At 35.1% G+C, this 71,925-nt stretch overlaps 6 protein-coding genes and 1 non-coding gene across 7 annotated transcripts; 2 read left to right on the top strand and 5 right to left on the bottom strand.

Annotated features, from left to right (window-relative positions):
- Window positions 1–5,016: 5,016 nt before the first annotated feature.
- On the bottom strand, window positions 5,017–9,217 carry LOC147396117 (outer envelope pore protein 16-2, chloroplastic-like). The gene is made up of 7 exons (XM_086449439.1): window positions 8,805–9,217; window positions 8,686–8,737; window positions 8,539–8,613; window positions 6,831–6,862; window positions 6,680–6,713; window positions 5,513–5,580; window positions 5,017–5,369 (listed from the first exon to the last, which is right to left on the bottom strand). The coding sequence occupies exons 1-7, from the start codon at window positions 9,072–9,074 to the stop codon at window positions 5,226–5,228; spliced, it is 675 nt and encodes a 224-aa protein (XP_086305565.1). The 5' UTR covers window positions 9,075–9,217; the 3' UTR covers window positions 5,017–5,225.
- Window positions 9,218–13,260: 4,043 nt separating this feature from the next.
- LOC147396118 (uncharacterized) lies at window positions 13,261–19,894 on the bottom strand. Its single transcript, XM_086450055.1, has 7 exons — window positions 19,856–19,894; window positions 19,700–19,718; window positions 16,879–16,949; window positions 16,733–16,792; window positions 15,565–15,619; window positions 15,082–15,482; window positions 13,261–14,996 (listed from the first exon to the last, which is right to left on the bottom strand). The coding sequence occupies exons 1-7, from the start codon at window positions 19,892–19,894 to the stop codon at window positions 13,401–13,403; spliced, it is 2,241 nt and encodes a 746-aa protein (XP_086306181.1). The 3' UTR covers window positions 13,261–13,400.
- Window positions 19,895–25,385: 5,491 nt separating this feature from the next.
- On the top strand, window positions 25,386–25,490 carry LOC147396119 (uncharacterized). The gene is given in 1 exon segment (XM_086451618.1): window positions 25,386–25,490. A coding segment is annotated over 1 exon segment (105 nt).
- A 143-nt stretch (window positions 25,491–25,633) lies between these two features.
- LOC147396120 (uncharacterized) lies at window positions 25,634–32,539 on the bottom strand. The gene is made up of 12 exons (XM_086451617.1): window positions 32,237–32,539; window positions 32,008–32,125; window positions 30,806–31,178; window positions 30,018–30,172; window positions 29,568–29,804; window positions 27,778–27,887; window positions 27,613–27,690; window positions 27,420–27,526; window positions 26,260–26,354; window positions 26,055–26,170; window positions 25,795–25,908; window positions 25,634–25,711 (listed from the first exon to the last, which is right to left on the bottom strand). Exons 3-11 carry the CDS (start codon window positions 31,162–31,164, stop codon window positions 25,882–25,884), a joined length of 1,284 nt encoding a protein of 427 aa, XP_086307743.1. The 5' UTR covers window positions 31,165–31,178; window positions 32,008–32,125; window positions 32,237–32,539; the 3' UTR covers window positions 25,634–25,711; window positions 25,795–25,881.
- A 14,336-nt stretch (window positions 32,540–46,875) lies between these two features.
- Window positions 46,876–49,166, top strand: LOC147396121 (uncharacterized). Its single transcript, XM_086450650.1, has 3 exons — window positions 46,876–47,207; window positions 48,082–48,197; window positions 48,640–49,166. Exons 1-3 carry the CDS (start codon window positions 47,103–47,105, stop codon window positions 48,956–48,958), a joined length of 540 nt encoding a protein of 179 aa, XP_086306776.1. The 5' UTR covers window positions 46,876–47,102; the 3' UTR covers window positions 48,959–49,166.
- Window positions 49,167–50,756: 1,590 nt separating this feature from the next.
- Window positions 50,757–59,090, bottom strand: PRL (Minichromosome maintenance (MCM2/3/5) family protein). Its single transcript, XM_086450649.1, has 15 exons — window positions 58,946–59,090; window positions 58,809–58,876; window positions 58,641–58,700; window positions 58,323–58,546; window positions 57,489–57,666; window positions 57,223–57,345; window positions 57,005–57,094; window positions 55,715–55,857; window positions 54,666–54,843; window positions 53,796–53,987; window positions 53,138–53,310; window positions 52,779–52,982; window positions 51,683–51,848; window positions 51,300–51,521; window positions 50,757–51,091 (listed from the first exon to the last, which is right to left on the bottom strand). The coding sequence occupies exons 1-15, from the start codon at window positions 58,974–58,976 to the stop codon at window positions 50,987–50,989; spliced, it is 2,157 nt and encodes a 718-aa protein (XP_086306775.1). The 5' UTR covers window positions 58,977–59,090; the 3' UTR covers window positions 50,757–50,986.
- A 183-nt stretch (window positions 59,091–59,273) lies between these two features.
- TRNAH-GUG (transfer RNA histidin (anticodon GUG)) lies at window positions 59,274–59,345 on the bottom strand. The gene has a single exon. It is a non-coding gene; the product is annotated as a tRNA-His (tRNA).
- Window positions 59,346–71,925: the final 12,580 nt, after the last annotated feature.

A 71,925-nucleotide genomic window follows, 5' to 3' on the forward strand; every position in this document is an offset into this window, starting at 1 on the left:
GAGGTATAGATAATGGATTGGTTAATAGAGAGTATATATGGATTTTGATTGGATAATAAAAATGCGTATGAAATTAGATTGGATCAAGGACAAGATTTGGGCATGCAAAACAATATAAGATGATGTATGTGTGCATGTATGCATGAAAAAGATGCCAAGTGGCAATGTGGGCCCGTTGAAGGACTTTAAGTTCTTAATTGAAATCAACTTGAGAAAATTTGAATTTTTCTAATGGGTTCGTGCAAATTGGGGTGTCTACAGATGTAATTCGTTTACCTTCGATTAAACGTGAACTAACGATCGAAGATAAATCATCCTAGGTTCTATCGTTTCCATCAAATAGTGGGGCACACCACTTGAAGTTGTAGAGCACTATGCGAGATTTTCGTTGACAAATACACTTTGAGAGAGTTACAGTTTCCCCAGTACATGGCCATAGATGAAGATGGAGAAGACACAGATAGGAACAACATGCATATAGTAATGATAGTTGTAGGCAAGGCATCCCAAGAGGAATAGGAAGTTGAGAATCAAGACATGAACATCGTGGCAACAAAACTCAAAGACATGGTCCTATTCAAGTGCTTCTTCGATCAGTTAGGATTCTCATAAGGAAAGTGTTATGAAGTAGCTGTAGCCTTGGTTATCTTAACAAACCTACCGGGACAAGATTATGCATTCACGAATGACATAAAGGTAAGGTAATAGTGCCTAAGTACATTGAACATATATTTTTCAAAGATGAGAAACACACGCACGGTCGATTATTTGAAACCCCTATATGTAATTGTCAAAATCAAAGGGGTGGCGCTACAAAGAGAATTCGTTGATAGGGTGTCGTTGAACTTGATGTTGCTTTCCACTACAATATGGATAGGAATTTCAAGAAAGGATATCACCAAAACAATTACCGTTGTACAGGGCTTCAACGGGATTGGGTTACGTCGATGTATAATTTGTAGTAGGACCAACCAAGGCCATCTCAAGGTTCCATGTAATCAAGGCTGAAACCACTTAACATGTTCTCCTTAGCCTTGGATCCACCAACACAAGGTTATTTCATCAACTTATCATCATTGTGTGAAAACCTTAGTTAGAGGTAAATTTGTGCAGATACTAGCAATAGAAAGGCTTTTCGCACCCGACGAAGCTCATTTGGTGGAAGCTTCCTTTTTCAAGGAGACAAGAGTTTCCACGAGTGTTAATGCCACACCGTTCCCAAATTGGAATGCAAGGAAAAGGCAACAAACTAACATACCACAAACAATCGAAAGGGCAAGGCAATGAATACAACTCGTCTAGATGGGAAAATCATTTACCATTTATGACAGTTGGAGAAGGGAGTCAAAAGAAACGGTGAGATGAAGGGTGAAATCGAGTTTGTATTCACAATTGAACCCCCTCTTAATAAAGAAAAGCAAGAGACTTGCAAACACGATACTAAGCAAGTTAACTTGGGGAGCGATGAATGTTTGTGCATGATTACTATCGACACGATACTAAAAGAAGAAAAGAGATAAAATCTAATTGCCGTATTTAAAGAATTTGTGGATATATTCGCATGGACATATAAAGGATGTTCTTTGGTGGGAATCTCTTAGAAAATAACATCCTCTAGCCATCGAGATCCTCCAGCATTAACATCTTGGTCAGCAGAAGGAGAATTCTTTTTCTGCTTCTTTTGCTCTAATGATCAAAGCTATAATGTGTTGTAGGACTTGCCTGATTACCACTTCTTGATTGAGAGTGCGTTGGAGGCAATGGGACAGTAGGAGAAGAGTCAAGGGGAGGCATGACTAATACTGGCACAGGGGGAGCCTCAAGAGCAGGGCGCTTGCGCGTAGAAGGCTTTCGAGTAATTAGTTGGGAAGACATTTCTTCCTCGGATTCTAAGTTAAAACTCTTGAGGGAAAATAAAAAAGAAATAGTAGAGGAAAGAACAGTGGTCTGGGAAGGACGAAACGACCCTTCTATCGATCGCAAAAGGGTGGTGAGGGGAAGAGTTGGTGAAAAAGAGATAAGTTTGTCTTTAAAATCTTTGTCTACAAGGATGGATTCAAGGACGGGAGTGGAAGGAGGATTCTTATCCTTCACACATATAAGAATCAAGATAGCAAAGTAAATTAGTCGGAGAATAGGTACGATCAGCTTACATATGAGAACAATGAGGAATATGTTGATTACCCCTACCCGTCCAGTTAAAGTAATGGTTCTTTAAGTTAAAAGTGGACCTGCCTTCAACATACTCCCACAAACCCATAAGCCTGACTGCATACAGGAACCATTCCTTGTCAGTCCCGGGTAGTTGGATCAGTACCTCCGGACCTTGTCACTTCATCAAATAAAAGAATCCAGGCCATTTGGGGGCATGGAAAGCTTGTATTGGGCCCAGGTATCAACGAGATTGAGCCTTTGATTCTCACGAAGATGAGTATTCATCAGTTCTATCATGAAGATCAGACGAAAGAAGTTTCCCGTCATCTGACCGGGAGATTTATGGTAGAAATTCAGTACTTCACGAGTCAGAGGGGACAGGGGGGCCCTAAGAATTGCCTTGAACATGCTCCAAATGACGATGGTTGTGTCTTTCTCCCAAGTCTCGTTAGGGTATGGGAAGTCGTACCATTCCATAGCTACGAACTCCAGAATAGAGTATGTAGCTCAGAAGTCTTCCATGGACAGTCGCGCATGGGTATTTGATTTTTTTCCCATGGAGATTTGGGGGTTTCTTAACATAAAAAATATGAGGAAAAGTTATAAAGCAGAGAGGGTACCTTGAGCAAGAACGGAGAAATAGAAGATGGACAGAACTTTGACCAGAAAAATCAAACGGAGGATGTCACGGAGAAAAATCGAAAGCACTTTGATGCAAAAAATAGAGAAAAGTGAAAATGGGGAAGAAAAGGGATCTATTTATAAAGGGAGAATCCTCGCGATCTATGTGTAATCCAAGGGCAGAACTTCTTAGGTAGAAGAGCACATTATGAGCTGTCTTAGCCATCATTGTGCCCAAAAAATGAGGTGACCAAACACCATACGCCTAGTGCCAAACCGATATAGAAGCGCCATGTGGCAAGAAATCAACTGTTCGGAATGTCAGACGAGAGTATTTAATGCTTTGTCATAATGAGGCAACGGCTCAAGACTGTAAACCAGTCAGAAAGAAACACGTGGAGTGGCTAATAAAGGCTTGGAACCATGCAACCTACTTAACTCGTGTCGTTCCAAGTATCTGAGGTCAGGATATTTGTACTTCGAGTGTTTATCAGAATAGTTTTACGAAAGTTCCCAGAAGGACAGGATGCTCTTGACCTTTTGAGAGGGGGCATTGTGGAGGAATAAATTTGCTAGCCACGAAATTAACGATATGGGTCAGTGAATAGTTTGATGCAGTATTTGATCTATTAATTCCGACCTATAAAATGTATCGGTCGAGTAGTTCAGGTTCCCATCTAGCTATCTTGGCTAGGGAGATGATCAAGGAGAAAGAGATCCTGGAAAAAGAGGCGCATAGATCCCTGGATTCTTGGGATTTTAGCACGATACGCTAGGAAAAATTCCATTGTCAAGGATTCCCACGCTTTTTATCCAAAAATAGAAGGAGATAAGATTAGAAATGTGGAAAATGAAAACTGTTTCTCTATAAATAGAGGAGAAGTGTCATACCAAAAGAGAGACAATTTTCACTCACTAGAACTCTATCAAAATTTTCTGTGGGATCTAACTTAGGCATCAGAGGTTTTGTGTATCAGGGAACATGGACGATCCAAAAAAGATCCTTTACACGAGCGAGCGAAGATTTTGAGGTGATCACAAAAATCGCCTCTATATGATCTAATTGTTTAGATAAGAATTTAAGATCCTTGCGTGCTCTAAGTGCAGAAAACAATGAGATCTAACATAGTCACAAAGATGACAATCGCAGATCGAAAAGTAAAAAGCAAATGACAGAGGTAATGTCTTTTTTTTTTTTCGTTTCAGATTTTATGGGTACAATTCTTGTTCTCTTCTTAGGATTGGCATTTAGCCATTTTTAGGGGAAAGCGAATCCTCTGGAATACTTTTTTCCTACAATTCTCTGTAGTGAATTTTGACAATGAGAGATTGCGAAGTCATATAAAAATAATAGTCCACTCATCAAAAAAATGAAGTTCAGGGACCGTCCATTTCAAAGCATTAAATAATGCTTAAAGAATACATTTTTTTTTTCTCAAATTTTTTTAGGATCTGATCTACAACATGATTCTTACATGGCTATGATGTCAGATCTCCTTTTCTACATCACATTCAATGCTATTTTAAATTCATAGCAGAGAACTTCAGGAAAAAGTTCTAAAGAAGACCCACTCCCTTTTTAGGGTGGTGGGTTCATGACTTCTTCTAGGAGGCGTGTTAAGAAGAAATTTTTGGATGACGTAGCTTTAGTGAAAAATCGAGAATGAGTTGATCCACCGTAAAATTCTGAATAGATCAGTGGTGATAACGTAGATTATGCTCGACTCAACCTATGAAGGGCCTATGCTCTACCTTAGTTACCTCATATTACCAGGATATGAAACTTGCACCAATTCACACCTACCCTTGTTCACATGTTCGACTCTAGCCTCAAAACCTAGGAAAAGTGTTGCACAACACATCTGTGATCTGGTGATCTTTGATAAGGAAAGTTGCATCTATGAAAATAAACAAACATTTAACTACAGAGGTGATAAAACTCAGTGACACAAAAAACATTACTTTCCAAACATGACCAAGGTGAGTCTCCAAAATGTTAAAAGAACAAAATTTTACCATAGATGTTCGACCAAAGTTTTGTACCTGTTACATTTAGAATAATTTTATAACATGACATCAGATGAAACTTATTTTAAGCAAACACTAACATCTAAGACCTCATGAGGATGTTAACATCATCCCATTCCTTTATTGATAAAATAATCCTGCAATATAATATGTGCCAAGTTATATTGAAAGACTATTTTGTCAAATAAAATAACAAAACAATGGCGATGATGATGAAAAAACATCAATCACAAATTGTGATCTAAAACATAGAATTGATAGAGAGAGGTTAAGGAAAACAAGGCTCAATGGGGGATATTTCTTTCAAAACTATGAAAACAACATTTCATAGAAAGAGACATGAGTGACCTTGAACAAGACCAATAAAGCAAAAAAAGAAAGCATAATTCTCATGTAGGATGGAATTATTTCCCACCAAAAATCTAGAAAATTTCGGTGAGAAGATTTGCTGCCGTAGATATTGCAGCCCAGGTAATGGCACATTGTACAATCTGCTCATGCGAGGCGTCATCAGATGTGAGTGCTAGTGCCGCTCCTGTAATTGCCCCTGCCACTGCACTGTTTTTCTGCACCGAACAACATCAATTTTCTTCAATCACAATATCATCGACATATATAAAAAGATCAAAACAATAATTTGAAACACGCAAGCACAAGCACGGGCATGGACACACACAAAAGTAGCACTAGAGATGGGTTGAAACATTACCCAATCATGAGCACCTCGAACCTCCTTCAGACCACCGGTAAGGCCAGAGTACATTCCAGCAGCAATTCCTGCAGCAAAAGACTTATTTTTAGACTAATGATAATCTGACTCAAAAAATTTCACTCAATTTGTATTCGGTCTACATGGCAAGTGCACAGAATTGTAGATATTTTCCCTTGTGTATCCCAAAGAAAAAGATCTATGATTCTGTGCACTTGCCACATCGACCGAGGACAAACTGAGTAAAAGGGAACCCAATTGTCAATGTGAGCATGAAACCCTAGGTCAGATCACGAAACACCTCAATATATAAGGACTAAGCAACATTACATTGATTTATTCTTCATTTCATTTAGATTTTCTGTACTTATTTCATTCATTTATGATCGAAGTTAAATGAAATGAAAACTTCTTGAAAACTCTATTCTTTTCGAATGAGCAATCCTTAACTTTAAAGGAATACCTTGGAACCCATGAGAGATTTACTCAAACAAACGCACATACAACATAACTGCAAGATTTATGTGATTATGTAATGCCTACATCCATGGATAAGACAACAGTAATTCACTAACTGTGAGAAAGAAATAATAGTCATGGATTTCTCCCAATATCTATTTTAGATCTCCCAAATGCAGAAACTAGGACTGTCAATGGATCGGATCAAGGTTGATTTGGTACCAATCCAATAAGACTCGGATTGGATCTGGAACTGATCCAATAAGTATCGGATCGGGTCCTGATCGGGCCAAACCCATTTTTATATACAAAATCTAAATAAATCTCGCACATCTCAACAAATATATAATATAATTTATATACATTCTAAAATATTATTGGATTGGAATGGATCAGATTTTGGGTCTGATCCAATCCATTGGCAGCCCTAGTGGAAACCTTTGTTTTCGTGTTCAATTTCACTCTCCCATAACCCCAAAATAGCAATAATAATTATTATGATTATATATATGTCAACTCACATATGTTACGAGTAAAATATCACAACAACTAGGGCATGTCTAAGGATTAGCTCAAAACAGTACAAATTTTTGGGTGATCCTCCACAATTATGTGGTCTAAATTTATGAGCTAAGTTTATACATGGTGTATATCAGATATCAAAGAAGATTAAAAAATAAAATAGTATTATATGGTTTGGAGGTTTACCCCATTGGAGAGATTCTTTCCCAGTGTTTTTCACCTGAGAAAATAGGTACTATCAATACCAACTCTTTAAAATTCAGAGTACACTACTCATACAAGAAAAGACAGGTTATTGGTAATTGATGCATAGTAAACAAAAGTTATTAAATTTTACCATTGCTTCAAGAGACTTTCTATTGGTTTCCCCTGCAAAGTCATGTAAATTTATGTGAGTTTCATGGTAGATGAAGCGGGAAAAAAAAAAAAAAAATTAAAAGTAAAAAAGGTCGGGACCTAGGTTAAGGGTGTCAATGGGTACCCAATTAGCTGATGTACCATAAATCGATTAGTCGGTTTTAGTGTTGCAAAATCGACCCCGATCATTTTGGGGGGACGGTTTTTAATTACGAACAAATTTATAGTTTAATTAAGGGTAAATAACACTTTAAGCTTACAGTTTGACATAATTCCATTTTGACCCCCTAACATTTTGATAATTTCACTTACCTCTCTTTTCATTTATGGGGTTAAAATTTAAATGTTATTTTACTATTTTACCCTCTTATTTTATGCTACCTTTTATTTGAAAAAAATAAATTTTAAAACAATAATTAAAAAAGAATAACATTTTAAAAAGGGCAAAATGGCCTTTATAAAAAGGAATTTAATTGTTAAGTTGACGACAATTCGACAGGAGAGGGTAAGTGAACCCCTTAGATAGCTATAAGGGATACACTCTTCAAATAAATGTTATTTAACAAAAATTAAAGAGTCGTTATAATACGACTCGCCAAGTGGCATACTCAATCGATGTGACACGTTCGGGAACTGTAGATCTGTACGCCTCAAGATACATGATTGCATTTCCCCATTTAAAAAAAAAGTATCCCAAGGGAGCAGTGTATCTCAAAGAGTACAGATCTACGATTCCACGTCAGGGAGTCAATTGAGTATGCCACCTGGCGAGTCATATTATCAAGACTCAAAATTAAAATATAAAGAAAATGTAGTGTTTTTTATCACTATCTTCTATTCATATCTCATATTTCGTTTTCAATTTTAATTACAAACAAATATAGTTGCTTTAACAAAGGAAAGATGCCCTAAAATTGAAAAAACTCCCAAAATAATATAATGAAACCAACTAGTTGCACACCACCTAGAACCGATTGCACTCCAATATAAAAAAAATGTTTATTTTTGCCTGTAAAAATAAAAAAATTGATTCCATCCCTACTTGTTACATTCTATAGAAAAGTTTTACACCAATATTGAAGATAAATCATCCATTATTAGCTGAGGCTCCAGCTGATTTTTATTCTACTCATGGATCATGAAGCTTTGATGTTGTGGTTGCTCTATGATTTTTCAAGATGAAGAAAAATGGTGCAACTTTTTATTTTTATAGTGCAATCGTAACAATGTAAGTAATTCAAGTGATTTGTCTAAAGTGATGGAGTGCAACTGGTACTAGGTGATGTGCAACTAGTAGGTCCCTAATATAATAGAGTACTCAGTTTAATTCCGAAAATTGTAATTTACTGTTTTCGGAACTAAACATTTGAATAATGATTTTCTAACGGAGAAACGTGGCACGCACAGACATAGAATCATAGATCTGTTTCCTTGGGATACACAACTGCACATCTTTTATGGGGATTTTCAGTTGTATATCCCAAAGGAAACAGATCTGCGGTTCTGTGTCCATGCCACGTCAACGGAGTGCAGACTTTGTAGTTGGTATATCAGCAGTCCAAATTAGGTTAAGGTGTGGTGGTCGACGTGGTTACGGTTCAGTTTCATTTGGGTTAGGGTTAGGGTTAGGTACATGTAGAACTGAACTGTAATAATAGCTACCATTTTCATTTACTTAAAAAGTTAACCTTTGAAGTTTGGGAATCTCTGCTTCTTGGTACCAGTTATATCCGACATAGCACCACTAGAATCAAGCCCAGCACCTGTAAAAAGTGTAAACACACCGATGGATGAGAAAATTATCCTCCAACAACAACACCAACCGTTGATCATACCTTCAATAGCAATCAAGTATGCCTCCCGAGAAACTGCCTGAACCGCTCCAACCTGGAAAATCAAAACCTTTAGAGCCAGAGTGAGAGAGAGTGAGAAAGAGGTGGAGTTCCGAAAGTACCCCTGCAGCCTTAACAAAGCTCTCAGCGACACGATTGAGAAGGGGATGGCCAAGATCAAAGAACCAGCCATTGTCGAAGCTTCGAAACTCGTCGAGTAGAGATCCAGTCTCCAAATTACTACTCATTTTCTCTTGCTTTCGAAACTTAAAAATGCAGAAACAATGATAGATTATGTAAATCAGTAAATCTGAGAGAAAACGAGAGAGAGAGAGAGCTGTGATTGTGAAGAGGAACAAATCAGAAGAAGATTTCTTAGGAAGACCGAGCATTAACAAGTGTCTTCATGGCCTTATAGGTCGTACGTAGTTCGAGGCGACTTGCCATGTATACTAGTGAAGATATATCTAGAAAGGAAAAGTCTAGCCTCACTCAACTACGTTTGAAACTGAATATCAACGTACAGTTGAGATGAAAGTATATTTCTAGGATTCCCATCTTAACGGTACTAAGGAACACTAGAATAAATTAAGAATCGTGATAATATGACTCCCCCTTTTAACAAATGCCCCTAAACCACCGTCACAGAACCATTTGCTTCCGGATACACACAACCATAATCATTTATCTTGTGCTTCCTAAGGCAAATGATCTATGGTACTGTGATGGGGCATTTATCAAAAGGGAACGGCATATTATCACGGTTCATAAATTAATCCATTCCCTCTGGACCACATTACCACTTGAGATAAGACGCACAAGAAGGTTGGGCGAAATGCATCTAGAAAATAAGTTCACAACATTTGAATTAAGGGACTTGGTAATCTATGAGAAGGCAATCCGGCTTCTTCCTAACTAAAGAAAGAGGTGTCAAGTGACCACTAATACACATTACACTTCAATGAAAATGGCTTTCTTACTACTCGTTACCAAAACTCTCGTTCACTCCAATTATATTGTCTTTTTCAATCATTAAGGTATGTTCGATTGCATGGAAGGTGACTTTCCTTGAAATTTGAAATCCATAAAAAAATAGTGATGGAAATAGATAGGGTTAGAAAATCATATTCTATTGTTTGATTGTAATTAGATAAAATCATGGGAAAATTGTACGAGGAAAAAAAAAACAAAAAAGGAAAGGAAGAAGAGGAGAAAAAAGATAAGAGGAGAGGGAGAAGGAGAGGAAGAAGAAGATGAGGAGGAAGGAGTGGAGAGAATGTAGTGGTGGCAGTGAAGATGGCGATGACGATGGATGTAAGTGAAGAAAAAGAGAGGAAAACGTGGTGGTGGTGGCGATGACTACGGTGGCGGCGGAGGTGAGGGATGGAGAGAGAGAGAGAGAAAAAAAAATGATCGAAGATGATGATGATGACGACGGCAAGGTTAATGTGATGATGGTGGTAGGGGAAGAAGATATGAGTAGGGAAGAACTAAGGATAGAAAATTTGGGTGGATTTTACTTTCCCACCCATATGGGTGGGTAAGTGAAATTCATATTTTAATGGACCTTTTTATTGAAGTGGAAAATGAACTTCAATTTCCATGTGCGATCAAACACTTAAAAAATATCATTTTCTATGGAAATTGATTTTCCACCCTATTTTTACCTTGTGCAATCAAACATACCCTTAGTGTATTAGCTCTGGCATTATTGAATGAAAGAGATGCGAGGTCAGTCAATTGCTGCATTAGGTAGGAGATGCAAGACCTATCTTAACTGCAAGTGCATCTGTTATTCGATTCCTATCCTTTCTCTCTTTTTTTTTTTCGGGTATGTCGCTATGTGAGCAGAGCGAGAGAACGAAGTGAGCTATGGAATGTCTACTTCAAATGATCATTCAAGTTCAAATCATCTCATCATTTGATGTACAGGTAGGTGCATTTGTTATTTAGGGTTGATTTATTTCGACTATAAATAGATTTTGAATCTGACATGATTCATAAAGATACATAAAAAAAATGCCAAAAATATAGATTTAATGATTTAAGAACAGCTTATGAACCATCATCAGCTAAAAACAGTAGGAAACAATCTCCCATGATTTGAGGAGAAAATGGTTGCAATCTTTGGTGGTGACCATGAAGAAAGTAATGATTGAGATATGGTGCCGTGCGACATTGATTGGATGGCTAGGCCAAAAGGCAGACATACCTGAGAACACTTCATACACAATCTACAGGTCTGATGAAATGTGAAAAAGCCAACCACTGATCTGTTCAGAATTTTACAGGGGATCAACTCATCGTTGGTTAGATCATATTGATCCCAATCGAGGTCTAATGGTGTGTGTGATCATGGGCCATTTGGAAGTTATCAGGCTCTGCCCCCACTGCTCGATATTTTACTAAAGCAACATCAAAGTGTTAGAGTTCAAAATTTACCAAGATAAAGCACATCTATACATACAGAAGAGAACAAAAACTTTGCATCTTTCCCTTTTATTTTGTTTCAACCACTTTTCTGTTATTGATAATGATGATGATTCGAGTGGATGTCTGTCTATACATAACATGAATTAATTTCTGGTGATAAAAAATGAAGCCTATCTCTTCATTAGATTTCTCGTCCCTCTCCTCCCAAAGAAAAACCGATTTCCCAAAATTGGATCGATGTACAAGGACTTTGCAATACAAAATGTAAGAATTGAATGAATATCTACAATAAAACCAGAAGCCCTGCTGAAACCTTTAACCGAAAGTGATTCTTCTACAAAACTTGCTGGTGCTACAACGGCAACAACTCCTCGTTGAACCACCTTGATAACCGTCTCATCTTTGCCTCAAGTTCCGTATTTCTTCCAAAGTAGGATTGTGCATTCCACAGCATCACTGTGAAGTCGTGCTTCGTGGCATCTAAACTACGGTAATAGTTGTGCTCTAACCTCGATTGGATCACCTCGAATGATAGTGGCACTGGAAACCTGAAAAAATTAAAGGGTTTCTTTCTTCTTCAGCTTCGTATATTTTCCTCATCGATGAGGGAATTTTACACTACACAAAGACCTTGTATATAAGTTTGAATGCTTGGGGAAACCCAGTTGAGAAGTTGATCAAATCAACCCAAGTTGTATAATATTTTTGTTTCCCATGTAATTCCTACATAAATACATTTTTTCCTAATCCTGCACCTCAATCAGCTTTCTTGTATAGAATTCATATTGTTTCATAACAGAACAGCTCGATAGGTGCTTGCATACTATTGCGGTATCTACTTATGATATTTATATAGATATCATTGGGAATGGAGATTTTTTCCCCCACAGGTTTGGGAACTCAAAAAATGAGGAATCTCAATGCAATAAAGGTATAATAATTTAAAAAAAAAAATACCTGTTCAAAAAGTCCGATTTTTGTGAGACCTGTTTCAACTTTTGAAGCCCATAATGATCCTGCAGTATTTGAGAATATAATCAATTGCAACACTCAAAACATGAATCGAAACTCATTGATAAGTCATAGTTGTTGATGATGACTACGATGAATCAATCACAAACTTGAACAAGCTTTACAATTATCCATTTGTACTTCCACTTTCAACTAGAGATGAAGTTTTTCTTACAAAAATTCTAAGCTTATTAAGAAAAGAGAAAAAGAAAGAGTGGAATTTTTTATTTATTTTTAATAAGGGGTGCAACAATACTAGAAAATTTTACCTGATTTCTGTTCATAGATTGCTCCAGCTTTGAAAAAGAAGACATCAGCCTATTTCTGATCTCATCATTAATATGAGGGTGCACAAATGGAATATCAGGATCATGGAGTTCCCAAGGGCTATGTTGATGTTGGCCTGCATCACTCTTATATTGAATAGTATATCTCTCCCATGGACTGTCTGGAAACTCAAAAGAACTAGGTTTTACAGTCACAACCCGACCTTCCCACCAACTCCCACCATCCTCATGTTCATTTCTCCACCAGACCTGACATTTATCCCTATATGTCCAATTTCTGTTAATGGCACCATCATACCGCGTTCTTTCAACAAGGAAATCCGAAAAGTCATTCAATTCGGGCAAAGTCAATTTGAATGTTTTACCGAACACACTAGAAGAAGGATCTACAAAATCAAGTGTGATTTTACAACAGCTCTCCCCAGATCCAGGAAGTGTTGAATAGTCAAGGCCTTCAACTTTACAAAATTCCACGGCTCTTAGGTTTCCCTTAAGTGATCTCCAAGGGCCTATTTCTGATGAATGACACCATTTTATATACCCTTCATGACCCTGAAAAGCATTGAAAGCTGGATATAAATTATTTGGAAATGTTACATAATTAGATCTCAAAAAAAAAAAAAATTCACAATAAATCAGCAACAATAGTAGTTACCTGTCTCAAGTATGCAACTTCGTCTCCAAGCTGGGGAATATATCGGTAGTTCTCCTCATGCTCCAACAACATCAACCACGTCAACTTTCTCACCGAATGATGTGAATTCCTCTTACTCAGAGTACTTAAGTCACAATCATAATAATTTTCTCTCCTACTCCTAGCAGACCTTAATCCAACAGTCATTCTTGAATTAGACCTCCACTCTTCACATTGTAGTTGCTCATGTGGGTTCATGGAAAACCTCTCTCCACTTGATGTCTGAACTGATCTGTAACCTCCCCTCACCTTGAGCTTACTACTTCCAATATGTGGCTCCCTTGTAGTTGCCCTCATCCCCATGGATCTTGTTCTACGGGCCCCATCAGTTGTAGCTTCAGGAAATTCCATTTCTGGGTCAAGATGATTGCTGCTGTCATTTGAAGTACTTCCTTCCATATCACCATCAATTTCTGAAGTATTTCTAGACCTCTGTGACTTTGACCTTTATAAACAGCATTGTTCATGTTATGGTTCGAATCTAGGAGAGAACTCCTTGAATCATGCCAATTGGGTAGTCTGGGATTTTTATCTATCTGAGCCTCTGATTTTCTTAACCCATTCCACTCTCCATGATCCAGACTGGGTCCACATGTAGCTTCTTCTTCTTTAGGCACTCCTGATGTTAGATCATTGTCCATTTGTGAGAGACTTTGAGACATTGAATCACATGCAGAACTTTTCCAATCTTCTACTGTTGCAATGGACTTCAGCTTGGTAGAACTGTCTGCGTCATGCAAAATAGTTTTAGATCTAATCCCTAACTTTGTCGGGATGGGTGGAGTGTTCTCTTTCACATCTTGAGAGTGATCACTTTCATTCTTACAGCTAAAATGAGATGCCAATTCTGGAGGCTCATCGTAATCCACACATTCTATGGGCCCAGACTGGGCTTTATATCCATTGTTGATATTTCCATTACAAGCGAGCAACGATGCCCCTCCTCTCCGTTGGTGCTCATCCAGGGGTGACCGCAGTGTGTTATCACCAGGGTATTGGGTTTCTGAATGAGGACATGTTGTTCCATTCTCACTCTGAGGTTTGAGATGTCCATTGATGTTATTCCCAATTCTGTTATGATCATCAAGGCTTGCTTTAGATCCAAAGTCCATTGCCATGGCATTTCCCCCTCTCCAACGCTTAGACGTGCGTGCCTTGACCTCTCCCCATTTAATTTTGCTATCCTGGAATCCTGCAGACAAGCCCAAATGATCTTCAACCTTTTCAGATTGCTCTCCCTCTCTGATTTTATTTCCACCACGACTCTGAGCCAGTACATCAATCAAGTCACCAGAAGAGGACCCGGGATCTTGGGAACTTATATTGTTCCCGTTTAATACAATAGTTTCTTGTGGAGGGATAGACGATGAACCAACTAAATCAGCCTGATTGCCACCTCGAGGTCTTGTGTTATCTGAAGAAACAAACTTCTTTGAATCTCTAACTGGCAATTTGAGGACCAACCTCCCTTTGTTTTTAGCATTGGTTTGAGTATCTGAGAGTTCAATAGGTTTGACTACATCTTCCCCCTCATCTAGAGATAACTCTTTCCCTCTTGGATTTTTTTGTTGCACAATCTGCACAGACCTATCAGATTCGTTGCTCTGAACGTTTGAATTTGGAAGCACTGTTTCACTGTCAGATGAATCACTTCCTGAGCTTCCTTCATCATTTTCATCTGTAGATGCTCCTGTGATTTGAGAAAACAAATTACGAGCATTGCGTGCAGCAACTCTTTGAGGCCGCAATGACTTTGATGTAGAAGATTTCCTCGAAGCTTTCAGCCCATTTCTTGATTTCCTAGTTCTGTTATTCTCGGATAAGTTTCTGTCGAAGTCATCCAAATTTTTCTTCTTAACATGCCTCCCAGAAGAAGTCATGAACCCACCCTGAAAATGATTAAATGTCAATCCTAAGAAGAGAAAACAAGAATTGTACCCACAAAATTTGAAGTGAAAAATAGAAAGACGTTACTTCTACCATGTGATTTTTTCTCTTCGATCTGCGAAGGCCATCTTTGTGACTGTGCTGGACCTCACTGTCTTCTGCACTGCAGTCTGGATCTCCGGAGCTGGTTCCTATACTTCCATGCTCACCTTCACTAGAATATTCATCGGGAACATTGTACTCTGAATCGTTATCATCACTTTGGACTTCATTTTCTGGTTCCCAGTCCATGGCATCTATAAACTCAGGTAGAGGTTCAACCATTATGTCCAAGTCAGGCAACGGAACCATCTGGTAATCTTGTAGGCCATTGATATCAACTGGACCAACAGCAAATTTTACAGAAGAAGGACGCCGCTCGATACCCAGAGCACCTAATCGCAGTTGTTGATACATGCTTTGATAGGGTTCCGGGTATGGAATCATGCCTGGAATTTCGAGAAGAGAATGTGATATGAGAAATTGTGATTGTCAAACAGTAATACGTAAGGAAATAAGTCAAATGCATACTTGAATCACAAAGGAGATCTTGAATATTCCTACAGTATGGAGCAAGCTGAGTCTCCTGCATTGAAGTTAACCCAAGCTCTCGAATTAACAAATAATAACAAAATAAAGGAGTGTCATGAGTAAAAAATAAAAATAAAAAAAAGGATTTATAAGATCAAACAAAGAAGAAACTTAGTTGTGTAATGGTGCACAGGCATCAATTTTATATATGTATATATGGGAAGGCTAACATCCTATAGACCTAATGGGGATGTCAGCATTCTCTACAACTTCAGATTTCCTAAAATGTCTTTAGAATTGTGTCTTATAGTACAAAAAAGATAAGGTTATTTGGTACATATTGGTATTTTTATAATTATCACAAATCTCAATGACATTCTTGAAAAAGCATGTATTGCACAAAGACTAAAATACCAATGAGATTTGTGATGTTTACAAAAATACCACTTCACATGTACCAAAATTTATTTACCTTTGTTGTACTTAAAGAGAATATAAAGGATATTTTTTAAAATTCAAAGTTGTGGAGAATGCAAATGTCCCCATGAGGTCTTGGATGTAAGCATTTCCATACCTTTTGGTTATATACAGTATGATTATACCCTTTGCGACGTAGCACCTTGTCAGGCAGATAATACAAGCAGGCAGTGAGCAAAGAAGGTAGCTCACTTCTTTTATCAGTATTTGTAGCAGAGTTACCAAACTCATGCTCTTGGTTTTTTATTTGTTACACTTTGAGACATTTGTTGGGGCCATTTCAGGCATTTGAAATATAAACTGCAGGGTTCGTTTCCACCCACAATTAATGGAATTTTTCAAAATAAATAAATTCCATTGTTCATAAATAATGAGAATTAGGTTGGGGGGGTACATAGGTATTGCATTGGATGTATCATTATCTAAAGTTCAAAACCTTATCCCAATAAATGGGATACAAAATATAAATAGTTAAAAAAAAAATCTAAATAGGATAAGAATTTATAAACCAAGGAAAGCTATGAATCATAAAATCTGATCTGACAATTGAATTTGCAATTTTCACAGAATTTAAAGCAACCTTAAGGTAAAGCTTCTGCATAAGCACATGGGTCAAACTTTGCGGGTAATGTGTACAAACAAACAAAGATAAACCCATCAAACTAATATAAACAATGATTGGTCAACTAACCTGATCCAGAACATTTCCATGAGTATCTTGGATAAGAGGACGATAATCCCCCAGAAAAAACTGTTGGAAATTAAACAAAAACCAGTATCATGAAGGAGTTGTAGTTTATAAGTAAAATGCATAACCAAACTAAGATCTTGTAGTACCTGGTCATATTTGGCATCCTTTTGAGACTCCCCTTGGCCCGTGTTTAATATGTATAGTTGGCCAACATCATCTGAAAGTATGATAGATGTTCCATCCCTATATTAGAAAGAAAGTTAGTTATCATAAAAAAGCCAAAGCCAAAACTTCAGTTCCATTAGAGCATATTATTAAACTTCAATCATTTTGTAAATTGCTTTCATTTCCAAAGGGACCAACACAAAATATTACTTACAGTTTCTTTTTGTATAAATTTTGTGAAATCATTTTTCATTTCAGCCAAAATTTCAGACGGTCGTGAGTTTCGACCAAAATTTTATCATGCCCAGTTATAAATATAATCTTGAGTGCTGATAATATGATGGACTTTTGGTGGACGGACTTGATGCACGTTGACGTGGAAGCACATAACTTATTAAAAAAATAAAAAAGAGAAAAAGAGAGTTTCTCTCTACTGCCCATAGTGAAAAAAAAAGAAACTTTCAGATCTGATCACCTTGTGACATTTAAAATTATGATCCGACGTAGAGGATAAAATTATAAGAATAAAAAACAAAAGAAAAACAGTTATTTTTCAGCATTGAATTTTATTTCTAAATGTGGGTGGTCGGTAGCCGTCCGTTTTATACACCATGGATCAAGCTCGAAAAACAATTATTTTATTTTTATTTATGTTTTAATATGAATATCTTCATGAAATCTAGATGTCTGTGTTGTTGGATTGTCAATGTGAGTTGAAATTTAAAAAACTAAACATGTGGGCAAAGAACAGGTTAATCAAATCCGTCCACCAAAAGTCTATCATATTATCAGCACTCTATAATCTTTTCAATTGTAATATTTCATCCAAAAGGAATGATTTGTCTCAAGAGCTTAGAACCCCTTCAAATCACATAGGTTAATCAAAATTTAATTATACGAGCAAATGTAAAGAAAAATGTGCAATCCACTTCAATTGGACATTTCAAAAAAAAGAAAAAAATTGAGATCAATCTGTAGAACGTATCCAAGAGAAGTTTGGATTTTATTCACTATTTCAAGTATTTTCAGGATGAAAAAACCAAAAACAAGGAAACTCAAATGCTGTTTATTTTCACCATAGATGTGCATGATTACATGTGAATGGATTGAATGTTTTCAAGTTTTGCACAATATACAACCTGATTAGATAAAATATTTTCCAAAATCTTTTAGAAAGTTCATTTTTAAAATATTAAATGCTTGAAAAATTGTAGAAAGAACATCTAAATTGCACATATTGTTCATTAATTATATAAATATATTATGCTTGATCAGCTAATTATTCATAATCTTTTTTGTAAAAAGAAGTAATTATAAATAATGTATAAATAAAATAAAGAATTGAAAAAGTGGGAACCCTAGTGCATCAAATGCATGCATACAAGATGGATTCTAAGCACGTTAGTGCTTCTTTGAATCATTTATATTCTAATTAATATGCAAAATGGTATTTTGTTCATTAAAATTCAACGAATCAGAAAAGCTTACGAGACTCGAACGAGGTAGTTACTATTATATGTTTATGTATTTTTGTGCCCTTAAAATATAGTTCACATGTTTCATTTGTATGTTCATCCTGAACACTATCAGCAATACATCAAAATTGGTATAGTAACACAAGTTGTGAACCCAGTAGTGTAATTATATAGGTGACTGGTTGCCTAAGGGTCCTGACCAGGATAGGGTTGATAGAATCCAAAGGTCTATTTGGTGTGAGTGTTGTGATCTTCCTATGTGTCATGTGTTTGTCTATTTTGGTTTTATATAGTTGATATGACATGATTTGATCAGTATGATTGTTTCTGTTAGGTTCTCAGATCCTACAGAATATGCCACAAAATGCTATATGCTTATGAGTGTGTTTTTATGCTTGTTTTAGTTTAACAAAAGGTTTCATTATATTGCCACCATTTTTGTAAAAAATTTAGGGTATCTAAACCAATTGGAATATTTCCATCAGCGGGCTTATAGAAATGGAAAATAAAATCATTTAAAGTTGCACAAGAAAGAAGTCGGTACATCTACAGAGACCCTATGGGGCACATACATACATAAAGAAAAATATAGACAAGTCCAATATCACTAAATGAAAATTCATGTCAATGAGAAAACGATGGAAATCTACTAGGCAGAAAAAAAAAACTATTAAATTATAAACAAGAACCAAAGTATCCAACATAAAAAAATCATAATCATCGAAGTCTTATCCAAAATATCTGGGATCGGCTGGAGGTACCCAACAGCAATACTGACTTTATTATATGTGAACCTAGTGCGGATATTTTGTCTACCCAAAGCATCAACAACAGCCCAGATAGAGTACAATTATGAACATATCTTTGAAGATCAGACCAGGAACAAAAAATCATGCATAATAGAGAAACATTGTTGTCCCTTTCTACCAATATTCTTTGTGAACGGTTAAGGAAGCTCTCTCCTATGGGTACAAATGGCCAAGGTTTCAGTGTTCAAACGGATCTAAAAAAGGGAGGAAGAATCTCTTCTGTTGAAGTCATGCTTAGTTTTAAAGGTTAGTGGCAGAGGTAGAACTGGCAAAATAAAAATGAATCATGGTGGCATTATATGTCTGTCTGATATGACAACGAAAAGTGAAACAGATATATTTCATGTAAGAAAAAATTTGGGCACATTAATATGACATAGATATCATATAACTAAGAAACATAACAAGCATCGAAGAAATATAACAAGCACCAATGTCTTAATGAGTTATATTTTACGAGAAAAGGAATTAAAATAGAATAACAATGATTGTCTCTTGTCTGCTGTGTGACTACTTACGGAGAAAACTTCCCGTCAACTAACTTGAAGCGCCCAATTTCGTATACACGAATAGGTGTGCCCTCCCAAATCTAAGAACGCAGTGTACCAAGGCAATCAATAAAAAAGGAGAGACAGAAAAATAATAGAACATGATAGAGCTTGAAGAAAACTCACATCCCAAACTATGGTTTTGCCATCATACCCGGCACTCATAGCTATCCGGGGGTTGAAAGGATGAACATCCAAAACATAAGTCTACCAAGAATCAACAAGGAAAATAGTTAGAAATAAGTGTCTTCCTTACCAATAAACTAATATAAAACAGAAATTTCAAGATGAATCATTCAAAAGTCAAAACAAATCAAAGTATGAAAGACATACCTGATCAAAACATGAAGAATTTCTATTTTGGCCAAACAAAGTATCATGTGGTTCCTATCTTTAGTTAACTAGAATTAGAAATCAGAATTTTATTTAAATGTCGGTTACTATTTATTTGCTTGGCAAAAGTTGTGTCCAGAAATAAAAGTTGGTGTCGATTTCTAATTATCAAGTCTAGAATTACGAGTTTATTCTTTGTGCTATTTTAGAAAGTTGGATTGTTTAAAGAGATTAAGGAAATGTTCCACGCATAAGCTTATATAACAAAAAAGGGGCACTATAGAGATTGGAGGTGTTGAACAGTCAGAGAAAAAAATGACAGTTGTAATCTCAAAAAGCATAACCAATGTAACCAGAATTTTGGACCCATAGCTTAGTTTACATATTGCAATGAAGGTCGTGGGCTCAAGTCCAGCTTACCAAGAAAAAGAGAAAAAAAAATGATGTAACCAGAGCTATCGAGAAAGGTATAATAATGAAGCATAGCAGTATTCAAAAATATAGTGGCATGTATCCAGTCATGCCATGTTTATCCAAATCAAGATAACATCAGGGAGAAAAAACGTGAGAGGTATTCTAGCAATGCAACAGCGTAATTAAGAATCTACCCATAATCAAGATTCAAAAAATTGGAAAACTTACAGATTCACTATGACCAGTCAAGGAATGTACCAAGCTGCCATCAACAGCATTCCAAACACAGATTCTGCAATCTGGGTCAAAAGAAACATTTGAAGTAAAGATTACGATGGAAAGTTATATAATAACACCTGAAGGAATGCAACCAGAGAGCATAGAGCTACATGGACTAATAATCCCTGGTTGTATAAGGCAACTTTTGTAAAGAAGATATCTAATAAATACACAATATTTTTATTCTTGTTTGATAAGTTAAAAAAATTCATTAATAAAGGAGGTCATGATGACCCGTAAAACACAAGAAAGACCAAACCACAACAAGCACCACTCCAGGGAAATGCTGCAAACCCAATCCCACCTACCTAGAAAATCTTCAAAGGAAACTGCCCAACTCCTTAAAAATACATTACTCCAAAAATACAAGATACCCATGATTGAAATGAAGGTATCCTGCAAGGAGTGCTCCTTCCCTTTGAATGATCAGCCACTACTCTCCTTCTAAAGGCTGGGCCCCAACAAATAGTAATCGAGATTAAGCTCCACAAGATTCCCTTCGACATGGAGAAGACATAATCCCACTAAATCCAAGACTGAAAAAAGGACTGAATAGATGGCAGAAGGCACCCAACAATACCAAACCAAGACAGATATTGAGCCCAAATCTGGTACTTAAAAGAACAATGAATAAGGATTTGATCAACTGATTCCCCATTCTTCTTACAAAGGTAGCTAAAGTTGCAGAGGGAATCCTCTTTGAATGATCTATAATAAGAATCTTACCCAAAGCTGCAGACCATATGAAAAATGCCAGTTTGGATAAAACCTTAAAGAGTACCAAATAGATACCGCTGGGAATGAAGCATGACCTGGTTGTACAATCAAATAATAAAAGGATCTCATTGAAAACAATTCATCACGAATCCCCTCCCATACCCTACAATCCTCAAAATCCAAATGCAAAGACACCAAAGAAATGCAGTGGATCAATCTGTCAACATCGCCCACCTCCCAGTCATTAAAGTCTCTTTTAAACCTGAAGTCCTATGAAGGCTCCTTGTCCGACCTTACAAGGATAGAAGAAATGGCCAGACCTTTCTTCTAAGACATTGCGAATAAATCCATAAATTTCTCCATAAGAGGCAAATCCCCACAGCAATGATGCCTCCTTAAACTACCCACTTCTACCCTAAACCTCCAAAGCCAGTTCTCTAGAAGCGCCAAATTCATCAAGCCCCAACCTTCTAAAACCAAGATCACCGTGATTTTTTGGGAAACACACATTTTCAATTAACCAAGTGAAACTTCCTCTTACCTTCCTTATCGTACCAAAGGAATTCATGAAATAATTTATCAAGCTTAGAACAAGGAGAGAAACTAATTACGATACTTTCCAATGCACTCTTATTAAGAGTCAATTCCCCCTTTAGATAAGTATCTTATTTGCCAAAAACTCAACCTCCTAACAATCCTCTCTAATCCCATTAAATAGGGGCTGTCTCCCTCATTTAGGGAGAAAGAAAAAAGAGAGTGTTCGGACAGACTTTGAAGAAGATAAATTTGAGATTAAGCTTTTGAGCGAGAGTCTCGAGCTTTAGCGTGTCCTTGTGAGAGAAAGAGATGGAGAAGAGAGAAATTGTTGGAGTACTGGATTCTAGATCAGTTTGTTATTTTAAGTGTTAGGAGTGATAACTGAGTAACAATTTATCATTCCTAACAATAAGCAACTCCCAGTGGCAACCCAAATAGGTTGATGGAAACACCCCAACCTGATACCCAAATGATGCAGTCAACAACTCTACATTTGACACATCACCCATCGCAAAAATGAGTCTTTTTAGAAGATTGGGATTAAGAGAAGAAAATGAGTCAGTCACTCCCAATAGGGTTTGGCCTCTTTATTATATTAAAAACATGTGGTTGGTCGTGTGGGCTTACGTATTAGGCCCACACGACCTTACATTAATGAGAAATAAGACATAGGTCATGTGGGTTTAACTATTGGGCCCACATGACATTAAATAAGAACTCTAACACTCCCCCTCAAATTGGAGCATACAAATCTAACATGCCCAGCTAGGTACAAAAAGTATTAAAGGAACTCCTAAACAATGGTTTTGTGAGAACATCCCCTAACTGATTTTCTGACTTGATAGAGGGAGTAGATATCTTCTTAGCCATCACCATATCACGAATAAAGTGGCAATCAACCTCAATGTGCATGGTTCTCTCATAGAATATTGGATTACTAGCTATGTAACTACCAGTTTAGTTATCACAATTCATAGGCATAAGAGTAGGAACTTCAATCCCCATCTCCTTCAGAAGATTCTAAACCCAAAGCATCTCACCCTCTCACTACTAGCTATTTCCATCAAGACTCCAGCAACTCCACCCTAACGTCGACAAAGTGTATAATAGCTTTACTTGTTCTTAGTGTTAAGTATACTTGGAATTTAAGCTTTTATTAAGACAATAACTAGTTTTTATACTGGTAAAAGGGATACTTTTATTTAAATAGGGGGCCCAAAAATACAAAGAAGGAACTAGAGGGGAGGGACTTGGTTACACAAAGAAGAGTTGAATTACAAAGAAAACAAATGATGCATTAAGGGCTAATGAGTTCTTCCCAATTGAAGATGAAGTCACCACACCAGACATCCTTGAAGACACCCAATATAAGTAGCATTTGTGCAAGAATGCCATGATTTAAAGTTTTGTACCATCTTCGAATGTCCAAGGCATTTCAAGCATTCAGTGTTTTGGGATTGTCTCAATCAAGACAATCTCAGTTTTTCTTCTAACTAGGACAAGATTTCAAACCTTGAGACCACCTCAACTTTGAGCACAATTATTTCCAAATTTTCCTCCTTATCAAACACTTGATCGTTTCTCTCATCCCAAATGGCCAATTTATAGCGTACAAAAGCAGTCTCCACAAAGAGTTTCCCTTGGTAACATCTTAGCCAACCAACCAGCAAAGAGGACCGTTAGACCTTTAGGGACTTCCGACTGAACTCCAAAGTGCATAAAAAATTCAGGCCATACCTGAGTAGCAAACGTGCAATGAAACCGAAGATGATCGACATTCTCCTTCACTCCTTTATTCATGGCACACATTGTGAAACTCACCATTCCTTACTAATCAAAAGGTTCACAAATAAAAAAATTTCAGAACAATGTCCAAGAAAACAATGAAACCAAGACAACCAGAAATCTCCAAAGGTCCCTAGAAGAAAATTAGTCTTAATGAATTAATGATTTGTAGGACCTAATTAGAAATTTTCCAATAGAAATCCATTTCCACCACTTGAATCAGGATTAGAAGAGACCAATGTTTCATTTTGGTATATGTTGAAAAACCAACATGTTTTGGTCGAAGCACACCGAAATGAAATGGATCTTTGAAACTTTCTTTTCAAAGTTTCTACCTCATGAGCTATCCAAAAGCATAATTGTAACATCAAAAAACTGGGGGCGAGAGATACGAAGATCCAACTCCCTGACATTGAATCTAGATAAAAACACACAAACATCCACCTATGAATCCTTTATTAAGTGCCTCCACCACCAAAATGAAAAGAATTGTGATGAAGTGTCACCTTGCCTCAATACCATTGAGCTCTTGAAAAAGCCGACAGGGAATCCATCAAAAAGTAATGTCATTGAGGAAAAAACCCTGATCCCTTTCCTCCATATCAAGCCAAATCTCGTATGACCCATCACATATAGAAATTTTCAGTTCACAGGATCCAACATCTTCCTAGCCGACACCATAAACATGTTGATGAAATGAGATTTCCAAAGCAGATCAATACAGTTGGGATAAGTTAATGGGTATGATGAAAGCTTCCTAGCTGCTACAGCTAACATTTTTTGAGAACTGCGATCAACTCTCACTCTCCTCCTGAATCTAAGGACAATAAAATAGGAATCGAGTTATCGATGACAACTCGACTAGCAAAGCATAATCCTAAAGGATGAATGACCAACACATATAGTGGTCATTTACCCACACACTCTAGTAATGAGGACCAAAAAAAGAAAAGCTAGCCCAGACTGCGTTGTGACCAGATGATCATTCTCGAATTTTTACAACTCCAATCATCAACCAAAATTTTCCTGCATAGACATCCTTACAAGCAATTTAAATGAGGAACAAAAACACCTGAAAATAACGATTTTTTTTCTTTTAACAATTTTTTTCTTAAAAAAGTATATATTATCACCAAGCTTGATATCCTTAATCTGACATAAAAATTCATACAAAAAAGTTCAACCTATTTCCCTAACAACTTCTCCTTAGTGGATAGAAAATTCAAACAAACAATAAAGCCTTACCCATGATGGCAGCAAGCACAAATCGATTATCCAGGCTCCAAACAATCATATTAACACCACGTGGAGTCGGCTGATGTCTCTGACGTGGACCCCCACGAGGAGGTTGAGGAGGCATTGGTGGGGGTGGAACCTTGAGATGATATGCCCTTGTCCAACGTCCAACTTTACCCTAAAGTAGAAAATAGGGATATGGAAAATCAAGGGATATGGAAAATCAAGGTCATGATATTATGTCTACCTAGTTTAGCTAAACATGGCGTACTAAATAAAATTTTGAGTACTAAGTAACTAGGGAAAAACTGCATTTTTTCTAAAGGAAAATATTTAATGTAAATAATGCAAATGCATGGTAGTAAGACATCTGGAAGGAAAGCTCACATGAGATTTACGTGATCTTGGAATCCAAATAATTGAACTACCGTCACGAGAGCAGGTAACTATGTTGTCATGACTAAACCTGCAAAGATATAAATTCACAGAATGGGATTGTTCCACTGAATTAATTCCAAGTACAAGATAGGCTGTAACATTTCTGCAGAAAGAAAATTGCTGATGGACTAGAAAACTTGAATATGAACGAAAGATATAACAGACCATGAATTTCTAAATTTCGGAATATTCTCCTCCTTTGAAGTCTCAGTCATAAAATACCTTGATGCCACAGCACAGCCGCTGCATAATAAGGCCGCAAAAAAATTCAGAATGTAAAGCTTCTGATTAAAAAAACCATTGCTTACTAACCAGGGCCAACTAACCTGAATTGCACATAATTGACATCATTTTCATGTCCAGATAATACGTCCATCTCATGATATGGTTGCTCAGACTCATCTGCATTGGATTTACAAGCATTCCACACCTGCAAGTAACTGTTATTGATAAAGAAACTCATCTACATTTGCAGCTAATTTCACTCTGAAATATGATATTAAAAAGGATAGAATGGCAGTGCAAACATTAAAATGCTCAACTTAGGGAAGAATAGAGTTCACAAAAAAAAGTTATTTAGATGTACCCTTGCAAAAGTGTCTGAGCTACCAGTGACAAAAACAGTGCCATTAGCATTGTATGCACAACACAGTATTTGATGGCTCTGTGGACCGGCACTTGACGAAGGACCACTGCTCTTTCCTGCAGTCAGTTTTCAAGTTCCAATGTAAGTTGTAACCGCTCAAAGCTCAGTCAACCAGTAAAACTCCATATATAAGAAGCAAACTAACCAGCGACAGGATCTGAAGGCTTTGGAAGGTAAATTCGTGGACTGACATGGGTGGACCTGGCATCCCAGACCCGACATGTCCCATCATCTGATGACCTAGGAGGGAAAAAAGAAATGGCACAAAGTCAATTGGGAAATTAAATTTTCATTTCAATCAGGTGTGATGCCCTTTTTCTTTCTTAATATGAATCCTTATTTTACCAATGCAAAAAATAAATAAATAAATAAATCAGCTTGACATTCTTGCTTCCAGTCTAGCACCCACTTCTAGACTTCCTCACCTTCCCTGTAACACCCCAGACCCACAACAGTACGATATTGTTCACTTTGGGCAGAAATCCACAGGGCTTTAAAACTTGTAGTACCATATAGATTCTAGTTTATCCTTATAGCTCAGGCTCTGAACGCTCTCCTATTTGATGTGAGACTAATCATACTCCTCCATGCCATTCCACTTCAACCACTTGGTCACTGCAGCCATTTCCACATCCAGCCGTGGTGCTGGCGAGGCCATGACAACCACTACTAGCTATTTACATCAAGACTCCATCAAATCCATCCTAATGCTGCCAAAATTTGTAAGAACTTTAATTGTTCTTAATGTTAAGTATGTTTAGAAGTTAAGCTTTTATTAAGAAAATTAACTAGTTTAGATGATATTAGTTGTTATTAGATATCCTTAGTAGTAGTTAGTAGTTTTATTCTTTTTAATAGAGAAGTATGGTATATTTAAAGTCCTTAACGGCTTTCCTACATTTTTATTTTTATTAATGTAAAAGCTAAAGGGTCCTCTCTAAAACCCCAAGGCTTCTTTCTACAATTTCTGCTTCTCTTCCTCTTCATTTCTTCTTCTTCTTTCTTTTCTCCAGCCCCAAAACAAGTTTAAAATCAAGTATGTTAAGAAAGTACTTCCCTTTGTAAGCATATGATAAATAAACCTAAAAAGGTCTTGAAAAGAAGTTGGCCAAAGAAATAGAATTCATAACACATAATGAATTAAACATAAAATCAGAGAAAGGAAAAAAAACAAAGAGGCAGGCTCCCATCAAAATAGCACTTAATCAGGCTTTTCAACATTTTGATTAATACCATACAACAGAAGACCAAATAGGTAACTACAAAGTAGCATCCACATAGGAATAACACAGGAATAGAGCTCACGATAAAAGATGGTACGAAGTGCTAGGCCTAGGACTAAATGCGATGGCTGTAACAGCTCCTGTATGTCCTCGCAAAACTGAGATTGGCAGCCCATCAGGCAAACGCCACTGTTGTATACAAGAAAGAACTGTCAAAACGCCAAAGAACATAAAAACAGAAAACATTCAATCACCTAAATGGGAAGAAATCTTACAACTCGAATGATGCAGTCGTTTGAAGCAGATGCCACCACCGCATTGTTTGAACTCACAGCCAAGTCGGTAATGTCTCCCTTTGCAATTATATAATGGAAAAAACTAAAGTAAACAAACTAAACAAACGCACACTATGATTATTCAAATGTAAGCCATATACTCACTTCATGCCCACGGCAGCTAGCCAAGCAAAACGCGGTTTCCATAGACCAAATCTTTACAAGCCGATCATCCGAACCAGTAATGACATATCTTCCCGAGCGATCGAATATGGCTACAGTATATATAAACCAAGCTTAGGTAGCCATGATCTCAGATTGTTCTAAAATGTCAATGTCAAAACATAATTCATACAACAATAAATAATCAAAAAATATATTATTGAAGAAGGAAAGACAAAGGGAGACTGACTGCTGCAGTAAGAAAAATAAAAGTTTTAGCTTAACAGAAAATGAATATTTAAGATCAAAAAACATTAGATTAGATGATCATCCAATCACCAACTGTTTTCTCTAACTTTTAGCTTGTCATCTTGTAACCAAATGATGTTTCCATCGATTATTTTAAGGGAGCAAGTGCTTCTGGCAAAGGCCCATGATAGGACTAATAAAGCGGGATACAAACCAAGCTAATAGTCATGAGTTCCAATGGTAATTTTGTAATTATTTAGGTTGTTGTTGTTTGGGCCTAGGTTTTTTAATCAGTTTTTATTTGGTTAGGTTAATTAGATTTATTATATTCTAGATTTGAGTTGTCTTTTGATTATTTTAGGAGTTTGATTTGAGTCTGAGTACTATTCACGTCATTTTCCTTTAGCCCTTATTTTGAGGGGTCAAAACTTATCATTTCATATTGATTTTGTCATTTGAAAGATAATTCAAGTGCCTATCTGAGAAGTCTAAGATTTTATGATTCCAATGTGTTTTGAGAAAGTTATGGTCAAAATACTGATACGGTATCAGTTTTACATGGGATTTCCATCTCAAGGTTAAATATGTTGAGTATTGACATATGCATCTCAATCTTAAGTGAGATTTAAACTATTTTCCCTTTTAATGATTGAGAACGAATTATAAAAGACACATTAATGTGGAACGCAAATCAAATCAAGGGTCAAGGTTTCCAACAAAAAATTTGTAATTATTTAGGTTTTCCCTTAATTGGACCTAGATTTATCATTCGGGATTATTTTAGATTAATTATTTTTTATTTTTGAGTTGTTTTAGGAATTTATTTTTATGTTTTTGGATTTATTTTCATGTTTTATTAGCCCATGGTCTTAGTATAATATTTAGTGGCAATTTAGTAACTTTAATTTGTCTTTTATTTAAGTTTATTAGGTTTTGAAAATTAGGAGAGAGAAAGTTACAAAATTAGGTTATTTATCTGGTATTTTAGTTTGATTAGGATTCTTGACTTTATTTTCTTTATATATAGACTATATTAGGATTTTTTTTTAACAAAGAATTTTCATGAATAAAAAGAGAGCTTGAGCTTGATCTTCCCAACAATGGGTGTGATGTGAGGCCATTTTGGAGTGAGCCCAATATAACATTCTTTTCTTTTAATCTTTATTTGTATTTTTTATTCTTTTGATTTTCTTGATTTTCTTTTAGTTCCTTGTTCTTGAATTCTTGACTCCATCAAGAATCTTCTTTTCTTGATTTTTGATTCTTGAAACCTACAAACCTCAACCCTAAATCCCTTCCCATTTTCTTTAATCTTTATTTTATTAATCCCTTTTCCAAATCTAACCTATATTCTATTACCCAACACTTTTTTCTGAAGAAAAAAATAATTTTTAAAACCCTTTTCTTATTGTCGCCCAATTCCAAAACCACCCAAATCAGATTTCTTAACCCCCTATTCTCCTCTTTTTCCCTCACCATCCTGCATCACACATCATAGCCAGAGATAATTTGCAAATTCATCAATAGGAAAAAGAAAACCATACCACAATAGACAGCGTCCCGGTGTCCCCTTATCTTCTTTATATTTTGCATCTTTTGAACCATAGTAGATGGCTTAGCAATGGCATAACAGGCTGCACGAGTGGCTGGACCACGGTGGTGTTTACTGAAACCACCTCCAATTTCCCTCAAACTTAGCCCATGAACCTGATCAGCCTGCATGTGAGGCCAACGCAAGTAAACAGGTGTATGGTTGATTTGCTTTTCGATACTCCTATCAGCTGCAAGTAACAGAAAGTCATAAGTTTTATAAATAAGCAAAAGGATTACAGAAATTGAGTAATATAAAAGATACCATGTGAAAAAGTGCATTAATAAAAAATAAACAATATTCCATTGGCTAAAGAATTTCCAAGTTAAAAAGTAAAGCATCAAAATAACACCTCACGTGGTATACAGGGTTAAACAAGTACATTAACGTATACATCACGTACATCCAAGAAGTGAAAAGGAACCAGATCCCAAGAGTGTAGGAACATCGGCTGCATTTGGAGTGTTTCCTCCAATCATACCATGCAATGGAGGGGCAGTACTCAGTATCAATTGCTTTAGAAGCTTTACCAAGTGATCCTTTTTAATATGAGGATACCTAAGAATAGTGCACAATTTACCAATCAATAAATCTGAGTAACTGTCAAAAGTTTAAATAAAATAGTCATTCTAAACTGACTGCACTTGACACTGCTGACATGGAAGTGTTCCTAGAACCATAAGACTTTTTTCCTCGAGAAACAAGGAAAAAAATCTATAGATCTCGAGACACTGCCACGTCAGCACAGTGTCAAACACAGTGTCGAGCACAGTCAGTTCAGCATTTTCCTATGATAAAATCTCATAAAAAATTGTCCCAAACATATTGTATTTGACGATTAACTATTACCAGGATTCAAGAGAAAAAGGATACGGCTTGGTAGAACATGACTCTTGTAACAACCAAGCCTGAAATATAGCTTGCGGACTAGTCCAGGATGGATAAAACTCAATCAAAGTAGAATATAGAATAAGAATCTAAAGTCTAGATAGCCAATCCCAAGTTTTTGGGACAAGGCTTTGTCCTAGTTGGTTTTTGTAGCTGTTGTTATATTCGAGGTCAGCTTTGTGTTGTTGCTAAGTCTAGAGCAACGATTACCATACATTCGTTTTATAAAGTGTTACGAGAAACAACTTAATAGAAACTAAATTACTAATGAGGGCAGCGCTAGAAACGATGCATATCATATACCTCTCCACCAATATATTGTAGCTCAATGGGAAGGAAAAACCATTGTCATTCTCATCTCCGCTGTGCGCACCACTCCTTGAATACCACGCATGATACCTTCTAGGTAAAAGTTGATGTTCAAGAAGCTCATTCCAAAACTGTCCATAAGTTCTGTGACATGGCCCATCCGATAGGAAATGCATAATCAAAAAATAAACTTCTCTAATGTCAATGTCCACATTAGCTTCCTCGGGAGGACCATGAGCCGTTTCAGATTCTGTAAATTGAGCCTTCTCATGCACCTTATTTGAAAAATTCAAAGGTGCCATACTAAGAGAAGATGCATCACCCGAGGAAGGTACATACTTCCTAAGAGCCATATTTCGTGGAACACCTGGCACCCAAAAAAATAAAAAGCATACATTTAGATCCATCTATAGCACATCAAATAGAACATCATACAAAATACAGATAAATTAAAGAAATAAGCCGACGAATATCAATTAGAGTAACCCATGCATGTCCTTTGACCCATGGTTCAAAATACAAGAATATATGGGCCTATACCGATAACTGATATGAAACACTGAGACCAAAGAAGCCGAAGAATATAAACCAGAATAACCCATGCATATCCTTCCACCCATGGTTCAAAATATCAGAATGAATCAGCCTAGACCGATAACCAATATGAAACATTGAGCCCGAAACAGTGAATGTTCCGGGAATGCATCAGCTGATACAATATTGATTTTTTCCTTGACCGAAACATTTCTCCAAGACGATATTCTAAACCTTGCTTCCACCCTCTCTCTATAGATATTTCTAACAAGTCTTGGATATTTATCAAATGTTAGGAATTTCATGGCCTCCAGTAAATGATTGATCTTGGCCCAATCTTATTAAAAGAATAACATCCTATAAACTACAAATATCTCAACAGCCCACAGAAAACCTAAGAACCGTAACAACTAAAATTGAATTGTTCCTCTCAATAAGAATATGAATCCTAAACAAATCCTCAAAATCAGCATCTACAAATTAAAATATAAAATGGAAATTGCGCTCACAACCAAAGTGCATTAACAAATTACGCAACTATCAAGAAACCAGAAACCCATTTTTGAGCCAAAAATATAAAAAATAAAATAAAGAATTAATGAAGATGCTTCAGAAATATAATTCTTGGGAGAAAAGAAAAGTAAAAAAAAAAAACGACTTACATCCAATTTGAATCTTTCGATTTGTCTGAATAAGTTAACAAGATAAATATTTGCCCAAAACCTGAAATTTCCCTTTATGCTTTGCTAACCTTAACACGCCAGAATCCATAATCCACCTCTGCAACAGCCAAATTCCCAAATTCAAGCTCTTCTCACTACCAAATTTTAAGAAAATTCAACGAAAATAGCAGATAACCTATTCAGGATCTAATCATAAACATGCAACAACCTTAACTGATTCCTCAAACATTATTTTTTATCCAATTGAAATTCGAAAACCTTTAATGGAACCAATTTGATGATCAGAGAGACAGAATCAGTTTTCCAGAGAAGTTAAATCCTTGGAAACGATTCAAAGAGACAACATCGAATGGCGAACAAGAGGTTGGTGCGTTGCAGAGATTGAAAAAAAAAAAAAAAAATCTTCCATTAAAGCGCTTCTTCGATGTGGATTCGAGATTATCTGAGTTTAATTTCTGGTTTTTTCTGCGAGAGAGAGTTTCAAAGCCTTGTCCTCACTCTTTCTCTCCTTTAAAGGTATTCTTTTTTTTTTAATAGAAAAAAAATGACGAAAATTAAAAAAAGAAGGAAAGAAAATAAAAAATACTTAATAGCGTCATTAAGGTTTGATTTGCTAATAGTAACTAAAATTAACTACATAATAGACAGCTTTCATGATTTCACCACAGACGTGAAGAATAATTAAAGTGAAAATTCCTGTACTCCACGTTCTACGATACTTAGATAATACTTGACCTATATCACGCTAATTGTTTACACATTCTCCAAATCAAACCAATCAATCCATGGGCCCATTTAATCAGATAGAATTTAAATCATTTACTTTCAATCGGATGGTTCAGATTCCTAAGAATGATAGTGGATTGTATGTGTTCGGCTCACAGGAGTATGATTATAAAATAGTACCAGCTCTATCAATGTGTGATATCTATTATTAAATGAATTAAATTATAAAAGATAATAAATTTTCATTAGTGTAAGAAAAAGAATAAAAATATTTTTTTTAATTATAGATTAATTTAAAAATTATATAAAAAAATAGATAATTATAAATATTGTTGACTTTATCAATCCAAAAAAAAAGGAGGGAGTGAAAGTGAGGACACACAAGTTTAAAAGACCTTTTTTAAGAGTTGGAAGGAAGGCTTTAAGGGTATTGGCTACCCTCCTTTTTTTAAAATGCAACGGCTACAAACTTCTTCCTTTTTTTTTTTTTTTTGCATTTTTTTCTCCTCTTCAACCATGAACTAAGAGAATTTAGGTACACAACAATGTACCATTTTATGGTATTTTGTAGAGGATGAAAATAGTGTAGCTTGGCCTAGCAATGTATGTATATGCAGAATACATCTTAAAATTTGTACAAGATGCTTAATTATTGAGCTCTACGTGTCGACAAGGCTTCATTGTTGATCTATACGTGTTGATGGTCATCTTAAACTTGGTTTGGCGTAGAGCGGAACGTGGTTGTGAACAGATACCACTTACTATAGTGGTAGTATTCAAAGGTTTCTACCTTATTTGATCCATGGGTTCACCAATTTGATCCAAGATGAGTAATTATTAAAGTATTATTTGGTAAACACCCAAAAACCTATAAAATAAAATGCATTGAATCTGGGAAAAAATGTTTTGTATAGCATATTTTCTCAAAAAAATGAAAATTTTGTGTATAATATACATATTACATTTGTCCAAAATTTCAATAAAGGCTTAATTGTTGAGCTCTACATGTCGACGAGATTTTTGTTGAACCATTTGTATCGATAGGTGTCTTAAATTTTATTTGGCGCAAAGCAACAACGTGGTGGCAAGTAAATACCAATCCAGTGGTCAGACTAATTAGAAGGTTTCTATTTACTACATTGATTGAGTTTAGTTTAGTTGTTCAGCCAACTTGATTTGATTTATTTGAGATCAAATAATTTACCAATTCTATCCAAGTAAAAAATAAATAATTTTTTTTTAAATTAATTATATTTTACATTTAATACCATTATTTTTTTTTAATTACTTGTACATCATGTACATAAAATACAAAAAATGAAGAAATAAGCAAATTTCAATGAATCCTAAAAAACTTGATTTCTATAATGGGAAGTGTTGGGGGTCCCTAAAGAAATCATCCTCACCAAAAATCAACTCATTCTGAAACTTCTAAACATAATTTACAAGTTGAAGAATAATAGACAGTTTGATCTCATTCCAAAACTTCTAACCTATACATTGAAAAAATGGTTTGCATAATGTTTGGCTCTCTTTTGGGTTTCTGAATGCCCTCTCTTCTATAATATATTTTCTCAAAACAAGAAAAAGGGTTGGGTTCCGTTGACTCATGAGAAAACACATAATCCCAATCTTTTAGATACAAAATCCAACAGTTGAGATTTATGCATATCTTAATAATACATATCTCATATATAATTATTTTAAGGATAAATCTCAACCATTGAACTTTGTGTTCAAACAGTTGGGACCATGTGTAACACATATCTCAATTTTTTTTTTTAAAGTGAGTAATACACTTACCACACAAACTTGTTTACAATGACATTTTGATAAGGATTAATGTTAGTGGGTAGGAGATGTCCGCATCGATTGCCAACCTGAACCAACCCTCCTTTATTATGACTTGGGATCAACAATATGATATAGTATGAAGGAGAGATTACACAAGGAGATCAAATTTTATACTTTCTAGCCAAATATAAACTTTGTCAAAACTTTGAGGTGAGGGTTCAAGTCCAACTTACGTATAAAACAAGTATATTAGTTGTGATAAACATATTATGTTAGAATCCAACAATATTTTTTCTAAGTTCGACGGAATTATTTTTTTTCCATAATTGATGAAAATGCCATTTTCATTTATTTATTTTATTGTGAAGCAAAAAAATCAACTTTGTCATGGCTCCAATAGTGCATTAATGCAATACCACCCTCAATTTCAATTTCAAGCCCAAGCCATGGGATTTGAGAATCATAATATCAGAAATCATTTTTATGGTATATATTACAATTACTATTCTAATATCAACAGCTTGAATTTGTATTAGGTTATATATAATTATACCATAACGAGCTGATGACCAATAATTTGTTATAAACTTTAATATTGCATTTAATTCTAATAGCTTAGAGATGTCGGCCTTGCTTGTTTGCATTGCAAACCATCGCAAAAACATAACTTTATGTTTATTGAGTTTTGCATTTATTGACTTTTACGTTATTTTGAGATTGTAGTACTTGGTGTCTATTGAAAATTTTTACTTTTGCTTGGTTATCCTGCAAACACAAAAAAAAAAATGCAAATATTTTTGTTTTGTTGAAAAAAAACATTTTTTTACTTAAAGTCTTGTTTAAAATTTTAATATAAAAAAAAAAAAAAAAAAAAAAACAACTAAAAATCATTTTTACTTCATACCCTTTAAAATAATTATTTAATATTGAGATATTTCAACCTTTCCTCATGTCCCTCTACCTATTTATACTCTCAAAAATCATTTTTACCTACCACTTACCTTTTCATATGTCTCTTTCCGGTCATGCTCTCAAAATCACTTTTCACTTAATATTTACTTTTTTTCCATTTGCTCATACTTCTAAAGGTATTTACTTAATGACCAAAAACTACCTTTCCACATGTCCCTCCACCATTCAAGCATTCAAAATCACTTTTTACTTACCACTTACTACCACCAAACTTTTGCCACATAGATCTAGCTAAATAATTTGATTTTAAAGTTCTATGATAATTTCTGTTCATTGTCTTCAACAAAGTTAAAAATCAAGTGGAATTTCATGAAAATCTCATGTCATTTTCAATTGTGGTTAATGTTGGACCATTTTATACCTAAAAGTCACACAAAACTCTATACAAGGAAAGCCTCTTCTTTGAGTTGGGACACGCTTTTTGTCTTTAAACCCACTCCAAATTCTTTTAAATTCTTACTCAAAATTTCATTCTATACATTCTCTCTCACTCTCATCTTCTCTTTTCTTTCTCACTATCCTACCTTCTTATTCGAAGAAGCTATCATTGAAGACTTAAAAATATAATAATAATTCAAGGTCAATGTGGGTTTAGACTAGGTTTTATTTTTATCTGCATTTCCCTTTCTGACTTTTACCCCTCATTAAACTCTTTATTTTCTTTATGTAGAACAATCCTAGGATGAAATGAAACATCTTCTCCAACATTCGGTAAGTTGAGCCCAAACCTCATGCAATACGTATGAGGAAGCATTGTTGATCTGATGGGGGTCGAAGCCCTTAAAAAATAAATGTCAAGATGTCAAGAATGGTAAGCCCTTTATTCTTTAGGGAATGACATCATTTTTATTTCCTTAACAATCATTTCATCACATTTACAGGTTTGCACACACATGCAATCATAGTTTCATTAAAAATGGCAAAGAAAAAATGAGAGAGTCTCTTTCCATGAGACTATGTCTCTAACATTTAACCAACGTTCTATCATTTATTTCATGTATTCATGCACATGGCAATGATGATAAAAAGGGTCCTCCACCATGGGAGTGACCACAATGTTTCTAGCCAACTTCTAATTAATATTTTGCATTCTTGTGTATTTTCATGTATTCTTATAACAATGGTGATAAGAGGCTCTCTTTCATGAGATGACTTTACTCCCAACTAGCTAATATTTAGACATCTAATGCATTTCTAAGGCAAACATGGTTGGGACATCTCTGCCCATGAGATGGCCTTTTTGTCATTTTGCCAAAATTAATGTCCCTTAATAAAGGGCACATCTCATGTACATGTCATCATGCATCCATAACAAAATTAAAAAGGGTAATCATCTTAGGATGGAGAGACTGGGGTGTCTAACACCTTCGACTCTCTAACCAAACCTCCCAATCTTAAACTTTGTTGGATTATGCCCTTTGTCCATATGAGAGTTACTATAATCATCTAAAAACATGATTCTTATGAAACTTTTCCCCAGGTGACTATTCACACTCATTTGAAGAAGAAAAAATTCTACTCTCAACTAACAAATATTAAACATCTTATGCATTTTTAAGGCTAACATGGTTGGGACATTTCTACCCATGAGATAATATTTATGTCATTTTGCCAAAATTAATGTCCCTTATGCCATGTGTAGACACCCCAAATTGCATGAGCCTAATTCAAAAAAAGGATTCTAGAAACTTGGTTAAGGCCCAAAGCCAATGTTGAAACAAGTAAAAGAGTTTGAATTTGGGCCAAGATGTGCATTCCAAGTTGTAACCCAAAAGCCCAAAATAAAGTATGTTGACCCTTAATGCATGTAATCCTCCAAGAAGCCCAAAATAAAGAGCCCAACTCAAAAAATCCATAAGATATCAACTTGGCCTATGGACTTTTGTTCTCCTAAAAAGGATACTTACAATTTTTCATAAGCCCCAATATTCAAGAAGGCTTCTCATTGTGGGCCACGACCCCAAGCCCATTGGCAGGTCAACACCCCATGAGAAATGCCAACTTTGCCTTCCATTAAAATCAAAGTTAATCAAACAAATGTAAAGGGTATCTTGTAAATTTTGACAAAAGCTATGAAAAGTTCATATCTTACCTTTCAAAAGGTAAAAAAGAACCAAGTACATGTAGTTGGTTCTTTATTGCCACATGTATCTCATCTAAATGACCAATTTTGAATTAATACATTTGTCTATGCTTTTTGAAGTATTTACCAAATACCCAAATCTTACATTTGCATATAATATCACAACATTCATATTCCCAAAATACTTGTTTGCCTCTCATTGTTTGTCCTTGCCTATTGAGAAAATTACAAAAAGCCCAAAAATTACAATTTCACGTGTCTTCTTCTCTTTCATTCTCCAAAAAAATACTTTTGTTTTTACTTTTCTCTCAAGTTCAACTATATACCATTGTCACATGAGCGTAGCCAGATGGCTTAACCTTACAAGCCTATAACCAATTTCCTTCTATTGCATTTGATGAACTTAAAAATCCAAAGAAAAACTATAGGATTTTCATGTCTCTTTTCATTATTTTTAAGATTGGACACTTTTGACCCTAAAAATTATCTCAAAACTCAATAAAAGGAGAGTCCTCCCTTGAGTTGAGATGCCACTTTCCTTTAAATCTATGAACTATTCTAAAATATCTTCCAAATCTATTCATCTTATTCTAACCCCTCTCTATCTTAGAGAGTTGAGATTGAAAGGGGTTAGAAAGATATGAATAGACTTGGAATATATTTTGGAATATGTATTAGGTTTAGAAGAAAGTGGTGGCTGGGAAGGCTATAATTTTATAGAGTTTTAAGACAAGTTTTAGGGTGAAAAGTGTCCAACCCTAAAAATAATTGAAAAAGAAATGGGAATCTATGGTCTTTTTTTGGATTTTCAAGTTCATCAAGAGTAATTGGAGGAAATTGATTATGAACTTCTAAAGTTAACCATTGGCAAGACGCGTGGAAAGGTGGTCTTTGAGCTTTTTGTAAATACCTCATAAGAGCAACTCCAACTCGATTGGGCTCGAGCTAGGCATCACCTCCCAATTGTCGATTTGCAGAGCTAGAGCTCCAAAAACTTGCTCCAACACACTTGAGTTGGTGCTTGTCGACAATAAATTTTAACAAATCTACATCAAGATTTGTGTAATAAGATTGCAAATAAATTTATTTATTTTGATGAAAACAAGAGTACAAATCTTAGTATTTTCTTTTGATTAATAGTAAAGGACAAAAAGATGACTTATGTAGCTTTTCTTCTCTCTAAGCTTGGTGTTTTATCAGTTGAAAAAGTTGTTTGGACGATGACTTTGTAAGTGCTTGATCTTTTGTAGAACTTCTATAGATTTTTTTTCTTTCCAGACTTCGCGTTTTATCAGTTAAGAAGAGCTTGATGCTTGATCTTCTCTTTAATCGGAGTTTGAATCTCTAAAAAATTTTGTTTTATATCTAGGAAAATGCTTGAAAGCTTCTTTTTTTCTAGAAGGAGAGTTTCTGTCTTCTAAGAGAAAATAATTCATATCCCCCCTAAATGAGAGAGGTTTTGATATTTATAAACTTAAAGATAATTTAATTTTTCAATTATGCTCCGACTTAGAGAGCTTTGATTGGTTAATCTAAAGGTTAAATTCATCTAAATCTTATTTTAAGGATCCTATGGATTGTTGTTGGGTCAAACTCATTTATTTGGGTATAAAGTCCAACATTTAACGTGAATCACTTAAATTTGTTTAAGTTATGAGTTTTATCTGTGAAAACCCCAAGTCATGACTTAGAAGATCTATTCCCAATTAGTGAAGCCCAATTTGGATACGTAAACCCACTTATGACTTTTAGGGGCTTTATTTTGATTTATAAAATCTATAAAGACCTTAAAATTTTGATGCCTACAATGTTCTCTACTGACAATGTTTTTGCAAAGAGAGAAAACATAGGAGGCAAAAGAAGAGAGTATGTTTCTCCCTTTTGATTTATGCAGGGGAAGGAATCCGACCGTTAAGTTGTGTAGACCAGTGGAATTTCTCTTTAAAATCTGAACTCCTTCTTCTTTTTCATGCTCCTTCAAGGCTGGATAGTATTCAAGGAATCAACTACAAAGAACCACAAGGGTCTCAACATAAAATTTGAAAATTTGTTAAAGTAAACCCTCAAATCTCTTTTTTATTATTGAGTTTTTGTTTTTACTTTTTTGTGAGGTAAACCCTTGAAATCCCATCAAATCTGAAATTTTGGTGGAAACCCTTATTCCATTAATGGAATTTTGTTTTTTTTTAGTTTTCATGAGATCTGGTTTTTGTTGAGTTGCCTTAAAACCCCTTTTCCATTAAATCGAGTTCTGATTTTTGTTAGAGCTTATATTGGCACACCAACTTTTACTTAAACACTCCAAGTATAAATAGAGAAGATAAAACAATAGTTTTTGTTAGAGTTGCAATTGGCACCCCAACTCGAAAAAGGGGTCTATGGAGATGGGTATTTCTTGAAAGCTTGAAATTGAATATGGGTTGTTTCTAAAGTAAATTATGGTAGAATTAAAAAAATTTAAAATATATAGAGAGAGTCATATGCTTGGTTTAATGAAACCCTCTTCCATTATATTTAAAAATAAAAATAAAAATAAAAACAAAAACCCTCTTCCATTAAAATTAAGTTGTGATTTGTGTTAGAGTTATTGTTGGAGCCCGAACTTTTACTTATACACCCCAAGTATAAATAAAGAAAATAAAACAATGGTTGAGAATAAGTAATGTTGGGGTGCCTATATAGATTCTATTATTATTTTTTTTTAATTACCCTTTGCGAACAGAACATGTGATGTGGAACATGGGTGTGAACTTATGTTGGGGTGCAAGTATTTATTGAAGTTGTTTGAATTTTAATTGATAATATTTGGTTATTTCAGTCTATGGGTACATCCAATAATACTTCATAAGTATAAAATACTTCTTTTCCTATCATTTTATTGAGTTTGTGTGTGAATATATTAAGTGGCTAGAGCAAGTTTGTATTGGATTTGTGTGAATTTTAATATATTTTTTTTCAATACATACATCCAACTGATTTGTGAAATTATTGTATAAATGGTTTATCAATGTGGTGACTACACTAATCTCCTCTCAGCCTATTCACCTGAACATTACTCTAATTCTACCCTACCTTCCTAAGGCCTTATTGAAATTGATCTCATAATGAAAAAATCACAACGAGCTAAAAATTTCACCCAAACCAAAGGATCTTTTCCTCATATTTGGATGCATCAATACAAGATGCAATCACGGGGAATGAACAACATCATGATTCCTTTGGGGGCCATATGCATGCCTACGTTAAAGAGAATGGAGGAACTGAGCGTATTCAAACCCCTCTCATGAATTGTTGGTCAAAAATTAATATAAAGTGTGGTAAATTTGTTGGGTTGCACAAACAAATTGAAGGAATGCGACAAAGTAGACAAACTAACCAAGACGGGGTAATAATTGCGTTATTAGATTTATATTGATTTTATTTTTTGAATTTTTATAATTATATATATATTTCAACGAAACGAAATGAGAAAAATGTATAAACTATTATAGGAAAGTAATTTATGTATGGGTATTACAGGGAAATATTGAGAAATGAGCAAAAATGGGATGGTAATACTATCAATGTAAAGAAGTCAAAAAATCATAGCGATGCGAGTTCTGCTTCGTCTTCTCCTGCAACTCTAAATTCAATTAATTTAGAGGATGTGAATAAACTTTCTCCCAATTTCAACCAATCATTAGGCAAAAAACCTTTTAAAAAAAAACTCTTAAAAATAAAGACAAAGAAGGCATTCAAGAATCACCTTTAGCAATCCTTTTAGATGGTTATGTGCAAAAGAAGATAGAATTTGAACGTGTTAAAATTGAAAAACTAGTTAAAGTATTGGTCTAACATGATAAACAATTAGAAATTGATGTAGAAATGAGACGAATTGATGCTGAAAGAGCACGAATTGACATGGAAAGAATGCAACTTCAGAGTCGTATGCACGAGGAGCGAATAATGACAACCAACATTATCGATATGGATTTGATCATTGCACAATATTATATCGACCTTAAGATGGAGATTCTTACAAAAGGGGATTTTAATTTTCAGTAATGTGTACTTCGAGAAACTCAATTGATATTATTAATAAAAAAAATTAGTTTTTAAATTTAAGTGAAAATGCTAATTTTTAATTCCATAATACTTAGCAACAAGTTTTCTATTATTGAAAGATTACAATTTATAATACTTAGCAACAAGCTTTCTATTCTTAGAAAATTAAAGTTCATAATACTTGGCAACAAATTTCATATGCTTGAAAAGTTAAAATTCATAATACTTAATAATAAACTTACAACAAACTTCATAATCTTAGAAAATTAAAATTCATAATACTTAATAACAAGTTTACTGTTCTTGGCCGTGTAGTTCCCACAAGTGCTTGATAAGATCTTTGCAATTGAGAGTGTGTTCCCTTGTCTCTGATGTCATGATGGATTTCAAATAAATATACTAATACAGGCAAAGTTGCATCAAATGTATCAAACTTATAGTCACATGTATCTCCTTTACCCTCAACAGTCATGTTGTGCATTATTATACACACTTTCATAATAAATTTAAATGTTTCTACATCCCAAAAACTTATTGGTCCATGCACAATCGCAAAACCTAATTGGAGCACCCCAAATGCCTATCTACATCTTTCTCTCTCGACTCTTACTTTGTAGTAAACATTTTGTTTTTCAAACTTTATGGACATGAAATTATTTTTACAAATGTTGTACATGTCGAATAGATATCATTAGCAAGATAAAACCTCATCGTATAGTCGTGCCTATTAATTGTATAGTTGACAGGAGGGGCACATCCATTAGCAAATTCCGAAAAATAAATGAGATCGATCTAACACGTTGATATCATTCAACGATCAGGATAGCCCAAAGAAGGCATGCATGCCATATCCAAAGATTTCTAATGCCACAACTTCCAAAATTAATGTTAGTTCATGGATGTGACTGGTATACGTCTCTTGCTATGACGTCAGATAGTTCTTCCACTTCCAATGGATACAATTGATATTTCCCAACATCACAGGAAAACCATATTTCTTGTCAATTGCTAGTAATCGGACGATGTCATTTGTGTTTGGTGATCTCATGACTCGTCGCCAAACACTGCATCAATAGCTTTCACAAATCTTCGCAAATTTTCTGTGGCAGTGCTTTCTGCGATTGGTATGTGATCATCCATAGAATCAGTTGGAGCTCCATAAGCAAGCATCTTGAATGCAACTATTATCTTTTGAAGGGAAGCCTAAGAACTCCAAGGGCATCACTTCTTCGGACAAAATATGGATCGTTAGCTTCTACCACATTTTTAATTCAACAAAAATGAGGACAACACATTTGAAACCTCTTGTAAAATAGATGGTCGTTATATACAGTATCTTTAGCAAAGTAATCATGATAGAGTCTTTCATGGTTTTAAACTCTGTTACAGTGAATGGTAATGTCACTACAACATTTTCGACATATAGCGGCGGATTTTTCTTCTGCTACAAGATAGATTTTCCGTCGGTAAAAACTATTTGCGGCGATGAGCAGCGGAAAAGAGATCCGTAGGTGTTGCCTCCGTCGCTAAATGTAGCAGCGGATATGATGTTCCGCTGTTATAAGTAATACCTGTAGCGACGGATATTAGTAACCGCTGCAATATGTCATTTAAAAAAAAATATATATATATAGCACCTATAGCAGTGGATATTAGTATCCGCTACAACAGATCAATTTAAAAAAATAAAAAATATAACACGTATAGCGGCGGATATTACTAACCACTGCAATAGGTAATTTATAAAAATATATATATATAGCACATATAGCAGCGGATATTAGTATCCGCTACAACAGATTAATTTAAAAAAATAAAAAATATAACACTTTTAGTGGCGGATATTAATATCTGCTGCAATAGATCATTTAAAAAAAATAAAATATAACATGTATAACAGCGGATATTGATATTCGATGCAATAGGTCTTTTTTTTTTTTTTTTTTTTTTATAATATATATATATATATATATATATATATATATACATTTACCCTATGTCCTCCAACCTGCATACATTAAAAATAAATATAAAATAGACATCATATGGAACGTGGAAATGAATATTAGCAACGTTCTATTTCTTATGAGCAGAAGTAAAAATGAAAAACATTAACATTATGCATGAAAAAACTATGAAGTACTACATTCTAGCTGTATCTTTTTTTTTTTTTTTTTTAATGTATAAATAAGTTAATAATATATCCAACTAATTTAAACATAGAGTATTGTGAACATGCTTATACAGAAGTACTAATTATTATCTTTCTGAATTACTAAGTGTAAGATAAATTTGCAACTATAATCTCACAATCATTAGAAAAATATAAATTTCATAAATAAAAGGAGAAGGTATTTGTCAATCCATACCAAGTTTGTAGCAGCCAGTAATGTGACGTGATTGATAATCATGGCTCCATCCCTTATAAATCTCTTTCAATCTGCTACATTACATCTTTTACATCATTATTTCCATTTTTTTTTTTTGATAAGTATCATTATTTCCACTTAAAATGTACTACAGATGCGAAAGCCTAAAAGAAATCATCCTGAAAGAATGAAATGCAAAAGTAAAGATTTCATGCCTATTAATTTCACAGATGCCTATTAAGACATGGAAAGGGCAAAGCGAAGAAATGTACAAGAAACCATTCTACAACCAGTGTAATAATAGTATCCCTTCGTCATTCCAGTATCCGTACCAGCTTTGTCAATGTATGATCCAATTTGTTTTTCTTGAAATAATCCGCATTAACAGAAATATACTAGTGTACATGGATGCCATTAACAGTGCTACTAAACCAAATCATGTTGCTGCTCTGTTGTGTTTACCAGAACCGTGACATGGAAATAACATTCAGAGTGATGGAGTGTGAATTTTCTGTGTATGCCTGGGTCCCTATAACGGCGGATCCAATTATCCGTTGCAAAAAAAAGTATCTATAGAGGCGGATAAAATAATCCGCTGCAATAAATATATATATAACGGCGAATAAAATAATCCGCTGTAATAACTATATATATCGACGGATAAAAGTATCCGCTGTTATAAACCGCTGCTGTAAATAAAAAATGTTGTAGTGTGTGGTCGGGAATGGAACCACAACGACGCGTCATTCGCATTCAATTATTTGACTATTTTTCTTTTATAAGCAATCTTGTTATCACCTCTACATCGTCATCCTTAGATTCATCATCAAAGATAAATCTTAAAATGTCTATAAAATGAGACATCAAAATGATGTTTAAAGAGAAAATGAAATTGAGATAGAGAAAAGATGTAGTAGAACTTGGTGAAAATGAAAGAGAAAATGTTTATATTTATAGATGGTTTCAAAATTTTAGAGAGCGGGATTTTGAATTTGAATCTTGTTAACTGAGAGTGGGATTTTGAATTTTAATCTTGTCGATTGAGAACGGGATTTTGAATATGAAATTTCAATCTTCTCGGTAGATAGCAGAATTTTGAATCTTTTTGGCTGAGACTAGGATTCCAATTTTGACATTAGCAAAATTTAGAATTTAAAACTTAAATTTAAAATTGTCAGTTGAGAGAGGGATTTGAAATTTTATTTCAATTTTGAATTTTGATAAGGAATTTTGAATTTTGAATTTTGAAAGCATGATGTGAAATATTAATTTTGTTTTGAAGAACAAAATTTTAACTTTTATAATTTATTTGATTTTAGTAGAATTAAAAATTTAAAATATCTATTAGAGAGCCGTATGCCTATTTGCGTTGGAGTGGAGACCACTTCAATAGGCAAATAGGCTCTCCACAATCAAATGCCTAGCCCATTTGCCTCCTTGAAATGCCTAGTTGCATTGGAGTTGCTCTAAGGTAAGGACAAATGAGAAGCGGCAAATTATGTTTTGGGAGCATGAATATGGTGATGAAATGTGTAAAAGTGAATTTTAAGTATTTTTTAAATACTTCAAAAATTATTAGCAAATGAATTAATTCAAAATAAGCCATTTAGCTGAAATACATGTGGCAACAAAAGATCAAGTACATTTACTTGTTCTTTTACATTTTGGAGGGCAAAATATGATTGATGAAAGTGACTCAGATTAAGTTAGATTTTTCTTTCTAAGTTATGTTTTCCTTTCTTGTTATAATTTCCTTTGTATGTTATGTAGAAATTATGTTTTTATTTTCAATGTTTATACTTTCCATGTTGTGTTTTCAATAAGCTAAAAAAAGTAAGAAAATAAATTACCTAACTTGAGTTCAATATCACTCGATAATTACACCATTATAAATAAGAATCAAGGATTTTTAAAATAAAAAAGTCATTTTGTTTAATAAATTACTGTCGAATTCGAAAGAAATTACCGTTGAGTTCATAACATTAATACTATCAAATTTGACGGTAATACAAATTGAAATCGACACTGTAAAAATCGAGCTACTCATCTTCTCTGATAAGAAAACAACAAATTTTAAAAAAAAATTCAAAAAAAATGACAATGAATCTCTATTTTCATTTTCGAACCTAATGAACCATAAAAAGATCATATTTTTATGAAAAAAATGATTAAAGACCTCAAAAAAAAAAAAAAAAAAAAAAAAAATCCTAAATCATACATGATTAATATTGGAGTGACCTTAGTGGGAGACACACTGGGGGACACCTTTATATGGTGGCGTGCATGCCCATAGATGCATTTCTCCGACATACAAGTAAAATGCATTTATAGATATGCGTGCGCCACCACGTCAAGGTGTCCTCCTGTGTGTCCTCTACTGAGGTCACTCTAGCACGACTCATCATACATACCCTCTAAAAATCCTTTATAAACCTTTTTGACCTTCCCCGATGATAATGAGAGCAAGATCGATATATTAGAAGGACTTCTAAGACTTTATATTATCGACAACTAAGGAAAGGATTATTTTGACATTTCACATATTGGTAACGGAGAGAATGAGGTTCAATGACCATTTAGAAAAGAAAAGTTTATAAATGTCTTGACAAGCAATCGTAGAAAACTTAGGGAGTATTTAGAAAGAGGGTCCTTTTAAGTAATTTTCCCTTTCATTTATAACATAGTGCAATCGTTTAAATTATAATAATGATATTGCCACGACACCGTTACAACCGTCAACATTTTTCCGTGAACCAAACGTTCAACATGGACCCAAAGACTTGCCACGTGGCACTTCATGTAGTTTGTTGAGTTTTGATTCTTCGACAACTCGAATTATGATACAAGTATGCGATTTCTTTGTTTGTTCTGTCCTTCTGTGAGAATATAATAAAATTAGGTTTTTTTTTTCTTTACCAAAGAAATCGTTTCTTCAACCATAATTAAACATTGGTCTCAATTAACAAAACTAAGGCTCTCAACATGAGGATTGAATCTAGGGCTTCTGAAAACCCTAATTAATGTTGAATTACAACTCTTATTATTGTTGCAGGTGAACAATTGAGCATTCTTTGTTTGATTTGAAGATGGGATCTTCTGTGATAACTCCTGAAGATGTTTTGGAGTCCTTAATGAACGATGGTACCATCGATGCTATCAGATTGAAAATAATCAATCAACTCAAAGCTAATGTAAGTGAATCGATTCCTAAACTATCAGTTTTAATTCAATTTTCAAATTTTTAGTTTTGTAAATCTTTATGGATATCTTGTACAGTTGTTTCTATTAATTTTATGTCTGTTTTAAAGATAATTTAAACTGTTTAATGGATTTCAATTAATTTTCGAAGTTTTGGTTTATAAGACTTTCATGGGTTCTTGAACTATTGGTATTATTAATGAATCAAGCACTGTTTAATGAAGCTCAATTTTTATTTTTTATTTTTTATTTTTTGAAAGGTGAACAGATTAAGGCAAACCCTGACCAGCATAAGAAGGGGTTCAAGGGGTTTGAACCTAAGACCTTGGGAACAACCTCCACAAGGTCTTACCACTGAGCTAAGTGGTCCTTCTTTAATGAAACTCAATTGTTGTTTCAAAGAAGCCCTTTTTTTTTACCAACATGTTTAGAGTGGACCAAAGCAAGATCATGGTTTTCAATCTTAGAATTTCGTCTTCAAGAACGATACCGAGATGATTCAGCAAGATGTCTTCTCGGTTGATATAAAAGGTCTTCCCCGGATTTGATTGAGAAAAAGAATAAGAATCTAGGATGGGCGACCTCGTGAGAAGTCATCATGTTGCACTCCTCCCTCTTTTAATCGATATAAAAAAAGAATGTGAGAGAAAAGAGAAATTGCCCATGGCAACTAGTTTCATTCACGAACAATATTGAAATGACTTGGGCAAGTCATCTTGGTCTCAGGCCACTTTTGAAACCATGATAAGGACCACTTTCGAAAATTTTGGTCGAGTAGAAATGCCGAAGAGTGAACCCGATGTGTGTTGGGAGCGATGGATATTGAAAAAATATTGTTCAAACATGGTTGGTTGTTTTGGATGACAGGAGGAGCTGAAGAATAACACAATCACAATGGTGGAGCAAAGTAAGGTTCTTAATACCCCTGGAGCAGAAAAACAGACCAAAAGGGAGCTTTTTGATTCACTTCGACAGGAGCTCGAGTAAGTCTTAGTGTTGCTTGTATGATTGGGTCCCTGCATATTTACCAATATAACGTGAATTGATCCCAATAATAAAGGTGTGGAATGATTCCACCCTATTAATGTTATGGGCATGAGTCACAGGGCACACATACGTGGGGCTCGGATCCATCAATTATTTGGTCCCATTTAGAGATTTCTATGCCAGAAAATTATCTAATAGTCTGATCGTAACCATCAATTTTCACTATCTTTGGGATGGTTGGGAAGAAAATAGAAAAGGGACCAGAAAATAAGTCTAGGATGAATCGTTATGATCTCTGATGAGGTCCACATTTTCTTATGATATGGGATTGTAATTTTATCATTGTAGAATCCACATTTTCTGACAACTTCTAGATTTACGTAGTTTAATTGAAAAGTCATTTTATCTAATTTTGATTGTCTTGCTGGCATTGTGAAGAACTCCAGTACTTGAGAAGGCCTCCAAATCAGTTTGGGAATTGATTCTTGAAGACGATGGATTAGGGAAGGAAATAAGCGAAACTGTTGAAAGAGTCTTCTATCGATTAAGCGGACAAGAACCTCCACCATTTCCTCCATCAAGCATTGAACCCCAATCTGAGAAGGAGAAAGAAATAGAAAATTCAGGTTCATCTTCAAAAAAGAGGAGCTTCAGTGAGATGAGTGCTCGAGGAGTAGGTGAAGTTGTTGAAGGGTTCAGTGAGCCTCCAGCCATATCCGAGGATTCTGGTACACCTCTTTCCAACATGAAGACATGATTTTTTGCTTCTCCCACACACTTCAATTTCTCTTTGTTTTATCATCAATTAAGAATAAGTAAATTTCTCACGATAGGTTTAGAACAGTAGAAGTGCCTTTAGAAAGCTGAAATGTTTTAAGCTTTGTTCCTTATAAACCCCTTCTTGTATGATGTGTTAAACTAGATATAACAATTTATAATTGATTCATTGTGGTTAATATTGTAAATATTCTGTTACAGTGTTGATGATTTTGTTCACCAAGTTGAAGCACTTTTCAGTCTCAATGATTATGAAAATAACTGTGTTGGAATTCTTACCAAACTAGGAAGATACCACCTTTTGAAAATATAATAGTAATTTATTGAGGATTCAACAGCCTAGTTATTCATGCTGTGCCGGATCAAAAATTTCAAGTAAATACAACAACAAAACCTTATCTGAGGATTTGAGGTCGGCTAGATGAAATCTCTTTGTCCATTCCACACCATCTCCATCCAAGTTCTTATAGGGTCCTTCCTTTACTCTTTTACGACCTACCTTCAACTTGAATATTTCTTCTTCTGATTGGGACTTACAACAAGCCTCATTGAACATGTTCATACCATCTCAACTGATTTTCTCTTGAGTTTATAGTCTATTGGAACTACCCCTACATTTTTCGGAATGCTTTTGTTTTGAATTTATTGATCTAGCTGGTCTTGCTACCATCTTTTAGTTTGTTTCAGCTATGATTTTATAAAATGCCCCTAAGATTACTATCGTCTTATTCTCTTTTTTCTCTTAATTCCTTCGTTGTTTGCCATGAACAAATGCAATTCATCAAATTTATTATTGACATGGGAGATCTCCTTGGACCATGTAACAAGAATAATGTTGAAGTGACCTCAAGATTGTACTTCACATTGCACTTTCTTGACATGGAAGTGTATGAACCATTGATGCCTTTTCACTTGTATCTCAATGAAAAGCATCTATGGTTCATACTGATGTAAGACATCTACAATTTTAAGTAGTTTTTTAATTTTATTAGATTTTATTTTTATTTTTAGTGCTATGTTAGGAGTACAATTTCTTATTAACTTCTAATTTATTTTAAATTCGTTTTTATTATTTAGACTATAATTAAAAGTGTCCAATTTGAGTTCTAAGACGATTAGAAAATTAATATTATATTATAAATATGTTAGGAATGTTAATTTTTAATATTTTAGTAGAATTCTAAATTGTTACGATGAAATTATCTATATAAAAAATTCTAATCCGAAAATTAATAAGAAATCAATCAATTAATTCAAGTATTTTTTCTCTTTTAATTATTTTTTAACCTTGTGCTATATTTTTTTTTTCAAATTATTGCTTGTTTGTCAATTGAATCTATTGATTTAAATTGATTTAAAATGTTCTATTAAACACAACTTGTCAAATCTATTGATTCACATACTTCCACTACATCACCTACCCACTTCTACATCAGGAAAGTGAGATGTGAGGTACAATCTTAAGGTCAATCCAGCACGACTAATAACAATAGGGCTTCGTGGATTTATAAGGATTCTAGATACCATTCAGTTTTAAAGGGATTCACAAAATAAGGATACACCATCATTTGCACGGAGTCTATCTTCATTCCAAGAGGACCAACTTCTCTAGTTCTGCATGTGACTTTCCTGCCAGTCAAACACCATGCCTAACGATGATTTTTAAAATAATCAGGTCTATTGGATCGGCTTACAGACCAGAATTTGAAATTAAATCTGAGACTAGTACCTAAGATCCGCTTATTTGCAAGATAGGATCATTTGGCAAGTTGCACCTGGGTACAAACTCCATAATTTATATGAAGTTCAATAGAGATCCAACCAAATTAAATGCGTCCAACATTAAAACACCTTGAAATTATATTAATGAATTGCAGTTACAGGGTTGGCCTGAAGAGAATACTAACCTACCCTAACCAAGCTTTCCATCAGGGGCTTGGTGATCAAAGCCCATTTGTTTTTGGAGATAGATTGCTAAATCATATAACTCATAGATAAAAAAAAAACATCAGGCATCAATGAATCGAATATCAAAGGTGTTTGGATGGATCTGCCACACATTCAGAGATGCATATTCCTCTAAGCACTCCTTCAATTGAGCTTCGCTGTATCCCTGCCCACATACAAACAACCTCTCAAAACTCAGTAATTGTTAATGGGAGATCAACGTATCAATGAATGATGAAAACTACATCTTTTGAGTACACTAGTCATTGAAGGAAAAGAAAAAAAAACCCAGCAAAATGGGTCCATTATGTGGCACCAAGTTTGCGCCACATGTGGGACGAATAGTACTAACATTTTACGAACATAAAACTAACCTTTCTTGAGATCCAGTTGAGTGCATGGGCATAGCTCACATCCATTCTGTTCATCCTCGATGCTTCGTCTCGCACAATTGAGTAAATATCAGAGATGGCATCTAGACCAGATTTCTGGCGATCATCCGAATAAAGTGAGAACTTTGACATCTGCATCAACCTCAATGCTTCATCCACATCACTCTGAGCAACAGTTTCCGAGAACCTGAGCCTTGCTAGTGCCTGCAAACAAATTGACTTGGATCAACTTTATGTTTCCATATTCAACAAAAGAATAAAATGCATAATTGATACTTCTCCATCCCAATATCTAGACAGCCCAAAAATTTGCAGGATACTGGCAGATATTATATAAAAGAGAACAATGGAAATGACTGACTTACAGAGGATATTCTTAGAATGCTTAGTAGAGTTCGCACGGTCGTGTAAGAATGGGGGCTATTTGATTTAGCTTCATCTTGCCGGATGCTCGTGTATGCACTTGCAATATACTCTTCAAGCTCCTTTGGTACATATGGGGATATTTTTCTTGCTGTTGAGATGTATGCTCTGGTTTACATCAAAGAGAATCACAAATGGTAATGTTTTTACATGGGTTTTTTTCCATTAAAAAGTACTAATGGTTGGGAACAATTTGGCAAGGTAAAGCTTCAGAAAAAATCAGCAAAAACTGGGAAAATTTTGGAAATACAAGAAATAATAAATTTCATTAATTGTAAAAAATAAAATATGTATTTTAAATGATAAAATAATATTAAAAAATAATTAAATTAAATATAATATATATAATATATATATATATTTTTGACAATTGTAAATTTTATAAATGAAGGGGGAAAAATGGAGGCTAAGATAGCCCACCCTACACGCAAAGGCAAAAAGAATAAAAAGAACAAGCATTAAAGCCTACAGTACAAGCTAAAGAGATTATAAATCACAAATAGAATTCCATCTGAAAATAAAATCCTGAAAGGAGGCCCGTGAAATCAGTGTTTAGTTTGTGTTGAGTTAAGTCCGATGCTCAGTGTCTTGTCTCTCTCCTTATAAGCTCCTGGCCCTCTCCACTCATTGCCAATTGGTTTTGAGTTGGACCCCCAAACTTATCATGGTATCGGAGCGCTAGGTTCGTATAGGTCACGGGTTCGAGTCTCCTCGAGGAATTTTCCATCCTCATGGGTGAGGAGTGAGGAGTGTTGAGTGTTGTATCATCTGCCTCCCCTCTCGGGTGTCATGTGCTCACGTATCGTGCCTCAGTTCAACTTGTGACCCTCTTATATTATAGTTGTGCCTTCCCCATCATATCGGTCATTTGGGGTAAATGGTTTGTTAACAGTTCGCTCCAAAAGTAAAGTAGACCCAAAATCTCAAGAATATTACATGTCATAAGTCACTGCAACTGTTCTTAGAAAAACAATCAAAAGACAATGTTTCTCAGGAACTACAATTTATACTTTGGAACTTATAATCTAGGAGAATTACCTAAGAATAGATGGTTCTAGTGGAGTAAACCCAAGAGCAGGAGATTCTTCGTTCTGGTGGACATAGACGACATGCCTTGCCAATTCAAGGTCACTATCCATATCTGCCCGATCTAATATCAGCCATAGGAGATCAAAACGTGATAGCAGAGCTGGAGGAAGATTGATATTTTCAGCTGGAGTTCTCCGTAGATCATATCTTCCCCTATTAAGCAAAAAAAAATAAAAAAAGGTTATAACAGTAAATGTGTCTTCTCTCTTGCAAAGAGACTACTTCACTTCCTTAAAGACACCAAAAGAAATGACTTTTTAACATGAGCAAGTGAATTTGAGTAAAAATTTATGAGAGCAGATTTGTACCAAGCAGGGTTTGCAGCAGCAAGAACTGCAGTTCTTGCATTGAGGGAAGTGGTGATCCCAGCCTTAGCTATGCTGACAGTCTGCTGCTCCATAACTTCGTGGATTGCTGTCCGATCTGATTCCTCCATCTTGTCGAATTCATCAATTGCACAAATGCCCATATCCGCAAGAACCTGAAACATAGACAATCCTACCCATTTGAATCTCAAATTCATCTCTGAAACTTATAGCTGACTTTGAGAAAAGGACACCCTTGGATCTCTGACTATTTGGTTCGAAGTAATAAATCACCTTTGGTTTCACTGTGAATAGGGTCGCCACTCACATTTTGGACAATCGAACATTCACAACCCGGACAAATGAGCTTGCTGGCTCCGGATCATTTACAAGAAATTTCACTCATTCTTGCTCACACAGTATCATTTACAAGCAAAACAAAACCTATGACAAAGGGGGCACATCAGGGACACAGCATGGGCACGTAACCGACGTAGCATTTACATGGAAGCCCCAAGCATAGTTTAGCATCTATTAAAGTATCATATAATATAGAAACTAACACAATAGACTTATATGATAGTTAGCAAGCTCATAGGTTCTCTAGATGTGATTGAATGGAGGAATAAAATGCACCCATAAGTTAGTCATAAAATCTCACCAGAGCTCCTCCTTCAAGAACCATCTCATTTGTGACTGGATCCTTCTGGACAGCAGCAGTTAGGCCAACCCCACTACTTCCTCTGCCTGTGGTGTACACTCCTCTTGGTGCAACGTTGATTATGTGCTTGAGAAGCTGACTTTTTGCAACCCCGGGGTCCCCCATCAAACAAATGTGTAGGTCTCCTCTGATCTGCAGTTCCAAAAGGAGTGAGATGCTTTCAAAAAAACATCATAGTCCAATCAACGTCATAGATAATGACATGTATTTGGAAAAAATGCTAGGAAATAGTGGCAATAATGAATGAGACCCATAACTTCAAATTGAAAAAAGAAAAACTATTAGTCTTTATTATTAAGAGAGTATATTTACCATAAATTAGGCTACAAATATGAAATACCATGACGAGAAACACTGATTTTCTGAACAAATGTAAATAACCAGTCATTTTTGTTAATCCTTAACCATAATTTATATAACGGGAAAACAAGAACTAAGTTCCCCATTAGACTGTACACAGTAATTTCATAATTTTCACAATTCAATGAGATTGTGCTGAATAAGCAGAATTCTATCAGGTCACAACTGGAGATAAATTATTAAAGACACCTTCAATTAAGTGATGACAAAGTATACATGGAGTTGAGGAATATCTCTGATAGTAGATATATAAAGGACAGTTTTAATGGTCTGGGTATGTATAACATGGAATAATAACAGCGCCAGGGAAAAGGGGCTCGCTTTTTGGTACAAGAAAAGATGTGAAGACAAATCCCTATATTGAACATATAGCTCAAGATAGAGTTAAATGGAAAAATAGTATACAACCGATTCATCATTCATGTTGCTAAGCACAATATCTTTTCTTACCTTCATACCATCTTTCAATTGCCGGTGAGGGGCACCGACAAGGAGAAGAAGTAGAGCCTTTTTTATATCCTCATGACCAAAAATTTCAGGTGCTAAAGACTGGGCTAACTTATTGTAGATGTCACCATCATCAGCTAATCGTGCAATCTGCTCTTCCTCTACTCCTCTAAGCTCATATCTGTAGCAAAGAAAACCTAATAAATATGCATGAATCTTCTATTACTTTGGTTGCATAAGATTTCTATTTCGTGGACAATGGCACTTTTGGTAGGAACTGCCAAGAAGAGTGTGTGGACTAACAATGCTTGAACCAAAACTACCTTCTTTCTTGAGTTCATTTAATCTGGGTCTGCTCAATTTATAGACATGCATTTTATAATGAACTCAAATTCATAATTTGGTCTTGATATATTGGTTTCCAAGACTGCTGCTAAGAACCTCTATCAGTTTCTTTGCATAACTTAAATCAAATTATTCTTCATACGAAAATTACACCTTTTCTTCGTGTCAAAACAAGTGGCATGAGGAAGAACTAATGGTAGTGTTCATGTGCAACTTAATCCAAATTTCAAGAAAGCCAGCCTAGTTACTAATTAATCACTTCAAAAGCAAGATTGTTTCTGACGGTTCAGAGGAAGAAGAAAGTGAGAAATGGTAGAAAAATAATGCTGAGGATTTGTGATACACCATACCACATCTCGTATACCTTGCATATATACAAGGAATGTACCATGCACATGTAAAACTCATAAATTTCACTTATTTCAGTTAAAAATCCAAAATTCTTTCAGGCCTTCGTTTGATCAATATGTTTTTTATTTGATCGAAACATCATTTACATGGCAAGATTTCATTGCCTAATTGCTGCGGAAGCTTCATTCCTGCATAATGGTCATGAAAGTATGAAAAGGAAATCTCACTTTCTAAAAGTTGCAGGATAATATTTTTTCCATGTTAGAAATTAATGCATATAAGTGAAGATATGGTTTTTTGGTCATTTCCAAGTGCACAAAGTGCCTTTTAGTATTTGAAAAATGAAAATGACTTACTCCTCATATTTTTTCTTGAAATGAGTGATGGACATGGCCTCCAAGTATGTATCCGCAACCAAGCCAGCCCGCATTGCTTTAAATCCCGTGTAAGGAATTGGAAGAAAAATGCCTGATATATCAACCACATCACCTGGAGCAACCTGACCAAGACCAACAAAAAAATAAATGAGCATCACACAAGTATGTGAACCAAAGAAAATGAACTCCGTGTGAAAAGACAAACAATAGTCTCTATGTACATTGCATCTGCTTCAAATCAAAATCTATACATGTATCATCATTATTATAAACATTATTGAAGGCTTTTCCCAAGAATTGAAGCGCTTATCAAATAACTATATTTGTATTAAATTGGATCAAATATTCAAGTTCTTATCTGCACAAGTGAGCATTGGGTTTTATGCCAATGGATGTCTTGGATTCTGTCTTGTATGCCCTTATGAGCTCCTACAAATCTGAGGGTTGAAGGCCTAACATCTAAGCCTGAAGAGTCCTTCAGGAAAGCTACCCCAGAGGGGTACACTCATTGGGGTTCCAACTTACAGTTGGTACTACATACACACACGATCTTACCCTACTTGGGGTTTCAACTTAAAATGTATGGACCTAGAGTCGGTCTACCCCATGTTTATTGGGAGCTTCAATATTTCCTTTTACAAATGGAGTGTAAATTCTCAAAATGACATAAAAAAGGCTTTTCTTTTCATTTCACAAGGGTTCAATAAGTAAAAGACAAATCCCTAGGTCAACCCCAACCATAGTGTTACCGAAAACCATTCATACCTTTAAAAATTACACAAGCAACCCAAAATCAAAACATTTCCAAATTAAACCCTTAAAATATGTCCATTCCCCAAGGCAACATATTTTGGGTTGTCAAATGATCCCCCTCAATTGTTTTATGACTTTTTTTTACATTCGCATAGACTATAAGCACTCAATCATTGTCTCCCATGGATATAACCATTTATGGTGAACTATGTCAACGTGTGTCGAGTTTGTCTGGTTGTTTCCTCTTTATTTCTCTTATTTTTTCGTTTTTTGTTTTTGTTTTTGGCATCTCCACTTGATTCAATCTTTGGTCTATGCTACAATTCATACCACTTTCAATTTCATCATGTCATGATTATGTAGTCGATATTGATATCCCTAGAATACAATATCAGGAAACCCTTATTCTCTTAAAAGAAAATGGCAAAATATCTTAAGGTATTTCGGTTACTGAAGGTTGTAGTTTTATAGTTCACAAGAAACTTCACGCATTGTGATATTGAAATGTCAACACACCTTCCTAGTGAGTTCTCCTCTGAAATGAATGGTCATTGTCCGTGGAATATGCCCTTTTGGAACATGTTCTGCTAATTCTTGGATCTTTGCCTGCAATTACACATCTACATTACAAAAACAAAAACAAAACTACTAGAAATGCATAATGTTATTTAGGCAGTCTACAATATTTTATACTGAGAATTTGTAGAGAAACTTCAAGGGAGTGAGGAGAGTACCTCTTGAAACTTCAAAAACTTTGATGCTCTCAGCTGAAGGATGAGGTTCCCTTTTGTATTGTTTGTATGACAGCGTTTTGATGGGCACTCAAACAATGGCATGAAAACTCTAGCAGTAACTTCCTGAATTAGTTAGAAAATAATCAACATTTAATTGAAAATGCAGGGAATTAAAAAACCTTCGTAATTGTAAACCTAATAGAACAGAAAATGATAAAAACTAACAGGTCTGCTCAATATATAATTGAAGGGCTTAGCCTTATTACCTGGTAAATTTCAAAACCACACTCTTCACATGTATAAACAGCTACTTGCATCAATGGCTTAACATCTGAACATCGCGTTACAATACCAGAAATCCTAACAAGCTGACCAATACAAGATGCTTTAACCTCTCTGATCTTATGTGGATGTGCCTTAGAAGACGTTTTTATATAAACTTCGCTGCGTTTCACAAGTGGGACCCATCAAGGAAGAAAAAGTGAAGAACTTAGTTCGTTCTTGATAAATCATAAAAGCAATACAACATTCAATTTTTTCTTATATCCACTAAAGATCAGCAAAAGCTAAAGTTTGGATATTCAGATGTGGTTACAAATAAAAAACTAGGCACACTTTTTTGAGCTTTTTTTAGTAGAAAATAAAAAATCAAATATCAGGAGTAAATTATCTAAGTGATCAATGACACAACTGAGACTACATTACGCTTAAATTATGAAAAATTAATGTTTTCTAATTGCTCCGGTTTTCTAGGCTAAATATACAATGAGATTAAAGTCTGAATTATGACCAAATTTCCATTTATAATAATGTAAATATACTAAAATTTTGAAAAAATTGCAAACTTATGATATAATTAGTTATATAATCATCTTGAAAAAAATTAATAACACAAAATTTCCATCTACATGTTCTAAGAAGCAATAGAGTGTATAAGTGAAATAAAACAAAATTACAGACTACATTATGCTCAAATTATGATAAATTTGACACTTAGAATTGATAATGTGCGAATGTAAATAGATAATTCAACAAGAAAAAACACCACTCTAAGAAGAAAATTATCACCACCCTCTAAAAGGGTTTCTCTAAAAACTCACTAGAACCGTTTTATCTCCGCGGGCATTCTCTGGTGCGGATCCGAACCATCCCCACTTTCAGTTCCTTCATCCATCCTCTGTGTCATCAAGATTTCACGATCGTCTTCAGGAAATGCTTCCGTTGGCTCGGGCATGAGCTCATCAATGGCATCGGCAAAAATACTAAGATATCGACGTGTATTTTCGGTAACCCGTGTTTGAAATTCCTCATCCAAGTCTGTGTACTAGTAAACCAAACCAAACAGAGATTAATTTTTTTTAGTAATAAATAAAGTTCATAATTTTAATTAAAGAGAAACAGAGAGGGAGGTGTTTTACATTGAAGAGGTCATCTAGATGGATTTGGATGGATCGGATCTTGCGATTGGAAACTTCTTGCTGAGAGGCAGAGAGAAGAAATGGTGATGGTTATGTTATGGATTTAATTAGATTTTTATTAAGTAATTTATCTATCATGGATCAGAGAAGAGAGTGAGAGAGACTTACGAGTAGATCTAGGTATTTGGCTTCACCATTTGCGTCTGTGAAGTTGGCAAGAAAATCCTTTGCAAGTTCTGCAGAAACAACAATTGCTTAAGAACCAGAGAGAGAGAGGGACAGAGAGGAGAGAGAGAGAGAGCTACCTCGGTCAGCATTGAAGTCGAGATCCTTCATGGTTCCCTGTGTGGAGAAAGAGAGAGAGAGAGAGAGGATTTAGGGTTAGGGATTAGGGAATGAGAGCAGAGACGTTGTAACTTGTAAAGGATTTGGCGGGAAATGTCCAGAGGTGCAGTGCGTTTTGGCGGGAAAAAGGACTGGAACTTTATATTATGGATTAAACGTCTATCATTCCCAACGAATGCTACAAAACAAACCGTTGGATGGCCTAAAAGTCTTTCTCGATCCAACGGTTTTATTAGGCTCAGAAGCAATCATACTGTACATCAAAAATAAAAATAAATTTTTATTTTGTGTGGCTGCTGGGATTCGAGCCCAGGTCTCTACGGCCACAACGTAGAATTCTTACCACTAAACTACAGCCACAAGACAATCATTTAACAACTATTATTACTAATTTAATTTCATGAATTAACTTTCATTTCAAAAGAATTAATTGGTAAATTTCAGTGATGAAAGACAGCACTTGTATTCTCCCAATAATTAAAAAGTTTTCATGCCTGAATCTAATTGGGGTTGCAATGATGGAGGAACCAGATCAGAAAAAAGAAGAATTTTAATTATAAGATATCTAATAATAAAATCGTCGGAATTGAGATCTCATTCAAAAATAATAAAAAAAATATCAAATATCTAGAGTTTATTTTTGTATCCTATATGTATGATCCGATCCGCAATGACCATAACAAGTAAATCAAGAGTTCTAAAAGTTAGATGGTCAATAATACAATTTTCTTTTCTAAATCGTGGTCATTGTGTTGGGAATTAAAACGTTGTGTGTTCCTCTATGTTTCTTCCATTAAGACATTTTTGATATATGTCCCTTCATTTCTCATCTCACATTTATCCCTCAACTACAATTACTGAAAGATAAAAATGTCCAATTGGTATTGTTTTGTAGATTTAACAAAAGGATAATTATAATGGTTAGTCAAATAAAAAAAGCATTCAAAATAAGTCTAAGACACACACATATATATATTATACGGCACAATATCAATGGTGATGGGTAGGAATGATATCTCAACATATATATGGTAAAATCCTTTTTTTATTATATATAATTGGGTATCTCTGTAAATAGTGGACCGGACTTATATTTGAGCTTTTGCCCAATTCATAGACCATGGTCTTTTCCAAGGATTAGTCCTAAGGTGCAAGTGCAACGCACACACTCTATGGCATGATCTTAAAGGTGATGGACACAAATGATAGTACAAATGTCCTTCAAAACTTTATATACAATATAAATGAGCAGCACTAAATTGTAAATGAGGAGTATTTTACCTTTTTTTTTCACAAAGAATATCAAATATATTTTATTTTAATGTGTTGGGCTTTTTTTTATTTATAATTGTTGGGGATCAAATTTTGCTTCTTCAATTTTATTATGTGGGAGAGAGGCAATCCTTGTGCGAGGTCAAAAGTGTCAAGCTGAAGGTAAGACATCGTGTGAGTCAAGAAAAGTATTGTAAGCACGACAACAACATGGGAAAAATCCTTTCTTTTAGTGAGTAAGACAAAGAAGGGCATTATATTTAGAATGAAGACAAGCCCACCACATCTTTGAAGGATTTGGATCCATTGACCAAACATACTTTTGAAGATTACCATGGCCTTGAATCCATCTAGAAACAATGAATCCATTTAGTTAGTTGAACTGAGGAAATACAATGTATTAATTATTTTCTTGGAGTGTTGATGTGACTTTATCAAATTATCGGTTTTTTTTACCAATTTTATAAGATGGAGACAAGACTTATTTTCCTTAAATTCTTTGTCTTCTAATTACTTATCTAGATTTGATTTTGATTTCCTTCCATATTTCACATGAAATATATAATTTATGAATTATAGGTAGTGTAGACGCGTGATTTCGTCATTATGATGACTACATCTACAATGATTTGGAGTCGCCACCATTCATATTGTAAGTGGGTGTGAATGGTCACCCGATGTGCATTTTTGAAAAAAGTGACATTTTGGCATTTTAGTGACTCACGTGGATAAGGTACGGATCAAACCTTAAGATCCGGGGTAAGCGGCTCGGTTGGAGAAAAGGGAAGGTGTTAGGCACCCTTTCCTCCCCGCCACGTGGCGGTAACCTCAAATAACTCGATCATTTTTTATTTTTAAAAGAAGGTGAAAAAAATGTGCCACGTGGGTGCATATGTTCCCTAAGTAGGGATTCATTTTCGGCTTGATCATAGGGTCATTTCATTAATGGAAATGACCCTTATGAACCTTAGCCTTGGGGCCCAATCATCAAAAGGGGTAAATAAAAAATAGAAGAAGGGGGTGTAGAAGAGGAAATAGTAGAAGGTTAGAGAAAGAGAGGGGGGTGTGCTTCAAACCCACCTTATATCTTGTTTCTTCTTTTCTTCTTCTTGCTTGGGTCTTCTTGAGTCCTTAGTATAATATGAGAGTGTGAGAATGGGAAGAGGTGATTAGAGAGAGTAGGGATTTCTTTTGTTTTAGTGAGACTTGTAGATGATTTGTGAGAGAGAGTTGGTAAACTTGGTGAGAATTGGTGATGGTAGTTAGTAGAGAGAGTGTTGGGGAGAAGTTTTGTAATGAGAAGTTGGGGGCCATTTTTGGTGAAGAGGAGGAGGGTATTTATAGATGTTTAGGAGTTATTTTGGGATATAATGGGGTGAAGTGAAGAAATGGGTAGAATGGTTTGAGTTTGAGAGAGAAGTGGGTGTAATTTAGAGGAGATTGGAGGGTATTTAGGTAAGGAGGGTTAAATGGGTGAGTTTTGACCCAAATGGTTTGGATCCTACCCAACCATTTGGGTGGAGTGTTTGGTGAGGTAAGTTTAAGATGGGGGTGTGTGATTTGATTTAAGAGCATGGAGGATTTAAAGAGGTGGTTGATGATATTTTGGGAGGTGAGGGAGATGATGCCATGTGTTAAAGTGGGTGGAAATGAAGGGTTGGGATAGGTTATGGGAGAGGTTGAGTGTTTGACTTGAGAGGATGGTGTAGGTTTAGGTTGTAGATGTAGGTTTTGTAGGGAATGATGATGGTAGATTAGGGGAGGTATAGGTTAGGGGTGTGGGTAGATGTGTTTGATTTGAGAGAAAAGGTGATGGGTTGATGTGTGGGTAGATGGGATTTAAAGCAATTAATGGGGTAGGTAGTTGGGTGAGGGAGGTGAGATGGGTGATGACATGTGTCATCTTTTGATGATAAAAGAGTGATTGGTTGATGTGGGTTGTGGTTTATGGGTTAGGATTGTGGGTTGGATAATGAATTGGATATGGTTAATGATTTGTGGGCTTTGTGGTGTTGGGCTTGGGTTTTAGAAATGATTTTTACGAATACGGAGGCGGAGAGTGATAGTAGAGGAGGGGTAGGCATCTCAAGTCTCACCTTTTTAATTTTTAATTTTTTTAGATTTTTGCAATCATTAATTTGATCAAAAATGCCACGTGTTGGCGAATCGGGCTTTTTAGGCCCGTTAGTGAAATTTATCGAAAATTTGACGTTTTTTATTTTGGAAGCGGAGCGTGAATGTTGGGAAGTCGTAAGGTAGGCCGAGTCCTTTTGGTGGCCTCCTAAACCATTGAGAGGTCTTAGGGGCCTCGGTTTGGTAAAAATGTTCATTTTCAATGAGTTGGGCCCTTAAGGCCCGTTGGCCCATTTATTTGGAAAATCGATATTTTTGGGCCCTTTCGAGAAGTGGCCCGTTCAAATTGAGGTGTCTACAGGTAGAATCCACAAATTTTCTTGACTCATCTCACATCGATAACTCGACTTTTGCTACCTTTAGGAAATTTTAGACAAATTTCCTTCGCAGTAGATACCTAATACTATGTATGACTCGTAATAATCTTTCTTTCTGGTGCATATGATGATTTTTTTGCTATTTTAGGTGTTAATTTATCTACTGAAATATCACTCATTTCCGCCCAATATCACAATTCTATCTTTGTCTAAATTGCAGAGTAAATTTGTTGAGTTTAGTTTCGCATTGAACACTTATTGCCTTGTTTCTATCCTTATAAGTTCTTGGGCCTCTCCACTAATTGTCAATTGGTTTTGAATTTGAACCTCAAATTTATTATGGTATCAGGGTAGGTCTTTTTCTCTTCCGCGTCACCAAGTTCATATCTCCACGTGCTTTGACCCAATCCAACCCATATGTGCGGGGGGTGTGTTGAGTTTATTCCCACATCAAACACTCATTTGCTTGCCAGTTCCTTGGCCTCTCCACTCAATGCCAATTGATTTTGAGTTAGACCCTCAAATTTATCAAAATTGGCTTTTTTAGAAGTCTACTCCCAAAAACAGATCTAATGGAGATAGGATGAATGTTGTGACCCCAAGAACGTGGCTATAACACCAATCGTATATAAGTTGGTAGAATGTGATCAATGACTATGATTAATGGCAAGAAGCTAGCAATTGCCAAAATAATTTTTGTAGAATCTTTTCACTAATTTTTAGAATATTACATACCTCTCCTCCTTTAATACATAATCTATTATTTAGGAGTCTTTCCATTTTTGGGATTATTTTCCTAATGAAATAAAATCTAATTCCCATGGCACATAGGATGATCTATGAAAGTGCAGATCTTAGGATGCACACTTAGATTGCCTTTGAGATACTATCAATCAATGCCTTGGAATATGGACAAGACCAATCGTTTCAATTGAATGTTTTGATTAATGAATAAATCTATGTTCCCTGGTTTGTGGGTTCGATCGATTTGAATTTGAGCTTAGAGTTCGTGGTTTGCAATCTAAAATGAATCCGGTTCATAGGGGTAGGTAGAGAAAATTCATTTTTGGGTTCGCTTTGATTTTCTAGTCGGTTCGTTGTGCATATATATATCAAGTATACAAGTTATAATTACAATTATACTATTAATTTTTTTAAATTAAATAGAAATAAATTACTTAAATAATTCAAATTTTAAATATAAACAATGAAAATAAAACAACAATTAATCAAAAAAATATTTGATTCGTTGAACCGGACCAAAATTTGGTGGGTTCATGATTCGTTTGATTTTACAAACTGTACACCTATTCGTGGTTGGACTAGTCGACACGAATTTGATAATATAAGAATAAACTAATACGGTATCGACTGATGTATTCAATACAAATTGACATATTTTGATATATTTCCAAAACATTCAATGATTCGGGGTGAATATTTCGTCTCAATTTCAATCAATATCGATACGTATCAACCATTACATTCCGTTATTTTAAACCTTTTTTATTATGCTCTATAATACTTAAAATTTAAAGCAAACCTATTTTGGTTGATTTTTCGTACAATATATCCTAATAATACCTTCTAAGTTTTTTGATGGCTAATAAATGACCACCCAAAAAATAGTTTCTTAGTGGCCTTAGAACTTTCATTAATGTACGTAACTGGTCCACTAAGGCATCCTTAAAAAGGATAGTAGTGGCCAACAGAAACAAGTGCTATGAGGATCATACATCACAGATAATACAAGAATTAATACCTTTTAAAAAAACAAGTTTAATCAACCCTAAAAGTAGAACTCTATCAAAACAAATAAACAATTTGTCAAAACTGAGTCATTACTAATACAATCACATCTAAAGATTCTTAGACATAAATTTGAAAAAACACACCATAATGGGCCATTCTTAAACCTAGATTTGACATATTGCATTTATCGATAAAATTTAATATAGGACTCACACTTGTTGCCCCCACATGTTTGCAAAATGCACCAACTTTACAAAGAAAAAACACCAAATGGATACATTCACCTCTTATTGAACGCAGTCAAAATCAATTGAGAACTGGTTACCGAGTGGGTTTATTTTTTCTTGATAACCTATTACCGATTGGTATAAGTATGTACAATGGAATAATTGAATCGATCAGAGTCGTCTGCTCTACCCCAATCGTACATTTGTCATATCTGTGTGTCCCACCTTAAGCTTATCTGATCATTGTTCAAACATATTTTTTTTCTTTGTAGAAAAAGCATGATTAATTTTTATGGTGGTTCCCCTTACGTGTATAATACGCACATGACAAATGATCCATATATATATATATATGGATCAGGATCCGTGTGCACATATATCTACAACGTGTTTTATCCTATGTGAGTTAATTATTTTGGATTGAGCTAATCTTTGGTGAGGGTGATCTCTATGATGAGGAGATCATCCTCACCAAAAATCAGTCCAATCCGAAACTTTTAACCTTTTGAAAAGTTGTTTACAAAAAGTGGACGGTCTATGATTCTTCAACTCATAAATATGGGGATAGAAGATTTAGAATTAGCTGATTTTTGGTGAGGATGGTCTCCTCGTCTTAGAGTTCATCCTCATCAAAAATGACTTCAATCAATTAACTCATGTAGGACAAATTGGACATATATGACATGTTGATTGGACCGAACTTGGGTTTGGACATATGTGACATGTTGTAACCTAGTGGGCACAAGTAGGCGCTGTAAAGAAGAATATATAAAGAAGAGCTTATCTATTTAGCTTTTTTGTCTACCTATTTGCATAGTTTTAAAACTATTCGAGAAGGTTTGAAACTAGATCTACTCAAATTGACTTGGTTTACTTTTGGAGCAACTAAGCACTTATACTCAGTGGAATTGGTAACTCTTAGAGTCAATGGCTAGACTCAATTTCAGGCTTTTTATTTATTTATTTATTTCAAGTCAATGAAATTATATATATATTCCTAATGATTTGTGATTTATATAAAAATAAGATTTTATGGGTAGTGCATATACGTGATTTTCAAATCTGAATATCACTTATACGTGGATTTGAAGTAACCATCATTCATTTTTGTAAAAGAGTATGAATGGTCACCTAAAAAGTATTATCTTTTAAAAGTCGTTTTAACATCTTTGTGACTCGTACGGATTAGGACACTGATCCACCTAGGATCTAGGTTCAATTAGAGAGAGGAGAAGATGTTAGGCATCTCTCTCTTCATTAAAAGATGGTAACTTAACAAAATGATCATTTTAGAAAAATAAAACAAATAAAAAAATTCGATGAAATGGTGGTTTTGTGCCCTCGGATGCGATGGGCTTTTGATATCGACTTAAATTGTGAGGGTCATCTCATTAAGAAAAGAGACATTTCCATTTTTTTGCCTTGAAGGAATAAATTTTGAAAAATGTCGACTTCTCGGTTGTGGGCCCACTCTCATCTAATGAAGAGGGGTCCAATCACCTTTAACTTCAAAACAAGTATTATGGTGTGTGCACCAAGTGTTTGAGTGTTTAAAACAATTTTCTTTTAAAATTGGTTACAACCCCTACACTTTCGATTGAATCGAAGTCTAATCTATCGGAGGTAGGGGAGGGTATTCATTACTTCATATGGCCTTCTAAAACCAAAATTAAAGAAATGAGGGGGACAGATAGGGGGGATATGGAGAGGGGAGAAAATGGGGGTATTTACGTAAATTAAAACTTTATTCTAAACCCACATTAAGGCTTGAACTTTCATTTTTTTTCTTCTTCTTAGGTTCTTATGTGCTTAATAAAATTATAAAAGTCTTTCCTAGAGAAGAAAAAGTGAGAGAAAGAATTGAGTAGAGATTGAAGAGAGCTTTTTTTTTAGAATTTCTTAGGACTTAAAGCATGAGACATTGGAAGGGATGTCTTGAGAGGGGGTGTTCAAGCATGAGCTTTTTGAAAAGGAGATGGAGGTTTTATAGGTGTTAAGGGTTATTTTTAGAGATAAGATGGGGTGAAAATGTAAAAATGTAGAGAATGACATGAGGTTTTTGGGTAAGGTGTTTGAAATTTAAGGTTATGAGGAGGGTATACGTGAAAAGTAGGAGTGGGCTATTTTAGATCCAAATAGGTTGGAATTTTCAACCCATATGGGTTGAGTATTATTTGGGGTTAAGGAGAGTAGGTTAAGGTTAGAAAAATGGTGATGTAAGGGGGTGATTATTGATATTTTGCGAGGGTGGAGGGAATGAACACACGTGTCAAAAAGGTATGGGGGTATGCGTTAGGTGAGTTGATTAAAGATAAGGGGTATGAGGATAACTTGTGATGAGGGTTTAGAGAAAGTGATAGGGGTATGTTATGACATGGGATATGGGTTGTAGTATGAGTTGTGTAACTTTTAGGTGTGATAATGAAGTTGGGTAGAATGATTTTGTTAGGTGAGGGGTGGTGGTGACAAATGTTTCCCTTGATGATCAAGGGTTGCATAGACCTTGATTGGTGTTGATCATGGGTATGAATATGGATAAGGGTATAGACTTTAGGTTTGGGTTTTTAATTGGTTTAGGTCTTAGGATTGGTTTGAGTCTAGGGTTTGGGCTAGAGTTGAATTGCATGAGATTAGGATTAGGTTAAGACATTGGCTAGGATTAGGCTTGTTTTAGGGTAAGACTAAAATGATTTTTAGAGGGTTGAATATTGTGGGTCTTAGGTGGGCTTAGGACGTTTATGAGTTTGGGGTTAGAGGGGTGAGAGATGGAGAAGGTAGTGGGTCTAGAAGGTCTTATTGTGGGTCCATGAAACCTTTGGAGGACTTAAGGACCTTTTGGCTTGATCAAAATGTCAATTTTTAGGAATTTTGATTTTTTAGACCCGTTGGTGGATTTTGCTAAAAAACCAGTTTTTTGGGTCCTTTTAAGTAGAGGCATGTTCAAATTGGGGTGTTTACAGGTAGTTTCTTATTTATCGTGTTGTACGTTGGGAAACTTTTTTTTTTTTTTTTTGAGGGGGGGGAAGTGCAACCTTAGGTAATGTCCATATCCCGAAAGGGATGTGGGATACCCTACGTTTAACCCCCCCTTCCCCTTACAAAAAAAGTAATAATTGAGAAATAACCACATTGAAAAAATTACACCTCAACCCTTTTATGTTTACGGTTTAGATTACATTATAGAGAGAGAGAGGGTGATTTCACTTCTTAGCCACATGACACTCCATTGAAAAATCACATGAAACTATTGACAAGCACGACAGGAAATCCACTATCATGAAATATAGAATGTGGTAATCATTTTTGTCCCTACCAAAAATCGTGACACATACCCCCAAATATGAAACTATTATTCTCACATAACAAGATGGACCTCGAGCTTATTTAAATTAATATGTTAAGTAATTCACATCTGAGCAATATCACACATGGACTTGAGCTCGCGGACACGTATCTGATCCCTACCACATATCTAATCCCTAGCATGTATATGCTCTCTAGCACATATCTAATCTTGATCACATATTTGATTGTTAGCATGCATTTGATCCCTAGCATGTATCTGACCCCGAGCACATATATGATTCCTAGCACATATTTGATCACAAACATGTATTTAGTCCCTAGCATGTATCTAAATACAAGCACATCTTTTCACATTAAATGAGATGCAAAAAATATCTTATTAGATTGATGGGGCATCACATATCATAATTCATTAATGAATTTGATTTACACATTAGATTCAAGTGCTTACTTTAATTTGATGGACATATCTTTCGAAGTATTCAAGTATTAATCAAATGCTCAGTTCATTATACAACTAGTCTACTCACGTAGTGACACATGTCTCCAAGGCTTGTCAATAAACATACGCTCCAGAAATTGAAGAATGGGTTGGGTTCTACTCTCTACCCATTTAAGCATTATTCATCCTCTTTTTCATTCAGTTTTTTTTTTTTAATGATTACTTATTTGATTGTCAAAGCATTCTTGGTAGGCACCTCACTGGGGCCTTACCTCATCGGAAAAGAAGATCAAAATCTTATTGTTTCATTGGAGAAGAAAATCAGAGCCAAATCATCCTACATGAGAATAAGATTGGAGTCCAACTATCTCAAAATAGAAATGCTCAATCTTATCAACTTTTTACATGTATTTCGGGGAAGTTTATCCACCATCAAAGTTAGACAAATGTTGAAGAGTGAAAAGGCCCCAAAAAGCATCCACATTTTTTGTATCGTGCATAGGAATGTTCAAAAATATCCTAAGATCATAGAGTAGTTTAATACACCTCAAGAATTTCATCTAAAGATAAGGGTTGCTTAAAGCCCTTCAGAAATTTCACCTTAGGACAAGGATCGCTTAAGGCTCCTCAAACATTTCACCTAGGGACAAGAGTCACTTAATGTACCTTAGACATTTCACCATCAAGATTAGTACACAAATCTCGAATAGTGGAAGGTCCGACAAAGCCTCCATATTTTTGGTGCCATTCCTAGGAACGTTCAAAAATATCCTAAGCTCATAGTGTTGATTGATGCACCTTAAACATTTCATCTAGAGACAAGGGTTGCGTAAAGCCCCTAAAAAATTTCACCCAAGGATAAGGATCGCTTAATGCCCCTCAAACATTTCACCTAGGGACAAGAGTCACTTAACACACCTTGAATATTTCACCTGGGGACAAGGGTAGCTTAACTCACCTTAAACATTTCACTTAGGGACAAGGGTCACTTAATGCCCTTTAGACATTTTACCTAGGAACAAGAGTCACTTAACACACCTCAGACATTTCACTGAAGGACAAGAGCCGCTTAACACATATTAAGCATTTCACCCAAGGACCAAGGTCGCTTAATGCACCATAGACATTTTACATATGGACAAGAGTCACTTGATGCACTTTAGACATTTCACCTAGGACAAGGGTCGTTAAATGCCCCTCATACATTTCACTTAGGGACAAGAACTATGTAACACACCTTGGGCATTTTACTTAGGGACCAGGGTTGCTTAACATACCTAAGACATTTCATCTAGGGACAATGGTTGCTTAATGCACCTCAAACGTTTCACGTTGGGATAAGAGTTGTTATATGTACCTCGGACCTCTTATTATTATACCGAGTGCGCTTCTCTGCATTCATGTGATTCTTGGAGTTTCTACGTAGGAGGGTCGCTACATAACCACCTCAAATAGAGTTTTACATCAAGGTCATTTTGTTGCACTCACATGATTTCTAGATGGCTGTATTTTTCTAAGTAAGGAGCGTTGCTACATGAATACTTTGGATAGAGTTTTACATCGACGTTATTTTATTTTACTCATGTGAGTTCTAGATGGCTGTATTTTTCTAAGGAAAGTCGCTACATGAACACCTTAAACAGAGTTTTACACCGAAGCCGCTTTACTACATTTGCATGATTTCTGAATGGCTGTATTTTTTTTGAGTAAGGAGGGTCGCTATATGAACATCTTAGACAAATTTTAACACCGAGTCGCTTTATCACACTCAAATGATTTTGGACGGCCATGTTTCTCTGAGTAAGGAAGGTCTCTACGTAACACCACAAACCTAGGTCTTGTACTGAAGCTGCTTCTTAGTACTTGTGCAAGTTCAAAATTCCTAGCTCCTAGAGTCACTTCATACGCACCTTAGACCTGGGTCTTGTACCAAGGTCGCTACCTAGCACTCACAAGGCTTCAAAACTCTGAAGCTCCTAGGGCTATTCCATAAGCACCCAAACCTAGGTCTTGTACTGAGGTCACTCCTTAGCACTCAAGCAAGTTCGAAACTCCTAAGCTATTAGGGTCGCTTCATAAGCACATTGGACCTAGGCACTCATGCAGGTTCAAAACTCTTAAGCTCCTAAGGCCGTTCCATAAGCACCTAAAACCTTGGTCATGTACCGAGGTCGTTCCCTAACACTCATGCCAATTCACAACTCTTATGCTCATAGGATCACTCCATAAGCACCTAGAACCAAGGTCGTAGGGGCATTTTATCATCCTTAACTATATATAATCTACTTTCAAAACTTATTAAAGTTGCACGAGGGTCATTTTTATTACACCTCGGACCTTCCTAAAACACAAAACGATGGTTGTTTCTAAACAACTCAGCCTTTTCAAAAACTACAAAATGAGGGTTGTTTCTAACACCAAGTAAATCAGACTTTTCATAAATTTCAAAACGATGGTCATTTTTAAACACCTCGACCTTTTAAAATCACCTAAGATCTTACTAATATCAAATGATTTTTTTAATATCCTTTAGACAAGTTAGGTCTAGCTATCCATTAAACCTTGGATTGGACTTATTTTGACTACCTTAGAATTTCAAGCTTATTTTTGTCTCTACGAAAGATCATGATATATACCCCCAAATATGAAACTATTTTCACATAATTACAAGATAGAGTCCGAGCTCTTGAGCTTATTTAAATCAATATGTTAAGCAATTCACATTCGAGCATTATCACATACGGACCTAAGTTATCTAGCACGTATCTGATCCCTAGCACATATCTAATCGTTTACATATATTTGATCCCTAACATGTATCTGGTCATAAGCACATATCTGATCCTTGATACGTATCTAATCCTGAGCACATATTTGATCCCTAACACGTTTCTAATTTCGAGCACACATCTAAATTCGAGCACATCTTTTCACATTAAACAAGATGCACACAAGATCTTATTAGGTTTATGGGACATTACATATTAGAGTTCATTAATGATCTGAGACAGTGACACATCGAAATCAAGTAATTGCTTAAATGTGATGGACACATCTTCTAAAACACTCAAGTGCTTCTCAATTACCTAGCTCATCATACACCTAGTCCATTCATGTGGTGACACCTATTTTCAAGGTTTGCCAATAAATATACACTATAGAAGCTGAAGAAGGGGTTGGGTTCTACTCTCCCATCTCTCTGAGCATTGTTCATCTTCTTTTCCATTCATCATTTTTTACTAGAATACTAACTTGATTGTCAGAGCACCCTTGGCAAGAAACCACACTGAGGTCCTATCTTGTCGAAGAAGAAGATTAAAATCTTATCATTTCATAAGAAAAGATTAGAGTCAAATCATCTTGTCTAATAAGAAGACTGAGTCCAATTGTCTCATAGAAGAGAAATGTTCAATCTCATAAACTTTTAACATAAATCTTGAGGAAAGATATTCACCATTAAGGTTAGTACACAAATCTTGAAAAAAGCCTCT

Source organism: Akebia trifoliata, chromosome 8, assembly GCF_017979445.1.
Source record: "Akebia trifoliata isolate Shusen 1 chromosome 8, ASM1797944v1, whole genome shotgun sequence".
Taxonomy (NCBI): domain Eukaryota; kingdom Viridiplantae; phylum Streptophyta; class Magnoliopsida; order Ranunculales; family Lardizabalaceae; genus Akebia; species Akebia trifoliata.

Excerpts from the sequence above, each read along its gene's own strand:
- LOC147396120 (XM_086451617.1), bottom strand. The coding sequence starts at position 31,164 with ATGGCTCTTAGGAAGTATGTACCTTCCTCGGGTGATGCATCTTCTCTT. Across the intron at positions 30,173-30,805 it reads TACAATATATTGGTGGAGAG|GTATCCTCATATTAAAAAGG; the intron begins GTATATGATATG and ends CACTATTCTTAG. Across the intron at positions 26,171-26,259 it reads GCCTTCAGATCCTGTCGCTG|GAAAGAGCAGTGGTCCTTCG; the intron begins GTTAGTTTGCTT and ends AACTGACTGCAG.
- LOC147396118 (XM_086450055.1), bottom strand. The coding sequence starts at position 19,894 with ATGAGTGCCGGGTATGATGGCAAAACCATAGTTTGGGAT. Across the intron at positions 15,620-16,732 it reads ATGGAAATGTTCTGGATCAG|GAGACTCAGCTTGCTCCATA; the intron begins GTTAGTTGACCA and ends ACTTCAATGCAG. Across the intron at positions 14,997-15,081 it reads GAAAAAATCACATGGTAGAA|GGTGGGTTCATGACTTCTTC; the intron begins GTAACGTCTTTC and ends AATCATTTTCAG.
- LOC147396117 (XM_086449439.1), bottom strand. The coding sequence starts at position 9,074 with ATGCTCGGTCTTCCTAAGAAATCTTCTTCTGATTTGTTCCTCTTCACA. Across the intron at positions 6,714-6,830 it reads GAAAGTCTCTTGAAGCAATG|GTGAAAAACACTGGGAAAGA; the intron begins GTAAAATTTAAT and ends CTATTTTCTCAG. Across the intron at positions 5,581-6,679 it reads GAAAGAATCTCTCCAATGGG|GAATTGCTGCTGGAATGTAC; the intron begins GTAAACCTCCAA and ends CTTTTGCTGCAG.
- LOC147396121 (XM_086450650.1), top strand. The coding sequence starts at position 47,103 with ATGGGATCTTCTGTGATAACTCCTGAAGATGTTTTGGAGTCCTTAATG. Across the intron at positions 47,208-48,081 it reads TCAATCAACTCAAAGCTAAT|GAGGAGCTGAAGAATAACAC; the intron begins GTAAGTGAATCG and ends TTTGGATGACAG. Across the intron at positions 48,198-48,639 it reads TCACTTCGACAGGAGCTCGA|AACTCCAGTACTTGAGAAGG; the intron begins GTAAGTCTTAGT and ends GGCATTGTGAAG.
- PRL (XM_086450649.1), bottom strand. The coding sequence starts at position 58,976 with ATGAAGGATCTCGACTTCAATGCTGACCGAG. Across the intron at positions 58,877-58,945 it reads CGACTTCAATGCTGACCGAG|AACTTGCAAAGGATTTTCTT; the intron begins GTAGCTCTCTCT and ends TTGTTTCTGCAG. Across the intron at positions 51,092-51,299 it reads TCAACTGGATCTCAAGAAAG|GGATACAGCGAAGCTCAATT; the intron begins GTTAGTTTTATG and ends GTATGTGGGCAG.